At 42.5% G+C, this 72,089-nt stretch overlaps 1 pseudogene; it reads right to left on the bottom strand.

Annotated features, from left to right (window-relative positions):
- Nucleotides 1-45,423: 45,423 nt before the first annotated feature.
- LOC126476078 (5S ribosomal RNA) lies at nucleotides 45,424-45,541 on the bottom strand (annotated as a pseudogene).
- Between the last annotated feature and the right edge of the window lie 26,548 nt (nucleotides 45,542-72,089).

Below are 72,089 nucleotides of genomic sequence, written 5' to 3'. Positions count from 1 at the left end.
CACCAAATGAAACTCGAGCACTGTATCCAACGCGCGTTTAACAAACTGAAAAGATGTTTGTTTTACGCCAAATGTCTTACGACGTATAATCTGAGCAAACTGCCAACACCTGCTGCGCCTGATTCAGGCCACGGTATAGAAGCCGTTTGGTCGTATCGACATCATGGTTCTGAAAGACCAATTACGTTCGCTTCAAAGACTTTCACAGTGGCACAAAGAAATTACAGTCAGATCGAAAAGGAGGCTCTCGCCATTGTATTTGCAGGCAAGTAATTTCATTATTACAGTTTTGGTATTAAATTTGCCTTCCTCACAGACCAGAAACCTTTAGTTGCTATCTTTAAATCGAAGAATACTGTTACTACCCGGACAGCTCAACGTTTGCAACGCTGCGCGTTTTTCTGCCGAATTACAACTATGAAGTTATATTCAGGTCCACGTGCGCACGCAGAATTGCTTTCATGCCTGATACTAGGACAAAACCATAAGTTCAACTCACCTGCGTATGTTTGTTTTGCAGTAGATACCAGTAGTCACTTTGGAAAATATCCCAGTAAACTCAAATTTAGTTGCCAGACGTGTGCCCAAAGATCGTATTTTGTATGTTCAAACGGAGTAGCCTACAGATAGAACATGACTTTATCAACCGGAGATTATATTTTATTGAAATATGAGACATGCAGTTACAGTGTACAAAGGTGTCATTCTGGTTCATTCAGAATTGGTCAAGACTCGAGTGGTTATTCCTGCAGTGCTTCAACCAAAGGTACAACAAATGCTGCACCAGTACCGTTGGCGCATAGTTCGTACTAAACGCACTGCCAGAGAGCATTGCTATTTGAAGATTATCGATAAAGACGTTGAAATGATGCTTGTGTCAAAAATAACAGACATCTCCGCCTCGACGTATTTTCCATGGCCGCAGGCAGCAAAACCCTCCTCACACCTGATAATGATTTTGAAAGACCGTTTCTCGGAAATTACTGGTTCATCATCATGCTTTTTCCAAATTTTTGTTTGTAGCACAGATGTCATCGATACCTTCAATAAAGGCTATTCAGGCTTTGTCAAAGATTTTCTCTCCCGAACTTTCGCCGAAATATGTTGTTGCAGGACATCTCCTTCTATTCTATGGACGAATTTCTGTTTAAAAACGGGTAGCATGTAAGAAGACCCTTGTTTTTAAATGTAGCTGCAAGAATGGGGCTAAAATAATTGGTTTATTAACGTTGACAAAAAATCATTTATACGTATCCTATAAACTGACTTATTCCACGTCATTTTTATAAAAGAATCGCTCGAATGATCTATGGAATATGTAATCAACTACCTGACTAGCTAACAAAGGCACGCAATTGTCTTCTCAGGAATTTAAACCAACTGCATTTCACACTCTGAACAGCACAGTTTCATCCTGCGGTCTGTTGACTCACTGAAAGATACACATGGATTTTCAAGCCGCACATGACGAAGCTGGTTTAGCGGTAAAAGAAAGACAGTGCCGTGATCTTCCTCTTCCAGTACAGAGCCACTCAATGCGATGTCCATCAAAAAATGGTTCGCATGGCTCTGAGCACTATGGGACTTAACATCTATGGTCATCAGTCCCCTAGAACTTAGAACTACTTAAACCTAACTAACCTAAGGACATCACACAACACCCAGCCATCACGAGGCAGAGAAAATCCCTGACCCCGCCGGGAATCGAACCCGGGAACCCGGGCGTGGGAAGCGAGAACACTACCGCACGACCACGAGATGCGGGCCGATGTCCATTCTCCTGCAGAGAAACTCCATGGGGTTCGTTGTTCATTTCAGTGTTCAAGTATGAGTAAACGACACGGGTACCAGGTATGATTACTGTGGCATCGGTAGTTGTGATGGCACAACGGAGGTGCACGCTCTCGTAAGTTGGCACTACGAGAGAAGACTACGCCGACCACAGCGCCCTCTGGCCGACGCTGTAGAGCTCAGGGAGTGCCGTCTGGATTTCCGGCCCTTTTCATCAAGAGCAGACGCCCTGGAAATATCGCTTCTACTGCCGAGTGGGCTAGCTTGCTATTGAGACTTTGTATTAGTTACGTTCAGTTAAAGTTTGGACAGCAACGAGTATTTGTCAGTTTTGAGATTATACAGAGCAGTCATCCTGATTCCACAGGATTAGACATGGACTTCGACTTTACACCTACGTGCTCATCCTAGCCAAAGTTATGTATGTATTTGATCTGTATTTGTTACCTGCATTACGGAAGTGCTTCACCTCTCCTGCTCCTATTCGCTTCCTTCACTCTCGGCCTGTATTACAGAAGCAGTTCACAGGAGCACACACACGCACCGCCTGTCCAGGCAGGATACAAAAATTACAGTGCAATGTCACATATAAATTTCAATATTTACATGGTTTCTCGTTTCTCGCTTATGTGGCGAACATTCACTGGTCAGCACGTGTAAGGTTAGACATTAAAATGTTATTTCTGCTGAAGCTCTTGATGTAGCGTCATGATTACCTGACTTGACTTGCTGGATTGGCCTCGGACTTTGTGGAGGTTGCATGGGGGCTTAATTAAATAAAATGAAAATACTTTTTAAATTTTTAGTCGCTGTATGTTCGATTACGAAGTGTCGTAAACGGTTGGCCCTGACTAGTATTTGTACGCAATCTGACTGCATAGAACAACAACAAAGAATGAAATTTCCGTTAACACAATTAATTAATTAAGTCCCCAGCAACTATAAAACCTACGAAACCAAAGCACAAGTATAACTGTTCTGTGTGTGGAAGTATGACTCAACGTACACATCTGGCACGGTTCTTCTTCAATAAGACAAGAAATTTCAAATACCATTTATACTGAAGTGATAAAAAAAATTAGAAATACTATAATTGCGCAAGAAAACCAGAATTACACTCTAATACAAGAACAAAAGCCAGATGCTTTGTTGACTGAACCTGTAATGACGCATTATTCAGGACATTGAAATAATGAGAAAAAAAAGAGAAGGAGTTTTGTTACCTTCATTTATATTGATGAAAAGCACTCTAATCATTACAGTATCTCCACACCGACTCGCTACTACCACATCTCAACAAGAACTGACTACTGCCACATCTCGACAAGCACTGCACTCCGCTACTTCTCAACAAAACTGCCTACTACGAGTTCTCAACCAGCACTGACTACTACGAGTTCTCGACAAGCACTGCCAGTGGAGGCGGCCGAATAATACTCTTTGGCGCAATCTCTGGCGCTGTGGTTCAGTGTAGCCACCTTTCAAGGTGCTTACGTCCTCAAGCAACTGCGGAGAAAAATTCTCGCACAGGGCGTCTCGACGCGCCTCAAAAGTCAAATAAGACCACACTGTGTGCACCGACATACAGGCAAAACTCCTAGGCTGTTATGTTTTACAGAATTAGAAGACCTATATGCATTCGTCCGTCTGAGAAAAGCAGACGGCACCCACCCCCACCAGTACCTCCGACAGCGGTCCCCAGCTGCATCCTGCCTATGACCAATGGATGAAAGTGGACGTCTCAGACCAGTCTACAGAGATCGAAATGGCGTGCGCTCGACAGGTGGCCGCTTCACCGTGGTTTTGCGTTTCCCATAATGCTGTGAACAATTGCTGGGGGTGCAACATATACGCACATACCAGAAAGACACGCAGGCAAGCAAGGAAGCAGGACGCTAATGAAACCAGATGGTATTCTTAGCTTCCTCTCCCACGGAGTGACAGCGTCGAGGTGTACACGTGGAGATATCGCGAGAGGTCGCCCCACCACTCTGCTGCCGCCTCTCAGCTCCTAGTAGCAACCGCCAGATGGCCCTCACAAATTCGAAGCATTTTCTGCTTCCGCGCAACTTGTATCTGCACGTTGTACTCATCCACCGATAATGTGGACTGTTGCCACAGTGTGTGCTGCCTGCATAGACTATTTTGCTTCCGTCTCGAACTGGCGGACATGGAAATTCTTCCACCGACGGGCGCAATAGTCGACATGCCACAGACACTCAGACATTTTGGATGCAGTAGTTGGACAGTTCTGTTCAGTGCCTGCAACGAGCACAGTATAATTCTTTGCAACATTACCTTCAGACTTAGCAGTCGCTAATTGCAGCGTATTACTACAACCAAGATATTCTGCATTATTACTATCAGTGATAGCGATACCATAGACTGCTTAGAGACAGCAAAGTAATTTCGATTTCATTGTATTAGGTCTAGGACATCAAGTGCCACGCATCAAAGTGTACCATATTTAAGTACTATATAACGTGCTCTTCAGAAATGGTTATTTCAAATCGTATTGCCATATGTCCGTAAGAGTGCCACCTTGTTGGAGCTACTGATTACTTAATAATCTTAGCGTACAGTTGCCACCTTTAATGAACAATACCGATTTTCTGCTATCGTGGATGTCTGGGCTGAATTAATAGTAACATTCACATACAACATTCTCAACACAACGAATGCATTAAAGATTTTTTTCGATAGTGAAACTACATAAGTGATGATTACATGGCGACCTGAGTGCGAAAATCTGTGAAATTATCCCGGTCTGTCCAAATGCCGCGAGTTTGTACCAGATAAACATTATTTATGTCTTCACCACGGAAAAAAATAATCAAATAATACTGAAAATTTGTTTTGACTGTGTTCTATGTTGTTGAGAAATATGAAGTAGGAAATAATGTCGTATGCAGTGCGACTGCATCGACCCATGCACGGCTCGTGTCCATACCATTTATTGTTTGTCATCTTCTATTACGGTACTGCCACCTCGTTTCCTTATTCCATTTACTGGCATCTTCCTGCCTTACTTGCCCGTAAGTGGTAGCAGCAGCGTGTATCGATAGTGCACTGTCGTACCATCTCTCGAACGACCGATAGTATTTCCGGGCCGTCGAGTGTCTGGAAGTTAGTTGGAGACGGACCACCAGTGCAGTCGGAGACGGAGCAGCGGTCGGCGACGAAGGAGCGTCGTGCACGGAGCACCAGTGAGGTGCGGACAGCCAGTACTCGCCGACCGCTGGCGACACACATGCACTGTCCGACTGAAGGAGACTGGAGCAGGAATGGCCGTTGGTTGGTCGTTCGGTCGGTCGTCCCATCAGCTGACGTCTGTTTGGTCCTCTGACCGTTTCCGGGTGGTGGCAGTCGGTCGGTGGGGGCAGAGCAGCGAGGAAGTCTCCGTGGTGCGTGGTAAGGCTGGAGCCGCTGTCGGCGTGCATGTGTGGTTCGAGTTGTGAGGCGCTTCTTGCGAGGGTTACGAAGTTCGTCGCCCACCGATCCTGGACACTAAAGTTGAGTGCTCACTTAACCTACTATGAAGCTTCAACTGCTATCACATCTCTTCATTTGACCCTGGTTGTCGCTTTCTGGGAGTTTCCTGAGAGCAACAGTGTGTGTGCATGAAGTTGGCTAGAATTGCAGCCGTCTTCCTGTGTGGCGTTTAACTTAATTTGTATCTTCTGCAACGTAGCTGTTGACATTCCTGTGACCTGCCCTGGTCATTGACAAAGTTTTCGGCAGCGTATTTTCCCCATCGTGTTGATGCTGTCCAGCACGACGTGTAGTTCGACAGATGAGGTGTTGTTGGTGGTTTTGGGCGTTTATCCTGACTTGGCTGGATTGGGCACCAGTATCCAGAACGTTGTTCTATTGACATCTTGCTATCGTTTTGCTGGTTGGGTGGAGCAGAACTGATCTTGCTGGTTGGTTCGTCAGCTGGCTTTCCGTTGAGTTGCCTTCCGGTTAAGAGGTTGTCGGTCTGGCTGCCTGGGTTAGTGTTACTTTCCCAGGCTGACCCTTGGAACCTTCTGAGCGCCGCTTCTTGTGTTTTACATACTGATTTCCTTTTTAGTCTTAAGTACTCTGTGTGGCCTTTAGCCGAGTATTAGCTTATTAATATTGCAAGGCTTCTTCTTAGGTCTTAAGCCATAAAAAAAATCTTTCTTGTTTGGTATGTACCTTCAGTCGAGTTTCAGCCATTCAAGATTAAAATTGAAAATTTCTTGTGTCTAGGCCTTAAGCTGTAAATTTGTTTCAAGCTGATATGCGACTTTCAGCCAGGTTTTGAAAACAATGGCTCTGAGCACTATGGGACTTAATATCTGAGGTCATCAGTCCCTTAGAACTTAGAACTACTTAAACCTAACTAACCTAAGGACATCACACACATCCATGCCCGTGGCAGGATTCGAATCAGCGACCGTAGCAGTCTCGCAGTTCCGGATTGAAGTGTCTAGAACCGCTCGGCCACAGCGGCCGGCCCGAGTTTTCAGCCTATATAGATTAAACACTGCAAATCTTTGTCTCGGCCTTAAGCTGTAACACTGTTCTTGATTAATGTGTGGCCTTCAGCCGAGTTCTGTGGGAAAAATTTAAGCTAAGGCTTTCAGCCTATTTATTTTGAAGATGAAAGATTTTTTTCTAAAGAAGTGAAACTTCAAGAAGAACTCCTGTACCTCAATTCCTTGCTTAGGCCTTGTGCCTTGAATTTTCGATGTGGCCTTCAGCCGATCTAAATTAAATCAAAGGAAGTCTTTCGTTGAGACCTTGAGTGGTTTTGATTCTTGCTTGTGTGATTGTATACTTTAACAAATAAAGTTTACATGTTGAGTGCAACTGACAGTAACTCATTTTGGCCCCTTTCCACAAATTTAACCTCATCCGCTCTGTCCTGCTAGCCCAGGGATATCAGCATAACCATCTAAATGCGACGCGTTCGCAGTTTCCCCCTCGTGCCCTCCTCACATTCAGACGGCATGGCGTGGTAAAATATTCGCCTTCGTCCGTTGTGTCGGCGCTTCTGTAACCTCTGGTGAAGTCCCTCACGCGCGCGAGACCAATAACGAGTCGTATTGTTCCATAGACTCCCTCCGAAACGTGTGTTGGCGGACCTGGATAATTCCTATGCACTGTTACAAATGTGCTGTCAAATCAGGGTCGCCAATCCCGTTTTGACCCACGAGACAGGGTTAAAATACTCACTTTTCTATATCACCACTCCATGCAGTGTAGCCATCTGATTATTTTCAAAAGACTCCCAAATCCAATCACTGGATTGGACAACAAACATAGTAATCTGTCTCTGCGCCGTCACCGTCTACTATTGCCTCCGTCCACCGTACATGATTACAGGCTAGGGTTAAACAGCGTAAGGCCACATATGAGAACTCCACAGTTTAAATTTCCGTTGAAACAAGACGCAGATCATTATCTTCTTATAACCCTCGACAAGTCCGCTTCATCCGTTAGACAACGCCTTCAGCTAGCCAGTAGTTCCACGCTCTGCTGGACGGCCTCTTCCTGAACAGTCTGCGCACGCTCGGTTATCAGTAACGTCCATTTCTGACACAGGTGATGGACATGTGACGTTTCCTGTGCGTGTGAAAGGGAACGCGCTTCCGACACTTTCTGAACTCTGCACACGTAGAGAACAACCTTACTGATTCTTGAAGAGAGCCTTATTTTGTGTATTCCACCAACTGCATTCGTTTTTTCCCTTGTGCTATAACGGGTGTCGAATGTTCGTCAGATTCTCCAAATCCGTTTGGTCGGTGTTAATCCGTAATCACGATCAACTGGTAATAAGTGACGCTGTCTGCGTGCTGAAAAGTGCTGCCAATTTCCATACATCTTCGATATCTTCTACCTCCTTGTGTGAGACGTATTTTGTGACGTGCCGTTGACGAACATTATGTTCCGATTTGTAATTTTTTGGGCAAGATAATGATACTGCATACGTAGAATCCTTGTCGGTCTGATAATGAAGAGCTGTAGGTGCAGGCCACTGCTAGAGTATCCTCTTTGTCACGTTCTCGTCACGGCGACGAGATTCAACAGATGGATTGAATCTCCATTTATTTATCGACTGGTGTATGTCGTATCTTTCCTTCCTTTGGATATATACTTTTCCACAATGTCAAATCCTTCTTCCTTTTCAGGGCGTTGTTGCTGCATTGTTTTACAATGTCTGCTCATACCATTTTGGATCTTCACGGCTAACGCTATCGCTTTTACTTTTACTTCAAATGGTATAGGTTTGTAGTTCGATCCTTTAGTTACCGATTCATAATACTTACTTCGAGCTGATGAAGAATGGCTTGACTGCAAGGTGGAATTTTCCGAAATTTTACGACAGAGTTCAGATTGCCGAGTCTCGACATCTTCCACTGAATCACCTTTTGCTTCCTCTCCATGATACAGATGATACAGTTCTTCGACAACAACAAAAGCTATTTCGTTCTTCATCTCCAAAAATCGCTCGACGATAGCCACTCTTATCAATATGCATTGTCAAAAAAATAAAAAAAAAAATAAAAATAAAAAAAAACTGCCTAGTTCGGATAATGCGTCGATAAATAATACATCTGTTTTGCAACAGTTACACAAATCACAAGTCAGCTTCGGTCGTTTCCCGCCGGCCGTCGTATCTCACAGGCACGCTACTAAAAAATTGTAAGACAAACAAATAGATATTACTGTATAACAGAAAGAGATTTGCTATAAATTAATTACTGCTCAAGGCATATACTGCTTACGGAAGACCACCGCGTTATTTCAGAAACGCGTTTTATCCTATTCATATTCCATAAGAATTCACTACAAGTACGCTCGAAGTTCGGAATAGATTAATGATGGAGAACAACTCCTTTCGACTGACATACGTTTCTTCTGGAAACACCCACTCCTCGAAGTTCAGAACTACGGTATGACGAACAGATAACGAGGATAACAGAACTGTCCATGGATGCATACGTACCGTTGCCACTGGAAACCCTCAGAGTTAGAAGTTCAGAACTACGACATGCTGAACAGATAACGAGGATAACTGTCGTTGCTAGCATTCTGTCCCGCGCCGCGCGGCAAACAAGCATAGTGCGGTCAGCTGACTGAGCTCCCTGGTCACGAATACGCAGCAGTCTTTGTCGGAAGGATTTCCATACAATGAGGCCTAAAATTTGAATTCTTTACTAACCCAGGTAGTTTGCGGAATTTTTTTGCCCACCTTGTTATTATTCCTTATTGAATGACTTCTCTTATTAACCCTCGTATTTCTATCAATTTAAAGACGAAAAAACCTCAGAAATGAACTGATAATGTTACTCCTGTGAAAAAGTTTTTATTTGACAGCGACTGTGTGTGATGGTTAAGGTGTCAGACCTTTCTTTAAGGATATCTGCTGGAAAAAATAATAGCAGAACAAACGGGAATCGAACCAAGGTTCTATTAGTACTAAAGAAAACTGCAATTGCGTAAAAGGAAACGGTCACCAACCCAATCAGACAAAGTACTAGCACCGTTCACAAGCAAAGTTAACTGTTGGGATTGACTTTACTTGATACTGAAATTCTGGTTTGCAAATAAGTTCAACGAAGTAGTGCAATTTAACAAGCAAAGTAAGAATGTTTTGGTACGAACGACACAGAAGTGATATTAAACATATTGGCGACAACTGGTTTTCAACAACATTTTATGTCTGTACATTATAGTAGGACGGTAATAATCATTACAAGTAAATCATTAATGGTGGATCACTACAAACCTGCACAAGACGTTTTATTATCAGCTTAATCATTGGAAAGCACTGTCATTGAAATGGTTTTCAGGTAATTATATTCTCTGTTCTGCTTACTATTTGTTTTCTCGAGGAGCATTCACCTCTTTATACTATGTAGCTCAAATGGAACAGGCGATCCCTAGGTCTGTTACTGTTTGTACAGTGGTACCATTTACTTACTGTAGCACACACGAGTATTAAGAGTGAAAAAAAAAAAGGTTGAAATGGCTCTGAGCACTTTGGGACTTAACTGCTGAGGTCAACAGTCCCCTAGACTTAGAACTACTTAAACCTAACTAACCTAAGGACATCACACACATCCATGCCCGATGCGGGATTCGAACCTGCGACCGTATCAACGGCGCAGTTCCAGACTGAAGCTCCTAGAAGCGCTTGGCCACAGCGGCCAGCATTGATAATGAAATATGCAATTCTTTAATGCTGTTATTGTCATCTATACGGCAAAACTGGATCAACAGTTACCATGGGGAGCCAGAAACTATTCTGTAAAAACACTGTGATGTCACAGTGTTTCCTGAGTAATGTCACCTTTCTTCACGTAACTTTAACATTCTGCTGGGGTCTCAATAAGAACATTTAAACAAAACACTGTAGATCCTCTTTCTGATTGTGCTTTGGTGGAACTTTAAATGTCCCTTCATAAAAACAAAATACGTGGAGTACTTAAAAAAGAATGCTTCCTGAAAAATAATGAAATTTACCAGTCCAAAAAGTTTAATAAATGTAATTAAAGAAAGCAATTACCTTTCAGTTGAATAAAATAGCATATTCGGAAACACTGCAGCACATGGGAAATAACCCTGCACATGCAAATGGCTAGGATTTAATTTTGGATCTTCGAGACAACGTTTAAACAAAACGGCATTACAATTTGGATACGAAACCAAATAACTGGACCATGCAGTTATACAGTACCCAACTGATTAATTAAGATGTAGGTGGTGACTGGTGATTTCCTGTGGCTACTGATAAAGGTGGCAAAAGTGTCCACGGGCAAAAGTTTCCATGGCGCTTGCTGTCTAAGAGGCTTTGAAAATTCTCTTCCTGGCGTCAGATCGTATTTCACAGCTAACCAATGACTGACATGAATAATGACACCAATTTACTTCCACGTCCGAGGCTATGTTATCTAATCTTGCTGCTATTGTTGCCTCGTCCAGCACATAAGATGCGAACACTTTGCATGACAGTCACCGACTGACTCTTGCCACATAGGAGGCTTGTAGTCTGACGGTTATGTCAAATTGTAATTGATCTATGGATGTAATTTTAAAAATAATGTTCTGTAAAAGAATGGAAATGTTAAAACTTTACCTGTAATACTAGGTCATGCCTAGGGATCTTAGGATTGTAATCATGCAAAATCTGGACAGAATGAATCAGTTGCACGGCCACCATTGACCAGACGTTTTCAGCTGGTGAGAGATCTGGAGAATGTGTTGGCCAGGGCAGCAGTCGAACATTTTCTGTATCCAGAAAGGCCCGTACAGGACCTGCAACATTCGGTCGTGCATTATCCTGCTGAGAAGTAGGGTTCCGCAGGGATAAAATGAAGGGTAGAGCCACGGGTCGTAACACATCTGAAATGTAACGTCCACTGTTCAAAGTGCCGTCAATGCGAACAATGGCAACCCATACCATCACGCCGGGAGATACGCCAGTATGGCGATGACGAATACACGCTTCCAATGTGCGTTCACCGCGATGTCGCCGAACACGGATGCGACCATCACGATGCTGTACACAGAGCCTGAATTCATCCGGAAAATGACGTCTTGCCATTCGTGCAGCCAGGTTCGCCGTTGAGCACACCATCGCAGGCGCTCCTGTCTGATGCAGCGTCAAGGGTAACCGCAGCCATTGTCTCCGAGCTGATAGTCCATGCTGCTGCAAACGTCGTCGAACTGTTCGTGCAGATGGTTGTTGTCTTGCAAACGTCCCCATCTGTTGACTCAGGGATCGAGACGTGGTTGTACGATCCGTTACAGCCATGCGGATAAGATGCCTGTCATCTCTACTGCAAGTGATACGAGGCCGTTGGGATCCAGCACGGCGTTCCGAATTACCCTCGTGAACCCACCGATTCCATATTCTGCTGACAGTCATTGGATCTCGACCAACGCGAGCAGCAATGTCGCGATACGATAAACCGTAATTGCGATAGGCTACAATCCGACCTTTATCAAAGTCGGAAACGTGATGGTACGCATTTCTCCTCCTTACACGAGGCATCACAACATCGTTTCACCAGGTATAGCTGGTCAACTGCTGTTTGTGTATGAGCAATCGGTTGGAAACTTTCCTCATGTCAGCACGTTTTAGGTGGCGCCAGCGACGCCAACCTTGTGTGAATGATCTGAAAAGCTAATCATTTGCATATCACAGCATCTTCTTCCTGTCGGTTAAATTTCGCGTCTCTAGCACATTATCTTCGTGGTGTAGCAATTTTAATGGCCTTAATGGCCAGTAGTGTGTGTTCATGTTGTTGTTGTGGTCTTCAGTCTTGAGACTGGTTTGATGCAGCTCTCCATGCTACTCTATCCTGTGCAAGCTTCTTCATCTCCCAGTACTACTGGGAGAGTATACTGTTTTATAATGCTTCACTCATTTTTGATTCTTGAAAGAAGACATATTACACCATGTATGCGGCTGTAAGTCTAATGACAGTAAATTACTCGTATGTTGCAATCAGATAGGTTATTTTTCCTTTCCCCGAGAATTAATGCCGTCTAAGTACTGGTGCAAGTAAATATGCCGCGCACGGTCGTAAATAGTAAAACCGATTCTTCTGAAGCCAGACGAAACGGCTTACGCACCAGTCGTACATCGCATGTCTCTTAAATACTTTGCCGTCACTTTTCGGTAAACAGTTAGAGGTAGAGAGATCTAATCTTATAACGGGAGCTTGTTCTCTGCGCTCACACGTTTCCCCTTCCCTGAAGTTCGCGACGGACTCTGAGCGTATTATTTCGTCCGCACTTGGTGGCATACCGTACCTCGCTGGTACGCACAGGCATGGCGTGGGGTGGAACCTGATCTGTTGACGTTGCCTGCTGCAGACAGGATGAGTTACCGTCCGCGTCGGTTGTAACTTCTAATTGCCTGTCACGTTTCCTGGAAGCACCAGGAGACCACCTCAGCCATATGTGCTGAAACAGTAACACACTCTCTTACGTAACACTATACAAGTGTGTTTAGTCAATCTACGGAAAAGTTATCCCTTATAATCATTATAATGTCACTAATGGTTAATTTAGGCTATCGGACACAAACAACATTATTCTCCTCCGAAACATTACATAATCAGTGTACAAAGCAATGTAGAATGCAAATCGTCTCTGTTAGGTCACACAAATCTTTAATTGCGTGTTTCCCATCAATGGGAAAACATATTGCAATAATTTAACACAAAATTTCCATTTTTCAATTGTTGTACAGCAAGATAGCAGAACCAAGACTGATAATATTTACATAGGCAGTGCTGAGGCTGGAACAATTAATGTGTACCCACGTGTTAATGGATTATCTGACTATAATGCACAGTTAATGGAAATAAATATTGTAGCATTCACAGCTATGAGGCATGTTCTCACAAACCAGGGAGGCTTATTAATGAGAGGAGGGTAGATTGCTTTAACAATAAGTTAAGCAGGTGGTGTGTGACGAAGGACGTACAGAAAGAGAATGTGAAATTCCTCACGCTACCGTCAGATTCAAAATATTCACAGTAAATTTGTTTCATTATTTGGAAGTTGTTTTCCTGAAAAGTTAGCCACAAAATCGATTTAAAAAAAGTAAGCCATAGACAATTAAGACAATTATAATCTCATATAAGAGGAAGAGGGAAATATCTAGACAAATCAAACTAAGACAAGGTCTTCTGTTACTTGTGTATCACAAAAGTACAGTAATATTTTAAAAGAAGTCACTAAAATCTCAAGAAGTACGCACATCCTGAAAGAAATTAATAATGCACGTAATAAGATTAAAGCCGGCCGGAGTGGCCGAGCGGTTCTAGGTAATACAGTCTGGAACCACGCGACCGCTACGGTCGCAGGTTCGAATACTGCTTTTAGGAAGCTTTAATTGTCGAGTGAATACAGTCAGAGAGAGTCCCTTTGTCAACCATAGTGCCAGTAGTGCTAGTGTTTATTTTCAATACAGTCCAGATAGAGGTAGTGCTATTTTCATTGTTTTCTACAAGAAGTGTCTAGCAACCACAGTTTAGTCAACAATCAGCCGCCTTTAGTGAATTAGCAGTCTAGTTAAAAGTTGATTAACTCTCTACAGTAAATTGATTTCTTAGGATGCATATGATGTGTGACTGCTGTGTACGGACGCAGGAGGAGCTGGCCACTGTTCGCGAACAGCTGAACGTGCTGATGGCCGCGGTCAGCCGTCTTCAGGCTGCTGCCTCGGAGTGTAGCGGCAGTGGGGAGTCTGGTGCGTCGCATGGTACATCCCAGGTGTTACATGCTTCACCCACTGTCCCTGCTGTCGAGACATCTTCGCGGGTACCGGGCGCGGTTGGGCCACCCTCTCCCCAAGCAACGTCCGAGCAGGCACACGGGAGGAGGGGTTTATTAGTTATTGGGAGCTCCAACGTTAGGCGGGTGATAGTAGAGCCCCTTAGGGAAATAGCGGAAAGGTCGGGGAAGAAGGCCAGTGTTCACTGTGTCTGCTTGCCGGGGGAGGAAGGGGGGGGGGTCTCATCCGAGATGTGGAGGAGGCCCTGCCGGCGGCGATAGAGAGCACTGGGTGTACCCGGCTGCAAATTGTTGCTCATGTCGGCACCAATGACTCCTGCCGTCTGGGTTCAGAGGTCATCCTCAGTTCGTACAGGCGGTTGGCGGAATTGGTGAAGGCGGAAAGCCTCGCTCGCGGGGTGGAATCTGAGCTAACTATTTGTAGTATCGTTCCCAGAACCGATCGCGGTCCTCTGGTTTGGAGCCGAGTAGAAGGCTTAAACCAGAGGCTCAGACGATTCTGCGGAGATCTGGGGTGCAAATTTCTCGACCTCCGCTATCGGGTGGAGAAATGTAGGGTCCCCCTGAATAGGTCAGGCGTGCACTACACGCCGAAAGCGGATACAAGGGTAGCGGAGTACGTGTGGAGTGCAGATGTGGGTTTTTTAGGTTAGAGAATTCCCTCCCTAGGCCCGACAAGACGCCTCCTGAGACGCGGCAAGGTAGGAGTAGGCAAAATGCAACAGGGAATAACAATATTAATGTGCTAATAGTAAACTGCAGGAGCGTCTATAGAAAGGTCCCAGAACTGCTCTCATTAATAAACGGTCACAATGCCCACTAGGGACAGAAAGATGGCTGAAACCAGACGTAAACAGTAATGAAATCCTAAACTGAGATTGGAATGTATACCGCAGAGACAGGCTGGACAGTGCAATAGTATCAAAGGAAATTGACGGAGATCCGAAATGTGAAATAATTTGGGTGAAGGTCACGGTTAAAGCAGGCTCAGACATGGTAATTGGTTGTCTCTATAGGCCCCCTAGCTCAGCAGCTGCTGTGGCTAACCACCTGAAGGATAATTTGGAAAATATTTCGAGTAGATTTCCCCACCACGTTATAATTCTGGGTAGAGAATTTAATTTGCCGGATATAGACTGGGAGACTCAAACGTTCATAACAGGTGGCAGGGACAAAGAATCCAGTGAAATTTTTGTAAGTGCTTTATCTGAAAACTACCTTGAGCAGTTAAACAGAGAACCGACTCGCGGCGATAACGTATTAGACCATCTGGTGACAAACAGACCGGAACTATCTGAAACAGTTAACGCAGAACAGGGAATCAGCGATCATAAAGCGGTTACTGCATCGATGATTGCAGCCGTAAATAGAAATATTAAAAAAGGTATGAAGATTTTTCTGTTTAGCAAAAGTGACAAAAAGCAGATTACAGAGTACCTGACGGCTCAACACAAAAGTTTTGTCTCAAGTACAGATAGTGTTGAGGATCAGTGGACAAAGTTCAAAACCATCGTACTATATGCGTTGGATGAGTATGTGCCAAGCAAGATCGTAAGAGATGGAAAAGAGCCACCGTGGTACAACAACCGAGTTAGAAAACTGCTGCGGAAGCAAAGGGAACTTCGCAGCAAACATAAACATAGCCAAAGCCTTGCAGACAAACAAAAATTACGCGAAGCGAAACGTAGTGTGAGGAGGGCTATGCGAGAGGCGTTCAATGAATTCTAAAGTTCTATGTACTGACTTGGCAGAAAATCTTAAGAAATTTTGGTCTTATGCCAAAGCGGTAGGTGGATCAAAACAAAATGTCCAGACACTCTGTGACCAAAATGGTACTGAAACAGAGGATGACAGACTAAAGGCCGAAATACTAAATGTCTTTTCCCAAAGCTGTTTCACAGAGGAAGACTGCACTGTAGTTCCTTCTCTAGATTGTCGTACGGATGACAAAATGGTAGATATCGATATAGACGACAGAGGGATAGAGAAACAATTAAAATAGCTCAAAAGAGGAAAGGCCGCTGGACCTGATGGGATACCAGTTCGATTTTACACAGAGTACGCGAAGGAACTTGTCCCCCTTCTTGCAGCGGTGTACCGTAGGTCTCTAGAAGAGCGTAGCAGTGCAGAACTATAGACCTATATCTCTAACGTCGATCAGTTGTAGAATTTTTGAACACGTATTATGTTCGAGTATAATGACTTTTCTGGAGACTAGAAATCTACTCTGTAGGAATCAGCATGGGTTTCGAAAAAGACGGTCGTGTGAAACCCAGCTCGCGCTATTCGTCCACGAGACTCAAAGGCCATAGACACGGGCTCACAAGTAGATGCCGTGTTTCTTGACTTCCGCAAGGCGTTCGATACAGTTCCCCACAGTCATTTAATGAACAAAGTAAGAGCATATGGACTATCAGACCAATTGTGTGATTGGATTGAAGAGTTCCTAGTAACAGAACGTAGCACGTCATACTCAATGGAGAGAAGTCTTCCGAAGTAAGAGTGATTTCAGGTGTGCCGCAGGGGAGTGTCATAGGACCGTTGCTATTCACAATATACATAAATGACCTTGTGGATGACATCAGAAGTTCACTGAGGCTTTTTGCAGATGATGCTGTGGTGTATCGAGAAGTTGTAACAATGGAAAATTGTACTGAAATGCAGGAGGATCTGCAGCCCATTGATGCAAGGTGCACAGAATGGCAATTGAATCTCAATGTAGACAAGTGTAATGTGCTGCGAATACATAGAAGGATAGATCCCTTATCATTTAGCTACGAAATAGCAGGTCAGCAACTGGAAGCAGTTAATTCCATAAATCATCTGGGAGCACGCATTAGGAGTGATTTAAAATGGAATGATCATATAAAGTTGATCGTTGGTAAAGCAGATGCCAGACTGAGATTCATTGGAAGAATCCTAAGGAAATGCAATCCTAAAACAAAGGAAGTAGGTTACAGTACGCTTGTTCGCCCACTGCTTGAATACTGCTCAGCAGTGTGGGATCCGTACCAGATAGGCTTGATAGAAGAGATAGAGAAGATCCAACGGAGAGCAGCGCGCTTCGTTACAGGATCATTTAGTAATCGCGAAAGCGTTGCGGAGATGATAGATAAACTCCAGTGGAAGACTCTGCAGGAGAGACGCTCAGTAGCTCGGTACGGGCTTTTGTTAAAGTTTCGAGAACATACCTTCACCGAAGAGTCAAGCAGTATATTGCTCCCTCCTACGTATATCTCGCGAAGAGACCATGAGGATAAAATCAGAGAGATTACAGCCCACACAGAAGCATACCGATAATCCTTCTTTCCACGAACAATACGAGACTGGAATAGAAGGGAGAACCGATAGAGGTACTCAAGGTACCCTCCGCCACACACCGTCAGGTGGCTTGCGGAGTATGGATGTAGATGTAGATTTAGATAATGCCTTGGGCATGGATGTATGTGATGTCCTTAGGTTAGATAGGTTTTAGTAGTTCTAAGTTCTAGGGGACTGATGATCTCCGAAGTTAAGTCCCACAGTGCTCAGAGCCATTTGAACCATTCGAATAAAATTAAAACTATAATATGGAATATTGTCAAAAGCGAGACAGGACAGCCAGTCAGTGTGCAATTGTAATTGCATCGGCAAAAGATGTAGTTGTAAGAGAAAATGTACGATTAAATTGTTCAGTCGAAAAGCAAGAAAATATATTAAAAATGTCATTCCACAAAAGTTTAAGCGATTAGAAGTAGCACCAACATCATTCAATGAAATTAATGGAATTACGTAAATTTTATAAAAGTTTAAGTTCATGTGGTGTCGATGGAATTTCAAACAGAATTCTGGTAAGTTGTTCTAACATAATAAGTAATATCGTTAGTGAGATATGTAATGCATCAATGGCACAAGGAATGTTTCGAGGCAGTTTAAAATACGTAGTTGTTAAACCCTTTATAGCAAAGGTGACAGGAAACAGTTAAACAGTTGTCTATTTCTGTTACTGACGTCTTTTTCCAAAATGTTGGAAATAGTAATGTACTGAAGAGTACATTTAAGTAGAAACAGTTTGCTTCGTACATCACAGTTTTAACTCCAACTGGGTTCCTCCACAGAGAATGCTATTTATGCATTCACTCACAAAACATTATTAACCTTAAATAATGAAAACGGGACCAGTTAGTGATTTTTTTGTGACGCTTGCAACACGTTTAACTGTGTAGATCATATGATGTCTTAGAAAAACAGAAGTTATATGGAACTGGTGACTTAATGCTTGACTAGTTCCATTCATAGCAAACAGAATGTAAAATTGTGCTGAATAGTTCAAACAATGTCGGAAGGGGAGAAAATTGTTCTCACCGGGGGGGGAAAAAATCACTATGGGAGTCCCACAAGATTCAATGTTGTGTCTAGTCCTATTCCTTGTGTATGTGCATTACCTTCCACTTAATGTTCATCATACAGGATTGTTAAATTTTGCAGATGATACTATTGTCGAAATATCCTGGCAATCTAAAACTGCATGGCGGACTTGGAGTTGATTTGTGAGCTCTGCTTTTTCCAGGCAAGTGCTCTATCCACTGAATTATCCACGCGCGACTCACGACCTCCCCTGACATGTTTACTTCCGCCAGTATCCCACTTCCTAAATTAGCTCACATCCTACCTCCCAAGCTTTACAGAAGTTCTGCTACATACCATGCGGGACTAGCACTCCTGGAAGAAAGCATATTGCGGAGACATGGCTTACCGCTGCCTGGCGGATTGTCTCCAGAACGAATTTTCACTCTACAGCAGAGTACAGTGCTTACGCCTTTCAGTTCTAGCCCCGCAACATATACAGGATAAATTCTGTGATGTTTGTAAGGTAGGAAGAGAGGTACTGGTTGAACCAAAATCTGTGAGGACGGGTCGTCAGTCGCGCTTAAATAGATGAGTCTGTAGGCCATGTGTCCGTAAAGGACAAAGACCGCAGGTTCAATATAGCTCCGACAGACAGCTTCAATCTATCAGAAAGTTACAAAGAATTATTAAGTGGTTCTCTGAAAATGGGAGCTCCCAAAATTTTGAGAAAACACCCTATATTTAGTTCTGTATTACAAATAGTTATACCAACAATTGATGTAGAACATGAACAGGAGTCAGTAAACAGGGTAGAATGCTCCAAATTTTTGAATGTCCATACTGATGGAAAACTTGAACTGGAAGACGCATATTACTGAGTTGCTGAAACAATTGAGGTACTTTCGCTCTTCATATAATTGCTGGACTTACAAAGAAACGAATCTGCCTCCTGACATACTTTCATATTTTCACCCAAAATCGTCTCATGTAATAATTCTCTGGGTAACTCATCAGTTAAAAGAAAAGTTCTGAATGCGTAAAAACGAGCACTAAGAAAATATATGTAGGCAGCTGTTCAAGGCGTTAGGCATTTTAACACAGGGTGTTTCAAAATGAATATACGGATTTAAAAGTTTTGTAGCATTTATTACGTTCAGCATACAATCATAAATAATAAATCAAACGAAAGAGCAACACAAAGACCTTTTTTGTACACCAGTGCGCAAAGGGAAGAGTATGGAAGGACCAAGAGTGACTGGAGAACGTAATAAACGAAAGAGCGTTTCTCACACATAGCCACATCAGAAGACTAATTCACAATTAGCAGTTCCATTGACGTCCATGCGGAGATTTCTAAGGAGACACAAGTACGTCCTTATAGTAGTTACAATTTCTAAAGCCAACAAACTACTGTTTACGTGGCAGCTTTTCTAACGGAATGTTGCCGCATGACGATGAGGTTTTTCTGGACCGTATCGTCTTCAGTGATGACTCGACATTTTAACCAAGTCGAAATGTGAGCACACATAACGTGCGCCTCTGTCGGTCAGCAAGTCCCCATTACTTGGTACAATTGCAACGAGGCTCCCCTAAGTTGAATTTTTTTTTGTGCCGTACCTGGGAGGAACATTTATGGTACTTTCTTTTTCGGTGAGGCAACTGTAACTGGTGTTTTTTATCTTGATGCGCTAGAACTATGGCTCTTTCTTCAATTGGAAAAGCTGAACCATAGAACTTAATACGTCAGCAAGATGTGATAGCCCAGTATGCGACTGCTAGATTGGTCAGGAAGTCGTTTCTGAAAGTATATGCATGGAGTGTAGCCATGTATGGAAGTGAAACACGGACGATAAATAGTTTGGACAAGAAGAGAATAGACGCTTTCGAAATGTGGTGCTACAGAAGAATGCTGAAGATTAGATGGGTAGATCACATAACTAATGAGGAGGAATTGAACAGAATTGAGGAGGAGTTCGTTGCACAACTTGACTAGAAGAAGGGCTCGGTTGGTAGGTCATGTTCTGAGGCATCTAGGGATCACCAATTTAGTATTGGAGGGTAAAAATCGTAGAGGGAGACCAAGAGATGACTACACTAAACAGATTCAAAAGGATGTAGGTGGCAGTAAGTACTGGGAGATGAAGAAGCTTGCACAGGATAGAGTAGCATGGAGAGCTGCATCAAACCAGACTCTGGACTGAAGATCACAACAACAGCATCATCTGATCTACCGGACTTTAGAAACAGCATTGCTGCAACAATTACTCCAGACATGGTGATCGGGGTCTGGGAAGAACTCGCGTATCGACTCGATTTCTGACGAATGGTGCTGACATTGAACGCTTCTAAGAAAAACCGTTTTTGTTGCTTTTTCATTTGATACGTTTATACTTGTAAGCTGAATGTAGACTTAAAAGTCTTAAAACGGGCATGGTTATTTTGAAACATCCTGTGCGTGTATTCGCTAATGAAATTTGTCATAAACAGTCCGTTACAGTTAAAAAAAACAGCAATAGCCACGCCTAGAACACTTGCAGAAAAAATTACATTTATTACCTATTAATAAAGAGGAGTTCAGTAAGCAGGAACAAAAAAATTTTGATCATTAGCCCAGTAACAGAAAACTCTGATAGGTAGCATAGCCGGTTTGAATCTAACCCAAAATCATTTCTACTGGACAACTCCCTCTATTCAACGGAAGAAATTTTAGTTAAAGAGCCAGTAAGTGTATTTAATCGAAGGACAAGGACTAGAAAAATAAAATGTTCATTAATGTTAACAGTAGTTACGCGCACTCACCGTGTAAACTGACTCGTTTTACATCCATTTCGATAAGAGTGTCGTTAAGACACTCTATGGAACATGTTGTTAACCAACAAACAGAACCAACTTTTATGTACAATATCGACTATGTACTTACCGAGCTGTATACTCCTTCTAATTAACAGTGATGGAAATGTCCTGTTCATTCCGCATTAACCAAAATCTCACCGAGGATATTAATCTGCAGCCCTACTTTGTGTCGCATAAACACAAGTATACCTAAAAGAACATACACTTGCGAGACTTTTCAAGCACGGAAATGCTAAAAAAAGTCGTTGGTCTTGGATGTTGATTGAATAGTATGGTCAGAATAAAGTTACTTTTAGGTGAAGCTACTTTTCGGTTATTGGGTAACAAGTCTTTGCTACATCTACATCTACATCTACATTTATACTCCGCAAGCCACCCAACGGTGTGTGGCGGAGGGCACCTTACGTGCCACTGCCATTACCTCCCTTTCCTGTTCCAGTCGCGTATGGTTCGCGGGAAGAACGACTGTCTGAAAGCCTCCGTGCGCGCTCTAATCTCTCTAATTTTACATTCGTGATCTCCTCAGGAGGTATAAGTAGGCGGAAGCAATATATTCGATACCTCATCCAGAAACGCACCCTCTCGAAACCTGGCGAGCAAGCTACACCACGATGCAGAGCGCCTCTCTTGCAGAGTCTGCCACTTGAGTTTGTTAAACATCTCCGTAACGCTATCACGGTTACCAAATAACCCTGTGACGAAACGCGCCGCTCTTCTTTTGATCTTCTCTATCTCCTCCGTCAACCCAGACTGGTACGGATCCCACACTGATGAGCAATACTCAAGTATAGGTCGAACGAGTGTTTTGTAAGCCACCTCCTTTGTTGATGGACTACAGTTTCTAAGGACTCTCCCAATGAATCTCAACCTGGTACCCGCCTTACTAACAATTAATTTTATATGATCATTCCACTTCAAATCGTTCCGCACGCATACTCCCAGATATTTTACAGAAGTAACTGCTACCAGTGTTTGTTCCGCTATCATATAATCATACAATAAAGGATCCTTCTTTCTATGTACTCGCAATACATTACATTTGTCTATGTTAAGGGTCAGTTGCCACTCCCTGCACCAAGTGCCTATCCGCTGCAGATCTTCCTGCATTTCGCTACAATTTTCTAATGCTGCAACTTCTCTGTATACTACAGCATCATCCGCGAAAAGCCGCATGGAACTTCCGACTATCGGAGCCAGTGGCCGGCCATACGGGGCAGTGATTAGTTTCAAGCAGTTGTATAAGATTTTAGCCTCGTCTATGAACCGAGATGTGCTCAATATCGTTAGCAATGGGACAGCTGAGTAGTTATAGAAACTGATGCAGTCGATTGACTGTGATTTTCGTTCAGTCGCTGTTTTCAATTGAATGAAACAACCGAATGGAATGAAACTACTTAATGTGGCTACGTCAGCTACATGTTTTCACTCAACTGTCCAGGTTTGAATGGTGAGACAGGCGGCTGACGTTAAACCTGTTATACGAGTGTTCTATACTCAGTCTAGGTTTGTCGCAGTGGCTGGCTTATTATGAGTCCTTTTCCGTCCGGGAGCGACGTCCACGGGGAGGGGGCGTGGCGCAGCTTTTGGCACTCAGCCAGCCAGGAGGTCAGCCGTTGCTAGGAGGTGGCTTACGGTGCCACGACTAAGCAGGCCACCTGCTCGCGCCGGCTGACCTCCCTGCGGCACGCCAAACTCTTGCGGGGTCTGAGAGTAGCCCGGTACAGCGAGGGCTTCCTGAATAAGTGCATCCGAAATTGTTATGTGAAAACTCTTAAAGCTTTTTAAATGAAACTAACGTTACTACCACTATACACCTTTATTTCAATGTCTGCCGTTAGCCGGTAGAGGGCTACGAATTGTAGAGTGTAACATGCTGATGTGCGTGACAAACAGTGTGCAGGAGTCGAGTTCGAATTCGGCCAGTTGTCTACAAACGGAGCACACTCTCCTTCAGCGCGACAGTTGCCATGCCACAGACGAGCACTGCGATATCTCCAACAATCAGAGGCTTCGGCTCACTGTGATCCTCCATATCATCCCGACTTAGGCCCCATCCGGTTCTCGCCTTTTTTCAAAACTTACACCTACTACTACTTCACTCTGATAGTGGTGACACGGTGCTAGCAGACATGTTGTCTGTTGTGGTTCTGTCAACGAAGTCAAACATTCTACAGTGACGGTATCGATAAACTAGTCTCTCGTTACGAAAAAAGTGGTCATCCCCAGGATGAATGGCTCGAATGGCTCTGAGCGAGAACGCTTCCCACCCACGGGCTCCCGGGTTCGATTCCCGGCGGGGTCAGGGATTTTCTCTGCCTCGTGATGACTGGGTGTCGTGTGATGTCGTTAGGTTAGTTAGGTTTAAGTAGTTCTAAGTTCTAGGGGACTGATGACCATAGATGTTAAGTCCCATAGTGCTCAGAGCCATTTGAGCCAGGATGAATATGCTGAGAAATAGATATGCAGACACGAAGAATAAAGACGCAGAATGTTAACGAATTTTGACGTATTTAAAAAGTTTTAAGAGTTTCTACATTCACTGTTGCTTTAGTTGAAGCAATGAATATACTACAGACTGGTTTCACTGAAGAATGAATGAGCAGCTCGGTCAACTAAAACACCTAAATGTGCTCCACCCGGGGGCTGGGTGTTTGTCTAGCACTCATAATTTCATCATCATTCGTGCAAGTGGCGAGATTGGACTGTGAATATATTGGGACTTTGTACGGGTGCTGATAACCGCGCAGTTGAGCGCCCCACAAACCAAACATCAGCATCATCATCATCATCATCATCATTGCCAAAATGTGTTTTCGTCTGAAAGAGCGGATAAAATGTTTCGACTACAAACTGGTTTTATTTGAAAAGAAAGAATTAAAAGTTCAGTCAGTGTGCAAAATTGCGCCTGACTGGAAAAAAATAAATAAAATAAAAAATAAAAATTAATGTAACCGATACGTAAAACTACAACCGAATGAATCTATTGTTTTCATTCGGTTGTGGCCGTCACTAACTACGTAACTATGGAAGCTGACTATTTACGGGTGCTTTGCGCTGAGCTGGGACGCTCCCTGTGTGCATTCCACCTTTCCCATTCGTGCGTTTTGTCTCCTCAACAAAGAGGGATTTCCCTCCGGAAATTCCTATCCTATTGTTCAAATGTTACCGTCCTTATACATTGGTCAGTAACCCATGCGATATTTTCACAGAATACGTTGCGTACATGAAAAATTGAATATATATCGTGACAGAACTACATATATGACGAAAAATTATGAAGAACAAAAAGTGTTAGTGTTACAACGCGTTGTGACAGCAATTACAGTACCACAATGAGGAATGGTAATACCCTTCCGCGTTTAGTCCCCGAAAGGCATTTTTTCGTACTCCGCCGTGGCATGTAGAGTAATTTAACTCGCCACCAGCAGGTTGCTCCGTTTATGGCCCTCCAGGAAGACTCTGATACCGTCGTGTAGTAAATAAATGTGTGTCTACGGAATATCCAGGAAGATGTGGGATTAGGTATGCAGAGTTCCCTGCAAACAGAATGGTGACGCATCTTTGGCAGCGAAGGTAGTGTGCTGCGTATCTGAACGAACTTTGATAGCACCATTGCTGTTCAAGACATAAAGGGTAAACCAGAATGCTATTGACGAACGTTTAGAGGTTGTTCAGAGACACCTTCTGAGTGTTTTGATATGATGGACTCGGAGTCTGAGGCGGCTCGTTACAAGGTAATAATGCAATTGTAATTATTTTCGGTTTGTTGCATCAATCACTATTGTTTCTGTGAAAATATCCTCATATAAATGAACTTGGCTGTTATATGCAGTCACTATAACACGTAAGAAACCGTTTTCTCGTAGGTACGTATACACAGATTAAAAAATAATATGGAAAGTCCTTTAAAGTCAGTACCGCCATTAGACTGTTGTTTATTTACAGTGTTAAATTTACACTTAAAAATAATGATTTCGGCTTCAGAGTGCCATTATCAAGTGTTTTTAAAAAAATTGCCTAAGATGGCATACTGTCGTATTAAAATACACTATTAGACACATTGTCTAAGAGTCGATATTTTTGGCAGAGTCTGATGCTTTGTTTCATTACTGAGTACACCATCTCGACTGAATGACCAAGATGGTGTACTCAGTAATGAAACAAAGCAGTAGACTCTGCCAGAAATATCGACTCTTAGACAATGTGTCTAATAGTGTATATTAATACGACAGTATGCCATCTTAGGAAAATTGTAACACTTGAAACACTTGGTAATGGCACTTTGAAGCCGAAATCATGATTGTGTAAGTGTAAATGTAACACTGTAAAGAAACAATAGTCTAATGGCGATACTGACTTTAAAGAAATATGACTGTGGCCCCGCATTATGAAAAACTTATTTAATGTGATAAGGTTGCTCTCGTTGCAGGAAGAGCTCAGCATACTGTCGTTGTGTTGCATTCAGTGAAAGGCTACTCTTTATCACTAAATCTATCACTGCTACTGGGTATGACTGTTATCATACAACTAACATTGCCAGAAAACTAACCCCAGACAGGACTCGAGCTGTACTGAATGCAAGCTTGAGAACATAAAGTGGACATTATCGTTATTACTTATCAACAGCAAGTACCGTGTGTGGACAGAACGACATTGTTTGCAAACAAGATAGGGGGAACATACCGTCGACATTTACAATGTTGTCTCCAATTTCCAGTGGAATACTGATAAAAATCTAACTAGGGCAATTACCCAAACGCACTAACTCTGTAACGAGCAGCGCGCGACCGCGAGTCAATTTACCAAAACACTCATAATGTATCCCTCAACAACCTCTGAAAGTTTGTCGTTGCAATTCTCGTTCATTCTGTTTATACACAGTGGTCAGAAACAGTTTCAGAAGCTTGTAAGGATGTTGCTGAGCAAATGGTGCTGAGAAATACTTGTTACGATAAAACTTCGTTACCTTGAGACGATTCAATTTAGCGTTGAAGTCAGCAAATCAGGTCAGTGCGAGTGCAAATTCAAGCACTTGCACACCCTAAAATGGGGTAATGCACACAGACATATGTGGATCCATGAGTTATATAACGGTACTTTGTGGGCAGGCGTGTGAATTAGCATCATATTAATTAAAATCGGGGATAAATAGACTTCATTTTGGAAGAATTAAAATGGGGAAAGTAATACGAAATTTTAATAACTGCACAGTATTACTAAGAAGCGATATAATGAAAAGTAATAAAAAGCAAAGTAGCAAAGACCAAGCGGGACAGAAAGATATAGGGGCGCGTTTGTTTTTTAATACATACAAAAGAACATGTAACACATTATTGAGCTCTATACCTTCAGTTATCGCGATCGGGCTAGTCGATTAAAAAGTGGTACGCGACTGCGAAATTCGTTAAGGAGATTATTTAAAGACTCTTCATGCACGTTTAAAATACATTACGTGTGACGAAGTGATCAGAGACGTTTATTGTCGGGTGAAGTGAAAATGATTCCGACAACATAATTCGAACTTTGTGTTAGCTGGGAAAAGTACTCTTGGAAAACTATTACGGTTGCGGGACCCACGAAAGTTGTACGCAACGGCAAGCTATAGTTTACGTCATTCTGCATTTTATGAAATTGTGAAACGCGTGTGCGCGGAACATTAAGAGAATCTTATCCTTGGACGGTTGCGGGGGTAACTGATACAAACAACGCGCCAGTATAAAAGTAGTTCGCTTATTAACTACCAGTTATTAATTAACGGGGACCTAAAATACTAAAAACAGTGCATACACCGTTAAATTGAACCCTGCGTGTGAAAGACAATCACATCGAACATTTCGAGAGCGAAGAATCGACATTCAAGTGCCGAATTGAGAGCCTGGGTCGTGTCGACATTTGAACATTTTATGACACCCGTTATTCAGAACACGATATCGACCATTATGATACCGAAAAGAAGGATAGGATCATCACCTCCAATCTCGATTCATATTTCATATTCAATTAGTGAAAAGAAAAGTGTTAATAAACAAACTACATTTCAATTTTGTCCACGATTTTGGCTTCATTACGTAGTCTTGACTACAAGGTAAACAATATCTGTGGAAGTTGTATGCAACGTATCGTCACAATATTTAGCCAACCAATATTGTGGTACACCAAGAATGTAAATGCATGAAATTGTTCTTACAGCGGATGTATACAGTAATGTGTGAGTGCGACGAACTGTATTGAGAAACTGAACTTCCATTACGTACTTGCAAGTTTATCTGCGAAAATGGTCCTTGTCGGTACATGAGCATAGAGTTCTAATAGAGTCGCTGGAACATTGCAAACCATTCGGATTAATCATACATCTAAATATGCATAATGCTGTTATCACCAGGATGTGTTCCTTTTCCTCACCCCCCCCCCCCCCCACCCCGGCAGTAACTGAATTAAGAGTCAGCCAGGAATAACATTTAAATCAATTGACGACCATTGAGCTAGCGTCACGAATTTTCAAACGTCCACTGCCATGTATGAAGGCGAGTGACACTACGAGTGCTAACGTCGATCGAGGGATGTCGTCGTGATCGTATTGAATGACACTGAGCGGTCACAGTTACAATTTGTTGAAATACTCATTGTCATTTAAATGTGCCTTTTTTGGAAGTGATAAATTTAAGCTAGATGAGCAGAAGCTATGTTTTTAAGTTTAAAGAAACCGAACGAAGTATACGTTTGGTGACACAACCTCTGGTAGGTGGCTTAAATTTGCACGCGAAACGACCTGATTGTCTGATTTCAATGCAAAATAGCTCGGAAACCGCACACGGCATCGAATTTTTTTAAACAATTATTTCTCAGCACAACCTGCCCCCCAACACTCTTTCAAGCTGTCCATAACGTTTCTCACCATCCTGTATAAATTAACAATTTGCGCCTTTTCTCACGGGTAACAGTAAGTGTCTACGGCCGGACTACTTGTATGGCGTAGCGGTAATAAACTACACAGGGTGTTTCCGTAAGAGTGTGCGAAATTTTAACATAACGTAGAGGATGCTCCGCTGAACAATACGAGGCATGGCACCTGGGCTCGGAGGAGCCAGCATAAGGAAAGAGTAAGAATAAAATCGCATTACTGTGTACCTTCTTTATTTACAGTACTTACAGTTAACTGCAAATACCATCACTGACAAAATGAACGTACCATTTGTACTGTATCAAAATGTGCTGAAACCGACGGTAGTCAACCACAGTACAGGGTGTTACAAAAAGGTACGGCCAAACTTTCAGGAAACATTCCTCTCACACAAAGAAAGAAAATATGTTATGTGGACATATGTCCGGAAACGCTTACTTTCCATGTTACAGCTCATTTTATTACTTCTTTTCAAATCACATTAATCATGGAATCCCTGATGCGCTGATGCAGCCCTGGAGAATGGCGTATTGTATCACAGCCGTCCACAATAGGAGCACGAAGAGTCTCTACAATTGGTACCGGGGTTGCGTAGACAAGTGCTTTCAAATGCCCCCATAAATGAAAGTCAAGAGGGTTGAGGTCACGAGAGCGTGGAGGCCATGGAATTGGTCCGCCTCTACCAATCCATGGGTCACCGAATCTGTTGTTGAGACGCGTACGAACACTTCTTTCAGGAGCTCCATCGTGCATGAACAACATGTTGTGTCGTACTTGTAAAGGCACATGTTCTAGCAGCACAGGTAGAGTATCCCGTATGAAATCATGATAACGTGCTCTATTGAGCGTAGGGGGAAGAACATGAAGCCCAATCAAGACATCACCAACAATGCCTGCCCAAACGTTCACAGAAAATCTGTGTTGATGACCTGATTGCACAATTGCGTGCGGATTCTCGTCAGAGTTGACTGTGAAAATTTACAATTTGATCACGTTGGAATGATGCCTCATCCGTAAAGAGAACATTTGCACTGAAATGAGGATTGACACATTGTTGGATGAACCATTCACAGAAGTGTACCCGTGGAGGCCAATCAGCTGCTGATAGTGCCTGCACACGCTGTACATGGCACGGAAACAACTGGTTCTCCTGTAGCACTCTCCATACAGTGACGCGGTCAACGTTACCTTGTACAGCATCAACTTCTCTGACGCTGACATTAGGGTTATCGTCAACTGCACCAAGAATTGCCTCGCCCATTGCAGATGTCCTCGTCGTTCTAGGTCTTCCCCAGTCGCGAGTCATAGGCTGGAATGTTCCGTGCTCCCTAAGACGACGATCAATTGCTTCGAACGTCTTCCTGTCGGGACACCTTCGTTCTGTAAATCTGTCTCGATACAAACGTACCACGCCACGGCTATTGCCCCGTGCTAATCCATACGTCAAATGGGCATATGCCAACTCCGTATTTGTAAACATTGCTCTAACTGCAAAACCACGTTCGTGATGAACACTAACCTGTTGATGCTACGTACTGATGTGCTTGATGCTAGTACTGTAGAGCAATGAGTCGCATGTCAACACAAGCACCGAAGTCAACATTACCTTCCTTCAATTGGGCCAATTGGCGGTGAATCGAGGAAGTACAGTACATACTGACGAAACCAAAAGGAGCTCTAACATGGAAATTAAGCGTTTCCGGACACATGTCCACATAACATCTTTTCTTTATTTGTGTGCGAGGAATGTTTCCTGAAAGTTTGGCCGTACCTTTTTGTAACACCCTGTATACGCAGGACATCGGCGAACAAGTTTCTGGCCGGCCGGAGTGACCGAGCGGTTAAAGGCGCTATAGTCTGGAGCCGCACAACCGCTACGGTCGCAGGTTCGAATCCTGCCTCGGGCATGGATGTGAGTGATGTCCTTAGGTTAGTTAGGTTTAAGTAGTTCTAAGTTCTTGGGGACTTATGACCACAGCAGTTGAGTCCCATAGTACTCAGAGCCATTTGAACAAGTTTCTGCTGCACCCTGACAAATATCGCTGGTATGTTTCGAATCACATTATAGACAGCTGCAATTCTGGCAACAAATGCCATCTCCATGTCCACTGGGGTGTCATACGTGAGTGACTGGAGATATCCCCATGGGAAATAATTAAGGGGAATCAGGTCAGGTGACCTCGCAGACCATGGATGAGGGCCTCCCCTTCCAATCCAGCCACCTGAAAATACAGCTTTGAGATGGTTGCGGACATCCACACTGAAATGATGCGGTGCACCGCTATGTTGTATCCACATCCTCTCACGTACAGCCAAGAGTGCGCTCTGTCATGGGACAATGTAAATACGATACAACAGAGCCACCTTATGGACGAGTAAAGTAAACAACACGCGTATCATGTCTTATTAGTCATCAGGCTCGTCCTCCTTGTTTCCGTGCAAGAAATAAAGAATGTTCATGTAAATAAACAGTACAGTACATGTAAACTTGTACGCATGTTAGTTGTAAATAAGCTAGAATACAGTAATACCAGACAAAGCGGTGGACAAGTTTACTTCCATATCTCCTGAAGGTGGCTTCTCTGACCCCAGTTTCCCTACCTCAAATTGTTCGATGGAGCATTCTCCATGTCCTGTAACATTTCTGCACGCTGCTACGGAAACTCCCCGGATACACAAATCTTCCACCTGAAATCAGTCGCCGGCCGCGGTGGTCTAGCGGTTCTGGCGCTGCAGTCCGGAACCGCGGGACTGCTACGGTCGCAGTTTCGAATCCTGCCTCGGGCATGGGTGTGTGTGATGTCCTTAGGTTAGTTAGGTTTAAGTAGTTCTAAGTTCTAGGGGACTTATGACCTAAGATGTTGAGTCCCATAGTGCTCAGAGCCATTTTTTGAAATCAGTCTATTAGTGTATCTCGACAGCACATCCTGACATTGGCTGTCACATACAGACAGAAAACCGAGAGGAGGTTATAGTAACGTCGTACGCCTCGGAGACCTAGTGCAAGTCTTTCATTTCAGTGACCTGTATATCTCTAACCTATCCCTCTTACCCAACATGGAAAAGGGAACCTGCAGTTAAACGTGGAATCCGACCACGTGTCGTTTCTGACGAATAAAAAAAATGGTTCAAATGGATCGGAGCACTATGGGACTTAACAGCTGTGGTCATCAGTCCCCTAGAACTTAGAACTACTTAAACCTAACTAACCTAAGGACATCACATACATCCATGCCCGAGGCAGGATTCGAACCTGCGACCGTAGCAGTCGCGCGGTTCCGGACTGCGCGCCTAGAACCGCGAGACCACCGCGGCCGGCTTCTGACGAATCACCACATCACTGAGAGGTGAATGCTAAGTTAAAAGGCAGCTATTTACTTTTCTGTTTTTGCTTCAGATACCGTCGCCACTGCAGCTGACCAGCTCGTAGTCTCCATCTCGCCATGAGATCGCACTCCAAATCAGAATTATATGCGGATCAGATAACAATGCATATATTACACACTCAAAATTACTGTACTTATAAATTTTATGTTAAACTTTCGTAATGAATCTGTCTATTACTGAAACCGTATCAAAATCCCTGCTCCTGTTTCTGAAACATGTCTCAACATACAGACAGAGAAACGCGGAGGGGGAGCCTTACTTTATAATACGTATAAATAGCCTGACGGATAAAGCCTGTAGCCCTATGAGGCTGTTCGTAGTCGCCGTTTTCGTGTAGAGGTATGCAGCACGGTCACGATCATGTTATGAAAAGCAGAGAAGCTTGCGCATGAACAGGGCATGTTTCTAAGATTGGCAGCTGAGTCTGCATAAATAAAAGTATGGCAGAGAATGTAGATGAACGAAAGAACCACATGCCTCTTGATTACGTCATCAACGACGAACCACTGGAATCAGTCAAAAACTTTCATTTATCTAGAACGTTTTGCCCAGAATGATTTAAGTTGGAATGACAGATAAATTTATGGAAGAAGGCAAATGTCGGACATACGCATTTTAGAAGAATCTTAAGAAAGCGTAATTAACGCACCAACCGTATCGCTTACGAAAATGTTTGTTCGACAGAATTTAAGTGTTCTTTGTTGCTGTGCGACGCCTAACTTGTTGCATTAACCAAAGGAAACAATTTCTAAAAAACAGCTACAAGATTCTTTTCGGATGTATTTAGTCAGTGTGAGAGACACAGATATTGTCTCCGGATTACTGTGGGATTCTTTACAGGAAAGACTTTGTGCATCACAGAGACTGGTACTCCCAAACCTAGGCCAGCCTTTGACCTTACCTGTAAGCTGGTCGTGCCTGCTGAAGGGGGAGGAGGGGGTGTGCCTGAAGACGCGAACGAGTCCCCCAAGGAAGCCAGTGACAGACCTGTCAGGGAGCGGACAGCTAGCACGAGCGGGTGATGGGGTCGTACAGGTTCGCCTCTGGGAAAAACAGTCCAGCTGCCGAAGAACGCAGCCATAATGTCCGAATTTAAGGACGGAATACCGGCACAAATATACACCGATAAAAGTGGAAAGTGTAATACCATGGAACACCTGTCCGATACTTATTAATCTTCGTCCATATGTTCATCAAATAAAAGTTATTAAATGATTAAAGTCTCACTGCATCCATCATCACAATCATTATGAGGTGTCACCCAAAAGGTCATGTATACACACATTTGTGTTTGTTGCTGCGGAAGCACACGACTTCCTTATGTAAAGAAAACGCACCATAACAACCGTATTATCAAAGAAATTTATTTCAAGCATATGGTTTCGGTGCAACACTTACGCCACTAAAAACCAAAAGAGTACTTTCATTCCTTGGCCTACGGATCGTAGAACCCATAAAGTACTAGTTGTCGTGGGCTGTGTGCATCAGGAGTGTATGCTCTAGAACGTGTTGTCACCACTGTGACCACTTGGACACAATGTGCTTTCAAAGAAAATGTCCAAATTTACCATAGTGGCATCTGTGGACAGTTTCTTTGTAAGCACATTATGTCTAAGCAGTCACAATGGAGACAGCACCTTACAGAGTACACGTTCCTAATGTACACAATCCACGAAGCTATTATTGTATTGGTTCCACGATACATGAGCCAAGGAATGAAAGTACTTAACGGTTTATAGCGCACCTGAACATGGCGTAAGTGTTGCGCCGAAACTAGTCGATGGAAATAAATTTCTTCAACGACACGTTGTGGTGGTTTTCCTTATTTGCATCATTAGCCTCTGTCTCCACGAGAACGATTGACTTCCACAAGTTAAAATTTGGTAATCTTGAACTATTTCTTGCTATGCACGAAATACTGTCAGTTCATGAAGATGGCTGGTTGGAGATTGGTATGAATGTAGTATATGTCTTCCAGTTGCCTGCCTGATATGATGTATGGGCAACAAGTCAGAGGACCAGGCAGGTCAGCCAAGAATCTGCGCGTTACTCAAGGTGTGAACTGCAGTTTGTGGTCTTGCGTTATCCTCCTGGAATGTGCCATTTGATAACTTGGTATGAGTGACGTGACAATTAGTTTTACCAATCTTGCCACAAACTGATTAGCGTTCAGCGTCTTTCCAACAATTACGAAATCAGTGGTGATGTCACATCCAACAGAACTCCAAATCATGATTCTAAGAGTTGTATGGGACTCGAGAATCGCTGCTTACAGTGCCTTTCCCCAGCCCGTCTACATATGTTAGTGTCTATATTCACGATACAAACAGAAGCGAGACTCATTGCTGCACGTCAAAGAAAACTAATCAAGTTCCAGATGCCTCTGGCTCTTTTTTCTTTTTTGAGTCACCAGTCTTCTGACTCTTTTGATGCGATCCGCCACGAATTCCTCTCTTGCGCCAACATTTTCATCTCAGAGGAGCACTTGCAACCTATGTCCTCAATTATTTGCTAGCTGTATCCCAATCTCTGTCTTCGTCTACAGCCTTTACCCTGTACAAAAAAATGGTTCAAATTGCTCTGAGCACTATGGGACTTAACTTCTGAGGTTATCAGTCCCCTAGAACGTAGAACTACTTAAACCTAACTAACCTAAGGACATCACACACACCCATGCCCGAGGCAGGATTAGAACCTGCGACCGGAGCGGTCGCGCGGTTCCAGACTGTAGCGCCTAGAACCGCTCGGCCACCCCGGCCGGCTACCCTGTACAGCTCCCTCTAGTACCATCTAAGTTATTTCCTGATGTCTTAAAACACGTTCACCATTCTATCCCTTGTTTTGGCAGTGTTTTCCATATATTCTGTTGTCGTAGATTCTGCAGAGAACCTCCTAGTTCCTTACCTTATCACAGCACTTAATTTTCAACATCCGTCTGTTGCACCACATCTCAAAAGCGTAGATTCTCTCTTGTTATGGTTTTCCCACAGTCTATGTTTCACTACCATACAGTGCTGATCTCCAAACGTATATTCTCAGAAATTTCTTAATAAAATTAAGGCCTATGTTTGATACTAGTAGACTTCTCGCGGCCTGGAATGCCATTTTTTTCAGTGATAGTCTCCTTTTTATGTCTTCCTTGCCCCCTCTATCACTGGTTAGTTTGATACCTGGGTAGCAGAATTACTTAAATTAATGTAATTCACCATCACCAATTCTGATGTTAAGTTTCTCACTGTTCTCAATTCTGCCGTTTCTCATTAATTTCGTCTTCAGTTTCCCACTCCAACGGCAGGAGAGTGCCCTGAACCCTTGTCCGGTTCACCACCGTCTTCGTCAACGTCTTTTCGTAAGAAATGACGATGTTCTAACCCAGAACCGACAACGTTTTGACCATTAGTCAAAGATGGTCTCTCAATACCCCTTTCGCTTCACACCGTGCGAATCTCTGTTGCCAGTAGCAGAACGATCTGTCAGCGGCATGCGAAGCATGGCAACTCGAGATTTAAACCCAGCTTCCAGGAATGTATTCCAGACGGTTATTGGTGACACTGACTGTGAACTCGGCCTAGAGCAATCCTCCTGTTTTCCATCTGTTCGTCAAAGCCAGTTGAACATTCCCGCAACAGCACTGCAGCAAACGGTCTGTGCTGTCTGTAACTAGGAAGCTCCCATGTTCCTCATGCTAATGATTCGACCTCTCTCAGAAACGGCAAGACGGCTATAAGCTGCTCGTGAACGTCTTCTTGGCAAATCTTGTTCCGATCTCCAAATGAAAGGTTTCCATAACATTGGAAACCCAACAACCATCACATCATTCTTCAAGTGAATGTCCTAAAAATAACATAACGATGATATCTTCAACAAAACATCACACAGGAGTAACAGGTGTATCAGATGTGGTAGCGTTTGGTTAAGATGACCGTGTAGTACCACTTTCCATTTCCGTCGTTGTTTACTGAAGTCAAAGGAATCCTTCTGAACCAGTATAAATAGACAGTTGAATACGGAATCTGACGGTGCAATTACTGGCGATGAAAGCTTCTCAGTATATTTAGTGCCGCAGAAGTTAAGATAAATTTGAATACGTGTGATAATTCTTGGAAATTAATGACTATCATACAGAAACTCATACAGAACTCAGTGAGGTGTCGTTTGATACTGTGTTGCAAAGGCTACTATCATTTAGACCGATCTGTAGCGTACACACATTTACTTATTCGGAAGGTGTGAAAGAATGTTAATTAAGTTAATGACCCCGTTACTCATATAATGCAGGTAAATACAGTGACACATGCAACTGGATTCAACAGAGTAATTCTAAACTAGTTAAATAAGAACTTCGTATATTGGTGTTTCAATAGATGGTACCTTCTAGCAAATTAAAAGTATGTGACATAACCATACTTGACCACAGCGGCTTGGTTTAGCAGCGACATGCGCTTACCCACTGAGCTATCCGGGCACGACTGACGCCACAATCTCACAACTAACGACCTGCTTCCACCAGTAATTTCTCCTAACTTAAAAAAAACCCTGAGGAAGGGTTGTTACTTGTGCCTGCATAGGTCTGACGGTAAAGGCACAGCCTGTGAAAAGCAAGGTTTCGGGGTCGATTCCCGGTCCTGCAAACATTTTTGATCCAATAGGGGGTTTATGAACAGTGCTCGTTTTGAAGCAGAGTGAAACATTCATCTGGAATTTTAATCATCTTCTTTAATCAAGAATCGGTTGAACGTAATAAGGGCAAACGATGTATGGTAGCTTCGTTTTGCAAACACCGGCTGCAAGTGGATGAAAAATTTTACAATCATGATATCGTACATCCACATTAGATTTAGAATGTTTCCATCGTATCATTTGTATACAGGAACTTCCGAAAATATTCGTTCAAATTAATACAGGAGGTAGGGAACACAAAAATAAATATGTTTAGCTATGGTACATATGGTCCTTGACGGCCACTTCTGAAGCTAGGGATGATTTACACAGGATGTAGTTTGTCATGCTAATTGCAGCAATGGCATTCACAGGAACTGCTTGAATGCCCGACCATTAGCCTGTATGCATACACTCCATCGTCGGACCATTCATTGTCGTGTTCGTTCGAGGACTCCTGGCATGTCTGCAATACTACCAGGAGCGACAGCAGTTCTAGCGACGAGGTCTTGTTATGTTTCCACAACGGTTTCATACACCAGCTGCTTCGTATGCTCGCAGGTGACCTGGGTTGCTAGGCCACAGGACCACCTCGGTCGCCAAATTGGCTCTCAGATGATTCCTCACAGCATCTCTCAACAATGCTGAAATGGGCTGGCACTCCATCGAGCTGGAAGTACTTCCTTTGTTCCCAAGCAGACGTCCGAGCCAACCATTAGTACGCATTCCCAGACTGCTTCCCGGACACAACAGGCCCCACTAACAAAATTTTCCCTAACATTACAAGTTGACATCAGAGATCATGTGTTACCAATGTAAGTATATTTTTGATGTTCTCCGCTCCCTGTATTAATCTGAACGAACAGTTTCGGTACACCATATGTGTTGCAAAGTACGATTCATTTACCAAACTATATCGCTAGTATTATTAGTAGTAGAAATATGATCCGAAGTTGATTTCAAAGGTGCAGAATGACACGGATTGTGAGGTATGGAAGAGCACGGTAGGTAAAAAGTGACAGGGGGTTTCTTCCCTGAAGTTAGATTGTCGGAACTTCTGTATTTGGGTGTTGACTGCAAAGGTTATTTTCCACTCTGTTGTGTTTGTTGTTTACATTAGTTACGCCGCTCGAATAATATGGTCATAAATAGGCGACTGCTTGATACACAAAGGGAAATGAAGAACACGTCGCAGGCTCGCCAGTTATTTCTCCGTCTCTGCCACAACGCATGCTCCAGGAATATTCTCTCCTGGAAACTGGCAAAGACGCGAGGAAACTGGCAACGACGCAATGTCCTTCACCTGCTCTGCTTCTGGAGCGCTGTAAATAAGTTTGATTTTGACTTAATTCTATTTTCCTTTCGATTAATCTTGTATTAATTTTTGAGTTTCAGTTGAATTAATTTCTCTGAAATGAAATGGGTGAACGATGAGCATGAAAACAGTACACATGAATACGGTACGAAATGACGTTAGCCTGAACTGTTCGAAATTTGAAGACGCTGTGCACTGGTAGTGGTAGTAGTGGTAGTAGTAGTAGTTGCAAGCACTACAGGTACCGGAAGTAGTAGGTCCATTTATCCTTGAATTACTTACATATATAGTCAGAGAAGGATGGGTAGCTCATTCAATCATTATGTAACCCAAAAAATAGAAAAAATTCAGTTCTCTCTACAGTTATTCATCTGCTGCATTATTGCTGGTATTATTCTGTTCGGTACATGGAAATGAACGAACAATTTGCTACCTGTAGTTCTTTCAAAAACATTTTACCGGGAAATATTTACGATGAGACTGGTGCGGGATTAGCCCTTGTTAATGAACAACCGTCATTTCAAATAGCCTAACAAGTTGAAACATTTGCCTATTGCATTTGCATATTGCATTTTACATGTTTCAAGACTGGTGGCTTTTGAAGTCCGGGAGTGATGTCCGTTTTTTCGGATTTATTTCGGTTTCTTTTATCCTTTTGGCACAGAATCTTGGTTCCATGACAAAACATTGGGGCGAGGATGACCTCAGATCGTTGAATGATTTTATAAGTAATGTCCTGTTCTCTCTTTTACCTTATTGTAATTAATTTTAGAAATTTTAGCTCGGTGGTTCCTTATCAGACATTCCAGACTTGAGGATCCCCTACCATTGTCTTGTAATACAAAATTTTCATTATTAAATTTTACATCAGATGATGGAACTTTTAAGTGTTCCGAAACCGTTCTTGTACACAGTAAAAGATAATGGATTAAGCAACTGTTGCATAGTCTCGTTATTTTACAAAATGAAACAGATCTCACTTGAAGCCGGATAGAGTGGCCGAGCGGTTCTAGGCGCTAAAGTCTGGGGCCGCGCGACTGTTACAGTCGCAGGTTCGAATCCTGCCTCGGGCATGGATGTGTGTGATGTCCTTAGGTTAGTTAGGTTTAAGTAGTTCTAAGTTATAGGGGACTGATGACCTCAGAAGTTAAGTCCCAAAGTGCTCAGAGCCATTTGAACCTCATTTGAAGGAATGAAAAAATTGAGGATTGCCTTTCACTAGAAAATGTCAGCAGAACTCAACGCGGGAGAATTCGTTTGGACAGTTTAACACAGTAAATATGCAAGGGTATGGACAAACGGCGTTGAGATTTCGTCGGAACTAATCCCGAACTTCCCTTCACTCGAGCGATTTTTTTAATGTTCGTAACCTTTTCGGACATTTAAGGCTTTTATTCACTACGCAGTGCATTTAGCGCCATTTCGCCATTGCATTTTGCTTTGCAGGCTTTGTTGGCGGTTTCGCCAAAATACTTCCAGTTGAAACTCTTATGGAGATAGTCCGGAACACGTTTTCCACCAATTTTGCGTTTTTTTTTTTTTTTTTTTTTTTTTTTTTTTTTTTTTTAATTCTGAGCGTCATGTTGTGTTGCATTGAACTGGTGCCCATACACGTTTGTTTCCATCTCTCACTCACTCAAGCGTAATGACACAGAGTACTAATCAGGACACAGCATACGGCAGATGCTCATGCGCGTACAAATGACACCAACTGATTACTGTATCATAATCGCAGTTTAGCATTTTCTGTGATGGCCTGCTCTACTGTTCATTAACGAGGGCCTGCCCTGCATCACTTTTATATATATTTTCCGGAACAGTTTTATTTTGTCCATCCTGTTATGGAATTGGAGTTCACTTCACAACTATCGCATCCCCTCCAAATTCCAAGAACTACGGCGCAGTGGTGGTGCGGTCATGGTGTTGGAATGTGAAGTATGAGCTCCTTGTTCAAATCTCTCTCGTCTCCCTACCCCCTTTTTTCTTTTCTTTTTTTTTCTCTCACAAAATTATGAACTTTCCGTCCGGTCACTGACGTGTCTGATCTCTTTCTGTAGTCTTGGCAAATATAATACTATATATTGGTTATAGAATATAACTCATGTTGTAAGAATACATCACCGTGGCAAGCAAATGTGATGAATAGTGAGAGCAGGCGAGATACCTCATAGAACTCTCACAGAAATGAAAACAAGTAAACGAGTGTGAACTACATTACAACAAAGGAATTAAAGGGTCCAAGCTTCCAAAACAGAACACAAGAGTCATAAGATGTGGGACTTTGTAGAACAAATAGGAGGTACGTACGTCTGGACGTTCCTTCCTTACACTTCGGTGTTGCAAACAGAAATCAGATACGTCAATGACTGGACGGAGAGACCATAATTTTGCAAAAAAAGACAATAAGAGGCATAAGGGGCGTGACCGCAAGACCACGATAGCCTAACTATTCAAATTCGCTCGATGTTACACACCCTGAGCTTGGACCGTTCATTGTTTCTATGTTGCTTTTTTTTTCGCAGTTCAGTACACCTTCTTCCAGTTTTCATGCTAGATCTGCGTACAGGTTTTGGCGGACTGTCGAATGTCCCAAATTACCACTAAATCTGAGAGGATTGTGATGGGGAGCTTCACTTGTCAGTCACTAAAATATTCTCTCCTTTCCACGCTGACTTACTTGTCGGCGCAACTTTTCGGTTAGTTTTTTTGTAAACCGAACGCTACCATGAACCACAAGCTTTTCTAAGATGGTATCTTAGTTCACACAATCTAACGCCTTATAGCAACATTTCGGCTTCCATTGAGGTGCTAAGTAAATTGTTTTTTGCTTAAGTGTGACACAGCAGTTGAGTTTGTTGGTTTATACGGTGCAAGACATGGAATGAGAGTAAGCTAGCATTAGCGAAGGATGGAAAAGAAATCAGTCCTTTCCAAAGGAATCATCCAGGCATTCGACTCAAGCGATTTACATAGGGACGTATTTCCTGATTACGGGAGAGAGATTTGACTTCTTGCCCTTCGAAATGCTGAGCCAACGTATTTGCCGCTCTGTACCGCCTCATTTGATTGTACAGTGCGAACCAGAACGCCAACGACAAACTTTCAGAGGTTCTTCAGGGATACTTTCTGAGTATTTTCGTATAACGGACTCATGGCCTCTGGTGGCTCGTTTCAGGGTTATTACATTTCCTTTGATTTCTCGCCCAAATTAACTTCTTATCTGTATTGCACTGAAAATAGCGCACCGCAGAGTAAGCGTCGCTAGTATGCACCGGGTGCTTTGTTTGTGAACAAATTTGTTCGTTTTACACATGGCACTTTCTGTTGACCACAGTCTCGGCCAATTTACTCATCTTGCATTTACTAGTACCCGTTTTTGCTCTTCGGGCAGTTTCCACTGCACAAGGACACTGATACACAGCGTAGAGTATTACTTTGTGTACAAGTCTGGTTTTTCTTGCGATATACGGTAGGAACCTGTGTTTCCCGTATATGTGTGCTTTATTTTCCTGTAACTCAAGAACCGTATAACGTACAAGTAGTCTGAAAGAAAATCAGTGACACAAAACTACCCGGGGCTGAAAACAAAAATTGAAAATTATCTTTCGTAGGCCTGCACATTTTTCTTAGGTCTTCTTTCTCAGCCTGCCTCAGCGAACAGACGCACATTATAAGTGCAATCCACGTTTTCTGGTGTTATTCTTAGAATTAATTGTGTATCAGATGTAAGAGGTCATTTGCTATTATTCCTATCATCATTTCATTCAGTGTGTATATTTACATTTTTCCGTGCAAATTGTCTCTGTTCCAGATCGGTTTTGGCTGAAATACCAGAGTCGGGAGGCCACTGTGAAGAATGGCGGAAAGCGCATTTCGCCCTGTCATTAATTTGTTAGTGCTCTTTCCAAATCACGGTCCTGAGATTAGATACCGATCATTTTAGTGTGTATTGGGCTCATTACGTGAAAGAAATTATCGGGAAAGATTCGGTCATTCGTCTCTGATCAGTGAATCCGTAGGGCTTCGATCACGGCAGATACCGGCTCCACTAAATAGTATTAATAGATGGTGACTGACGGAAGTTGGCTCAGGTATTTGTTACTGACACATCTACAACCTTTACTGAGCATACTACGAAGTCATACCACACACTGTAGCGGTGCGTTAGTAAAATCACATTCCCACCATAAATGATCCGCTACTTTCCTTCATTCTGGTAATAGTTGCATGATTGTTGAAGAATTTATTTTTTGTTAGCTACTATTCGTTTCAACTGATCATCACATTTACGAACTATGCGTTCAGTCTAAGCTATAATTAACTTCTGTAGCTCCATACTTAACTATGATATACAACCGTTCGCTCGACGAAAGATCCGTACCCAAAGATCGGAAAGTTGCACAGGTCACACCAATATTCAAGAAAGGTAGTAGGAGTAATCCACTAAATTACAGGCCCATATCGTTAACGGCGATATGCAGCAGGATTTTAGAACATATATTGTGTTCGAACATTATGAATTACCTCGAAGAAAACGGTCTATTGACGCACAGTCAACATAGGTTTAGAAAACATCGTTCTCGTGAAACACAACTAGCTCTGTGCTCTCATGAAGTGCTGAGTGCTATTGACAAGGGATTTCAGATCGATTCCGTATTCCTGGATTTCCGGAAGGCTTTTGACACTGTACCACACAAGCGGCTCGTAGTAAAATTGCGTGCTTATGGAATATCGTCTAAGTTATGTGACTGGATTTTCGATTTCCTGTCAGAGAGGTCACAGTTGGTAGTAATTGACGGAAAGTCATCGAGTAAAACAGAAGCGATTTCAGGCGTTCCCCAAGGTAGTGCCGGCCAGGTTGGCCGAGCGGTTCTAGGCGCTACAGTCTGGAACCGCGCGACCGCTACGGTCGCAGGTTCGAATCCTGCCTCGGGCATGGATGTGTGTGATGTTCTTAGGTTAGTTAGGTTTAAGTAGTTCTAAGTTCTAGGGGACTGATGACCTTAGAAGTTGATTCCCATAGTGCTCAGAGCCATTTGAACCATTTGAACCCAAGGTAGTGTTATAGGCCCTTTGTTTTTCCTTATCTATATAAACTATTTGGGAGACAATCTGAGCAGCCGTCTTCGGTTGTTTGCAGATGGCGCTGTCGTTTATCGACTAATAAAGTCATCAGAGGATCAAAACAAACTGCAAAACGATTTAGAAAAAAATATCTGAATGGTGCGAAAAGTGGCAGTTGACCTTAAATAACGAAAAGTGTGAGGTCATCCACATGAGTGCTAAAAGGAACTCGTTAAACTTCGGTTACACGATGAATCAGTCTAATCTAAAAGCCGTAAATTCAACTAAATACCTATGTATTACAATTACGAACAACTTAAATGGGAAGGAACACATAGAAAACGTTGTGGGGAAGGCTAACCAAAGACTGTGTTTTATTGGCAGGACACTTAGAAAATGTAACAGAGCTACTAAGGAGACTGCCTACACTACGCTTGTCCGTCCTCTTTTAGAATACTGCTGCACGGTGTGGGATCCTTACCAGATAGTACTGACGGAGTACATCGAAAAAGTTCAAAGAAAGGCACCATGTGTTGTATTCTCGCGAAATACGGGAGAGAGTGTCACAGAAATGATACTGGATTTGGGCTGGAAATCATTAAAAGAAAGCCGTTTTTCGTTGCGACGGAATCTTCTCACGAAATTCCAATCACCAACTTTCTCCTCCGAATGCGAAAATATTTTTTTGACACCGACCTACATAGGGAGGAACGATCACCACGATAAAATAAGGGAAATCAGTGCTCGTACGGAAAGATATAGGTTCATTCTTTCCCCGTGCTATACGAGATTGGAATAATAGACAATTGTGAAGGTGGTTCGATGAACCCTCTGCCAGGCACTTAAATGTGATTTGCAGAGTGTCCATGTAGATGTAGATGTAGGCAAAGCGTCAGTGGAATTTGTCCCACTTGTATCCTCAAATTTTAGGGAGATGTTCTTAATGTCTTACCAGCGTGATTAACTCACCCACGTTTCTTATAAGTAGTCAGTCAGTCACATTTTCTTCTGCCTTTATTTTAGTTCCTCTATCTTTTCACTGCTGTTTTAATCTGTGTTATAGCAACTTTCATCCTTTCTACGTCGTCTTGTGACTTGTGAGATAGTGTGTTTGTGTTGGTCGGCGCGAGTGAGGTGGAAGTGGGTTCGTTAGTGGCATTTTATGGGTTTCTTCCTCAATATGTGACAACAATTTTAGTAATTTTATCGATATTCGCTTCTTTTAATGTGTGAGCGCCCATAAGCTCCAAACATACACAGAGCAACGTGTCAAGCGGCTGCGAATGTTTTACTGATGTTGGCCGATACGAACTGAAAGTGTGGGTTCACTGAATGCAATGGAAGAGTGACGCAACGAGGCTGTGTTGAACTGCGGTAGAAGTGTATGTGTTCCGTCTTATGTTTGTTGAATTACTTTGTGTTGCGTTTTGTATATCGTACTTTTTGGTTATTGCATATTACAGGCTTGTCCGCTGTTCAGGAGGTATTTTCACAGAAAAAAAGGTGATTTCGGTAACAAACCGAATAAATCATACGGACATTGTTAATGATTCGCCATAGACCGTGGGTGTCATATTCCACAGTAGTCAGAAGAGATCCTTAAAGAACCTCTTAAAGTTTTTAGATGGAGATCTGGTTCTTCCTACACATGTGATAGCGTTAAGCGAAATGCGCGTCGACCGCCTGTCTGTGCAGTACAGTCGTGAGTTATAGTAGGTGGACATAATAGAGTGCCTTCACAGAGTGTATTGTGCAAATATTGCTGTTGCTGGTGACAGTTGATGTGCGAGGCTCCTGGGAGCAGTGCGAGCACTTACAAAACCTCCTTTGTCGCCTGCATCTCTGATGAATGTCGCTCTCCGGCAATGGGTTGTGCTCATGACGCGGAGAATTTATATCACTATCCATCACTGTCTTGTGTACTGTACATCGGACGAATCTCCCCCGCTCCCTGTATCTCTCACACATACCCACACTCACTCGCGCGCGCGCGCGCGCGCGCGCACACACACACACACACACACACACACACACACACACACGCTCACACAAACACAGACGTGGTTCTTCACGTGTTTCTCAGCCTCTAAGCGCACCAACACTTTCGGCTGCCGGAAGGCCCACAGTTTCCCCGTCGCCCCGGCAGAACTTTTTAATTAAATATAAAGGCGAAGACGCAACAGGGAGGACAGCAGAACTAGAAAAACCCGGCCAGAAGACTTCTTGTCTGCTTCTCAGCAGTCTAAGCTTAGCTCTCGGCTAAGGCAAGAGTAGATCCTCTAGCAGAATCGTTACGTCGGAAGCGCAGGAAACTAAGGGAACTGTTTTGTCAGGTGCCCACTAGTGACGCAGCTCCATTAATCCTCGATTACGGGGCGCCACTGGAAATTCACTTTGGGTCCGTGGCCAACTGTGTGAGCGCCAGTATCCGAGGGCCGGAGATCGATCCGGCTCGGCCCTAGCATCTATCATCGCTTTCACCTCTGGCAACGACACGTAGTACGCGTTCAACTATAGGCCACCGAGTTACTGGGCGCAGAAGTGATTTTAAACGATAGATGAAGGCAAGGGCGTACCTCCTCCAAGAAGATTATGCCTAATAAATTACTTTTGTCTTCGAACTAAACTGAACTAAACTCCTCCCGAACAGGCATGAAAGCCCAACGGTGCCGACCGGCCACCATGTCATCCTCACCCACAGGCGTCACTCGATGCGGATATGGAGGGGCATGTGGTCAGCACACCGCTCTCCCGGCTGTATGTCAGTTTCCGAGACCGGAGCTGCTACTTCGCAATCAAGTAGCTCCTCAGTTTGCCTCACAAGGTCTGAGTGCACCCCGCTTGCCAACAGCGCTCGGCAGACCTGATGGTCACCCATCCAAGTGCTAGCCCAACCCGACAGCGCTTAACTTCGGTGATCTGACGGGAACCGGTGTTACCACTGTGACAAGGCCATTGGCTTTGTTCGAACCTACCTCCGAAGTCAGTTGAGACGGAGCCAACTATCGGATAAACAGGGAGGGAAAAGGAAATGTTTTGTATTTATTTTTAAAGGAAACATCTCGGCATTTGACTTTATTGGTTAAGGGAGTCCACAGAAAAACTATATCTGGCCAATGGAACGTGAAACCTGAGCCCCATCGCATTTCAAATGCGAGTCCATTCTTCTAACTATTACGTCGCCTAGCTCCGTAATACGAATTTCTGCCTTCGTTGCCTGTATGGACGACGTGAGGCCGAGTAGTTGTTCTACAAGAAAACTGCCAATGGCGTCAAATACCTAGGCTTGCATAAATGAAGAAAGTGTAAAAAAGTAAAAGAATCACAAAAAGTTGTTTCAAGAACTTGATGAAATGTAAGTGAAGCGTAGATCAGAAGATATGGAATAAATGAAATGCAATTAGAACATGTCTGAACAGTTTCATTTTGGTGTAGAACGAGAAAAATCAATACAGAATGTTATGAAATGAAGCAGAAACATAGAAAATTCAACCACGTGTGGTGGTGTCAATTTCGGTAGCCATCAGCTCCGTTGGATAATGTCAGTCAATGGTACGTAAACAGAATTGTACGCCATAAATCAACTTTTAAATCTACGTTGTTAGTCTTTCCATAAGTGTCAGCCGGCCGTTGTGGAGGAGCGGTTCTAGGCGCGTCAGTCTGGCACCCCGCGACCGCTACGGTCGCAGGTTCGAATCCTGCCTCGGTCATGTGTGTGCTGTCCTTAGATTAGTGAGGTTTCAGTAGTTCTAAGTTCTAGGGGACTGATGACCAGAGATGTTATGTCCCACAGTGCTCAGAGTCATCTGAACCATAAGCGTCACTTCCTTTGCTTCTTGTAGATAAATAATGCCGTATCTTCAGAGAATTTCTTCTGTCGTCATGGCAGCGTCGGTCTTTCTATCTTACTGCTGATGTTTCTGCATATACGTGCAATATGAGCAAACTTCGACAAGTGAAACGTTTACAGACAAGAAACAGTTCGTGGACTTTTAACTTGATTCACTAAATTATGAGGTTTGTAGCAGCCTTTACAGTTTGCGAGGCAAATTAACAATTTAGGATTATCGGTAGTAACAGACCTGTCACAAAAGATAAATTTTTTGAACGGAAAAAGTATGAAAAAGGTAGAAACGTTCGCTTAGTCCATCCGAAGCGGAACGACTAGATGGCAGCAGACCAATCGACTGACATACTTGCGCCAAAAACAAAGACAATCGGTGAAATTCCAAGCCAACTTGTAGGTATACTATGCTGAGTTATTAACTAGGCACAAGAGCTCTAGGGATTCGTTGGAAGTGGCGACATAGACCATAGCGCTTTACCTCCGTAGTGTGCCTCCATGGCTCTGCTATCAGCCTGCCTTGGTAACTGCACACACCTACTCCTGTTACATCTTTATGGTGGGGGGCGAGGACATTTTTAGCTCCACGGTTGCCCTCTCATCGTGGCACCAACGCGAAGACACGGAGATATGTCTACTTCCACGACTGCATTGGCCTCACATAAAATTTGAATGTGGGTGGCTTTTCCTAACCGCCACCGCCACACAGGGATATTTTTATCGAAAGTGATTTTATGCTAACCGCATGAAGATTCTGACATCACTGTTTGATAATCCAATCCTTCCACAACACGTTGGTAGTACCAGAACTTCGTGCATAATTGATTTTGTTCAAATGGCTCTGAGCACTATCGGACTTAACATCTCAGGTCATTAGTCCCCTAGAACTTAGAACTACTTAAACCTAATTAACCTAAGGACACCACACCTATCCATGCCCGAGGCAGGATTCGAACCTGTGACCGTAGCGGTCACGCGGTTCCAGACTGAGGCGCCTAGAACCGCTCGGCCACAAGGCCAGCAATTGATTTTGTAGGAGAGATTGCATATTACGTTTATGTCCTTGATTCAGATACCTCATTTAATCGACCGTGATTTGTAATTTCATCAGCTGTCAGAATCTGTAATCTGAATCTAATTGTATGGATTTATGCAAGGATCTTTCCTTGTGTGTGCTGGGTGTATTGGTTATCTTGAACTTGACAACGTGAGCGTGAATCGCCCTGGGAAGGTCTATTATCTGCAAATTTTACATGGACAGAATATCGTTTGTTCCACGTATGTATTAGCAACAAAGTTGTGAAAGAGTAGACTTTTCTCACGTGACATAGAAACGGACTGTTCTCGGAAAGGTTTACAGTATTGAAATCGATTGAATATCAAAATAAGTGATCTGACAGAGAAGTTTATTCTAGTAAAACTATCGCTTTTGATACAGCTAAATGGAATCGGTTCAGAAGGCCGTAGATAATGAAACATCCCCTTAGAAAAATTTATGAATTACTGTGCTGGTAAACCTCTTACGTTATTTGATTTTCAAGCAGCTGAGCAAAACTGAACGTACTGCGACATTTCTCTCTTTACTTATTCTGATCAACAGTAATCTGAGACACAATATTTTTAGCGCAACGCAGTCTGACTTTCAATAATCACTACAAAAGAATGGCCCTGACTAACAATAACCTATACCTTTCATGAATCACTTACCTCGCAAAAATCTTCGTTACTCGAACTACTGCAATACAGTGAGCGCCAATACTGCCAGCTAAATAAAAGTTTCTAACTACTGAAGACACTAAATACTGATAGGCATAGTTAAAAAATGGAAGATTTTGATAGAGAACAAACAATGTATTTACCTTAATAATATACAAAAGTCATCATATATATATCAGTTTATGATATCCAGTATTACAAATTTACTCTTTCTGATGGACACGCGTCCAGATCGTCCTCTCTCAAAATTCTGCCATCTCTCTCCCCACATCCACCACTGGTGGCGGTTCACCTCCAACTGCACAACGCTACGCGCAGTTCACATCCAACTGCCCAACACTACAATAGCGAATATTGCAACAATGCCAACCAGCCACAGATTGCACACAGCACAGTCAGTGATTTTCATACAGAGTGCTACATCTACATCTACATCTACATTGATACTCCGCAAGCCACCCAACGGTGTGTGGCGGAGGGCACTTTACGTGCCACTGTCATTACCTCCCTTTCCTGTTTCAGTCGCGTATGGTTCGCGGGAAGAACGACTGTCTGAAAGCCTCCGTGCGCGCTCTAATCTCTCTAATTTTACATTCGTGATCTCCTCGGGAAATATAAGTAGGGGGAAGCAATATATTCGATACCTCATCCAGAAACGCACCCTCTCGAAACCTGGCGAGCAAGCTACACCGCGATGCAGAGCGCCTCTCTTGCAGAGTCTGCCACTTGAGTTTATTAAACATCTCCGTAACGCTATCACGGTTACCAAATAACCCAGTGACGAAACGCGCCGCTCTTCTTTGGATCTTCTCTATCTCCTCCGTCAACCCGACCTGGTACGGATCCCACACTGATGAGCAATACTCAAGTATAGGTCGAACGAGTGTTTTGTAAGCCACCTCCTTTGTTGATGGACTACATTTTCTAAGCACTCTCCCAATGAATCTCAACCTGGTACCCGCCTTACCAACAATTAGTTTTATATGATCATTCCACTTCAAATCGTTCCGTACGCATACTCCCAGATATTTTACAGAAGTAACTGCTACCAGTGTTTGTTCCGCTATCATATAATCATACAATAAAGGATCCTTCTTTCTATGTATTCGCAATACATTACATTTGTCTATGTTAAGGGTCAGTTGCCACTCCCTGCACCAAGTGCCTATCCGCTGCAGATCTTCCTGTATTTCGCTACAATTTTCTAATGCAGCAACTTCTCTGTATACTACAGCATCATCCGCGAAAAGCCGCATGGAACTTCCGACACTACCTACTAAGTCATTTATAAATATTGTGAAAAGCAATGGTCCCATAACACTCCCCTGTGGGACGCCAGAGGTTACTTTAACGTCTGTAGACGTCTCTCCATTGATAACAACATGCTGTGTTCTGTTTGCTAAAAACTCTTCAATCCAGCCACACAGCTGGTCTGATATTCCGTAGGCTCTTACTTTGTTTATCAGGCGACAGTGCGGAACTGTATCGAACGCCTTCCGGAAGTCAAGAAAAATAGCATCTACCTGGGAGCCTGTATCTAATATTTTCTGGGTCTCATGAACAAATAAGGCGAGTTGGGTCTCACACGATCGCTGTTTCCGGAATCCATGTTGATTCCTACATAGTAGATTCTGGGTTTCCAGAAATGACATGATACGCGAGCAAAAAACATGTTCTAAAATTCTACAAGAGATCGACGTAAGAGATATAGGTCTATAGTTTTGCGCATCTGCTCGACGACCCTTCTTGAAGACTGGGACTATCTGTGCTCTTTTCCAATCATTTGGAACCCTCCGTTCCTCTAGAGACTTGCGGTACACGGCTGTTAGAAGGGGGGCAAGTTCTTTCGCGTACTCTGTGTAGAATCGAATTGGTATCCCGTCAGGTCCAGTGGACTTTCCTCTATTGAGTGATTCCAGTTGCTTTTCTATTCCTTGGACACTTATTTCGATGTCAGCCATTTTTTCGTTTGTGCGAGGATTTAGAGAAGGAACTGCAGTGCGGTCTTCCTCTGTGAAACAGCTTTGGAAAAAAGTGTTTAGTATTTCAGCTTTACGCGTGTCATCCTCTGTTTCAATGCCATCATCATCCCGTAGTGTCTGGATATGCTGTTTCGAGCCACTTACTGATTTAACGTAAGACCAGAACTTCCTAGGATTTTCTGTCAAGTCGGTACATAGAATTTTACTTTCGAATTCACTGAACGCTTCACGCATAGCCCTCCTTACGCTAACTTTGACATCGTTTAGCTTCAGTTTGTCTGAGAGGTTTTGGCTGCGTTTAAACTTGGAGTGGAGCTCTCTTTGCTTTCGCAGTAGTTTCCTAACTTTGTTGTTGTACCACGGTGGGTTCTTCCCGTCCCTCACAGTTTTACTCGGCACGTACCTGTCTAAAACGCATTTTACGATTGCCTTGAACTTTTTCCATAAACACTCAACATTGTCAGTGTCGGAACAGAAATTTTCGTTTTGATTTGTTAGGTAATCTGAAATCTGCCTTCTATTACTCTTGCTAAACAGATAGACCTTCCTCCCTTTTTTTATATTCCTATTAACTTCCATATTCAGGGATGCTGCAACGGCCTTATGATCACTGATTCCCTGTTCTGTACATACAGATTCGAAAAGTTCGGGTCTGTTTGTTATCAGTAGGTCCAAGATGTTATCTCCACGAGTCGGTTCTCTGTTTAATTGCTCGAGGTAATTTTCGGATAGTGCACTCAGTATAATGTCACTCGATGCTCTGTCCCTACCACCCGTCCTAAACATCTGAGTGTCCCAGTCTATATCTGGTAAATTGAAATCTCCACCTAAAACTATAACATGCTGAGAAAATTTATGTGAAATGTATTCCAAATTTTCTCTCAGTTGTTCTGCCACTAATGCTGCTGAGTCGGGAGGTCGGTAAAAGGAGCCAATTATTAACCTAGTTCGGTTGTTTAGTGTAACCTCCACCCATAATAATTCACAGGAACTATCCACTTCTACTTCACTACAGGATAAACTACTACTAACAGCGATGAACACTCCACCACCGGTTGCATGCAATCTATCCTTTCTAAACACCGTGTGTACCTTTGTAAAAATTTCGGCAGAATTTATCTCTGGCTTAAGCCAGCTTTCTGTACCTATAACGATTTCAGCTTCGGTGCTTTCTATCAGCGCTTGAAGTTCCGGTACTTTACCAACGCAGCTTAGACAGTTGACAATTACAATACCGATTGCTGATTGGTCCCCGCATGTCCTGACTTTGCCCCGCACCCGTTGAGGCTGTTGCCCTTTCTGTACTTGCCCAAGGCCATCTAACCTAAAAAACCGCCCAGCCCACGCCACACAACCCCTGCTACCCGTGTAGCCGCTTGTTGCGTGTAGTGGACTCCTGACCTATCCAGCGGAACCCGAAACCCCACCACCCTATGGCGCAAGTCAAGGAATCTGCAGCCCACACGGTCGCAGAACCGTCTCAGCCTCTGATTCAGACCCTCCACTCGGCTCTGTACCAAAGGTCCGCAGTCAGTCCTGTCGACGATGCTGCAGATGGTGAGCTCTGCTTTCATCCCGCTAGCGAGACTGGCAGTCTTCACCAAATCAGATAGCCGCCGGAAGCCAGAGAGGATTTCCTCCGATCCATAGCGACACACATCATTGGTGCCGACATGAGCGACCACCTGCAGATGGGTGCACCCTGTACCCTTCATGGCATCCGGAAGGACCCTTTCCACATCAGGAATGACTCCCCACGGTATGCACACGGAGTGCACATTGGTTTTCTTCCCCTCTCTTGCTGCCATTTCCCTAAGGGGCCCCATTACGCGCCTGACGTTGGAGCTCCCAACTACCAGTAAGCCCACCCTCTGCGACTGCCCGGATCTTGCAGACTGAGGGGCAACCTCTGGAACAGGACAAGCAGCCATGTCAGGCCGAAGATCAGTATCAGCCTGAGACAGAGCCTGAAACCGGTTCGTCAGACAAACTGGAGAGGCTTTCCGTTCAGCCCTCCGGAATGTCTTTCGCCCCCTGCCACACCTTGAAACGACCTCCCACTCTACCACAGGTGAGGGATCAGCCTCAATGCAGGCAGTATCCCGGGCAACCACAGTCGTAGTCCGATCAGGGGATGCGTGGGACGAGCTGGCAGTCCCCAACAAACCCCCATCCCGACCCCCACAGTGATGCCCATTGGCAACAGCCTCAAGCTGTGTGACCGAAGCCAACACTGCCTGAAGCTGGGAGCGAAGGGATGCCAACTCAGCCTGCATCCGAACACAGCAGTTGCAGTCCCTATCCATGCTAAAAACTGTTTTGCTAAGAACGTCTGAACTAATCTACAGAGAGCGCAAACAAATCGACAAAATTTAAACGGTTATTAAAATACAAGATTTCCTAGTAAATGCAGTAATGCTGCTACTTGCGCACTGCTGACACTGCTCGGCGGCGGAAGGAGACTAAGCGAAATTACACTATTCAGGTACTAAAACACGATGCTACACTCTCAAATACTATAATACGCCCAAAATTTATGAATTAAACAATGCAAGAACCAAAAACACGCAAAGAAATTAAGAGTTAAACCATGTAACAAATGAGTGAGCTAGGAGTATACGACTTGCTGCTCAGCTGCTTATCCAACGGCGGCAGGGAGCGTGGCGTTACCAACATGACAACCTAAAAAGCCTACATACAATAACTGAACTCAGGTTGATGATATTTTTCTTGTCTTACACAAAGCCTTCGACACAGTTCCGCATATCAACTACCCGAACAGACATTGGACTGCATTGAAGACATCCTACCAAACTCCATACGGCTTTCTGAATCGAGAGGCAACGCTAGAAGTGAAGGCGGCGTTCGTCGAATATAAAAATAGTGTGACAGGACCCTTACCGATCACGATATATGTATTTTACCTGGGGAAGGCTGTGTACAGGAGATGCTGCTGTGTAAGGGGAGGTGGCATCGTTAGAAAACTGGGGTCAATTGTAGTGTGCGATTCCAACTCTAGGCTTTGAGTCACGATGCCATTTCTGACGTCATGAGCTTACAGCGTGAAGGATGTTTCGCGCTGTTATTAAATGTTATCTTTTGTTGTCTTACTAACTGGAGTAAATTATGCTTTTTTTCTGAATACGTCGCGATTTATGAGGGTGTAGTTACGCAGAAACCAAAGAGCTTAGCCTAAATTGCCTTGAGTAAAGCGAGTAGTGATCGTATTTATAATCTTAGATTTCACAAATATTTGGCTTTTTTGGTGTCGAACGTAGCACGATTTACACGTGTGTGGTCAGGTAGGAACCTAAGAGCACAGCTTACATAACTGGGAATGACGCGATCAGCAACACTTATAATCATGGTTGTCACAAATGTAATATTTAGATGTTTTTCCGAATATTGCACGATTTTTCTAGCATTACGTTTTGGTGTCGTTCTGTCTACTTGAGCTATAAAGCTGTATAGATCAGTTCTAGTCGATTACAAGCTCATTTATTTTTCATGATTTTCTCTTAGATGTATAAAGTGATTTCTTACAAGATATAATTTTTTTGTATCGCTCTGCGAACTTGAGCTATATAGTTCAATGCTACTTGTCGATTGCACATTTCGTTATTTTTCGTGAATTTTTATTAGGTGTGTAGTGTGATTTCTTTCTGGATTTAGTATTTTTTGTGTCACTTTCTGTAATTGATATACATAGCTCAATTCTAGTTGCCTATTCTTCATTTAGTTATTTTTCGTGTTTTATCTTTAGGTGAGTAGTAAGATTTCCTTTAGGTTTTATTTTTTGGCATCGCTCTGCAACAATAATTCAAAAACGGTCTTAATCGCATTTATTATTTTTATTATACCGCCAACCGGTTTCAACCCGACGTAGGGGTCATCTTCTGGGCGTTTACACCATTGGTCGACTGCCGTTATGTAGACAGGAGTGACACCGCCAGCAGTCGACCAATGGTGTAAACGCCCAGAAGATGACCCCTACGTCGGGTTGAAACCGGTTGGCGGTATAATAATAATAATAAATGCGATTAAGACTGTTTTTGAATTATTGATTAATCATACTAATCGCTGCTTCATCTCCACAACCATGTTGTCCAAAAATCGATCTGCATATTTGAGCTGTTGTGGGCTTCAGTCCGAAGACTGGTTTGCTGGAGCTGTCCACGATACTATATACTGTGTAAGTCTCTTCATTTCCCAATAAGTTGTTTGTTTGGTTTTGAGGAAGGAGACCAGACAGCGAGGTCATCGGTCTCATCGGGTTAGGGAAGGACGGGGAAGGAAGTCGGCCGTGCCCTTTGAAATGAACCATCCCGACATTTGCCTGGAGCGATTTAGGGAAATCACGGAAAACCTAAATCAGGATGGCCGGACGCGGGATTGAACCGTCGTCCTCCCGAATGCGAGTCCAGTGTCTAACCACTGCGCCGCCTCGCTCGGTTTCCCAATAAGTATTGCAGCCTACATCCACCTGAGTCTGATTACTGATTTCATCTCTTCGTCTACCTCTATGACTTTTACCCCGCACATTCTCCTTCCACACTAAATTGGTGCTCCCTTTGTGTCTCGGAATGTGTCCTATCAACAGAGGTCTATTGTTGTCAGGTTGTACCATTAATTTCACTTATCCCCAATCCTATTCAGTGCCTAACCATTAGTCACGTGATTACTCATCTAACCTTCAACATTCTTCTGTAGCACCACATTTCAGAAGCTTCTATTGTCTTCTTGTCTAAACCGTTTGTCGTCCATATTTCACTACCATTCACGGCTACAGTCCATACAAATATTTTCGGAAAGTATTTCCTGACTTTAAGGGTGATTCGATGTTAACAAATTTCTCTTCTTCGGAAACACTTTTCTGGCTATTGCTAGTCACCATTTTGCATCGTTCCTGCTTGGTCCATTATCGGTTAATATTCTGCTTAAGTAGCAAAACTCATCTACAACTTTAAAAGTCTTCTTTCAAATTCTCATTCGCTCAGAATCACGTGATTCAGTTCGACTGCATTCTATTTATCCGTAAATTGTTACAGAATTCAAATGTTTGCGGATGAACAACGCCTGTTGCAAATACTGGCAGCTGACTAAACAAAAATAAATGCGATTTAATAGACGAAAAGAGTCTACATCTAAAAATTTTTCACTTTTTTTGACACAATCACAACTATCTTACCGACAACTAATTGTTTTAGATCGTCTGGAACCGTTATCTATAACGTTAATTGTGACTGTGTCGGAAAATAAAAATAAAAGTTTTAATTTCCCTAGCTGACGTCATTGTCTCCAAATCATATAAAAATGTTGTATGTTGTGTAAGTGATCCTGTATCGTTTGGTTATCCGATCGACGATTAGTCGCTGGAATCGCACACAAACAACTAATTTTTGGATATTTTTCGTCGGTCTGGAACCCTTAACAAGTTGGAATAACGGAAAATATAGAAAAGACTCTAAGAATACCTGCACGGTTCGTCACTCGGTTGCGTAATCAGTGTGCGAATGTAGCAGAGATGCTTATCGAACTGCAGTGGGTGACGTCACAAGAGAGAGCGGGGGGCATTACAAAGTGCCGAGAGTCCACGGAACAAAACGAGCCAACAGACACGTTACTTCCTCCAACATACATCTCGCATAATGAGCACGCGCCAAAGTTGAAATTCGTTCTTCCTAGCTACCTTCCGTGAACGGAAGGGGGAGGCCAGACCCGACCTTCAAATTGTGCGATGAGGCGCGTACGCCCAGCACGCACCTCACTTACCTTCCTTCAACCACTAAAGTAGCTCCCCAACAGCCAACCAGCTTCAAACTTTCCGAGATGATCGTTCCCAGGCGCCGGATCGTAACAATCTGACCCTTGTCAAAATCGTTTACGTCAGTGCATTTCCCAAGCTGTGTCAGGGTGGGTGCTCGTCAACAGTGGTAAGTGCCGAACTCATAGCTTCCAGTAGTACTAACGTGTGCAGTGTTGGTGCCAGGAAAATACTTTCCAGGGACGATTTGTGTAAATCTGAGGATGATATGGATAACGACGACTCAGATAAAGATCCTGAATATGGTCTTAGCTTTCAAAACCTTTTGGTAATCAGGTAAATGTGAATAATTATTTAAACAAGTAATTACTGATAAGCTGTGTCCGTGACCTACTTCGTGAATTTATGTGACAATGTGATGGAAGAGATGTCAAGGGCTATCCTTAACATTATTTGCGTGCTGCAGTAAGGCGACAACAAAATTAATTTTATGTTGTGCTGATTCATAGATTAATTTATCAGTTTACTATGCTTTATTAATACAGAAATTGCTAATGTCAATGTTGGTCTCATAAGTGAAACAAGAAGCAGAAAGATGGAAGGAGTATATAGAGTATCTATACAAGGGCGATGTACTTCAGGGCAATATTATAGAAATGGAAGTGGATGTAGATGAAGATGAAATGGGAGGTATGATACTGCTTGAAGAGTTTGACAAAGCACTGAAAGACCTAAGTCGAAACAAGGCCCCGGGAGTAGACAAAATTCCATTACTACTACTGACAGCCTTGGGAGAGTTAGTCCTGACAAAACTCTACCATCTGGTGAGCAAAATGTATGAGACAGGCAAAATACCCTCAGATTTCAAGAAGAATGTAATAATTCCAATCCCAAAGAAAGCAGGTGTTGACAGATGTGAAAATTACCGAACTATCAGTTTAATAAGCCACGGCTGCAAAATAATAACGCGTATTCTTTGCAGACACATGGAAAAACTGGTAGATGGCGACCTCAGCGAAGATCAGTTTGGATTCCGCAGAAATGTTGGAACACTTAAGACAATACTGACCCTACGACTTATCTATGAAAATAGATTAAGGAAAGGCAAACCTACATTTCTAGCATTTGTAGACTTAGAGAAAGCTTTTGACAATGTTGACTGGAATACTCTCTTTGAAATTCTGAAGGTGGCAGGGGTAAAATACAGGGAGCGACAGGCTATTTACAATTTGTACAGAAACCAGATGGCAGTTATAAGAGTCGAGGGACATGAAAGGGAAGCAGTGGTTGGGAAGGAAGTGAGACAGGGTTGTAGCCTCTCCCCAATGTTCAAGCAGTAAAGGAAACAAAAGAAAAATTCGGAGTAGGTATTAAAATCCATGGAGAAGAAATAAAAACTGTGAGGTTCGTCGATGACGTTGTAGTTCTGTCAGAGACAGCAAAGGACTTGGAAGAGCAGTTGAACGGAATGGACAGTGTCTTGAAAGGAGGGTACAAGATGAACATCAACAAAAGCAAAACGAGGATAATGGAATGTAGTCAAACGGCTGATGCTGAGGGAATTAGATTAGGGAATGATACACTTAAAGTAGTAAAGGAGTTTTGCTATTTGGGGAGCAAAATAACTGATGATGGTCGAAGTAGAGAGGATATAAAATGTAGACTGGTAATGGCAAGGAAAGCGTTTCTGAAGAAGAGAAATTTGTTAACATCGAGTATAGATTTAAGTGTGAAGAAGTCGTTTCTGAAAGTATTTGTATGGAGTGTAACCAGGTATGGAAGTGAAACATGGACGATAAATAGTTTGGACAAGAAGAGAATAGAAGCTTTCGAAATGTGGTGCTACAGAGGAATGCCGAAGATTAGATGGGTAGATCACATAACTAATGAGGAGGTATTGAATAGAATTTGGGAGAAGAGGAGTTTTTATGGCACAAATTGACCAGAAGAAGTGATCGGTTGGTAGGACATGTTCTGAGGCATCAAGGGATCACCAATTTAGTATTCGAGGGCAGTGTGGAGGGTAAAAATCGTAGAGGGAGACCAAGAGATGAATACACTAAGGAGATTCAGAAGGATGTAGGCTGCAGTAGGTGCTGGGAGATGAAGCAGCTTGCACAGGATAGAGTACCATGGAGAGGTGCCACAAACCAGTCTCAGGATTGAAGACCACAACAACAAGAAAGTGAAACAATTTCGGCCTTTCAAGTATATATTTTGTGAACTTTTAGGTATTACTTCATTATTCTGCCCAGGAAGTAAACAGTGGTAAGTCAATACTGACCCATATTAAGTGCACCAAGTTAGTAGGTAAACAATGTTAAGTAGCGCACTGAAGTATTTTAAGAAAATTTATGATTTTAAAAATATCTTTGCTGTAGAAACACATGAAAACAATGGCTTATCTGAGTTTAAAAATCACGATAGATGTATTTGAAATACCTTGTTTATGAGATTTTATTGAAACTTTACAGCACAGTTTCTCAAAATAACCAGCTTTTTCCTTTCCGTTGTTTATTGCTGAGATCTTCACATGTCTCACTACCTGGAAAAAAGCTGTGGTACTAGGACACCCTCAATCGGTCCAGGAGAGAATGAAGGTGATGCATAAGCATAACTCTCAAACTTCAGGAGGAATTTTCACCAAACTTATTGTGTATATGACCTTATGTCTGTCTTTTACACATTTGCATACCACATAGGAAAAATACATGTGGGGATAAGACACCCATTGCACTACTAGGAGTGGTAGTCGAGTGGGAATGATTTTATATGTAAAGTATTTAATTTTGTTCTTACAATACAGACAGATTTCACTCTTATTCCTATCTCACTATGTACAGTCAGATAAAAAGATTTTCAGTACCCTGTATTAGCTCAGAGAATGTGATTCAGCCATTAGCAATGAATTCTGTTATACACCAAAAGCAAAGATGTATACGAACGTTTACATTGCACTTGAATGGCTTATCTGACCTGATGAAGGGGTCTAAGAATCTGCATATTTGAGTGTACACCAAGCAAAAGAGGTTTTAAATATAACTGGCGAACATTGTGTATCCATCTCGTACACTCGCTTATTCAAATGAGCTGTCGGCGATTCCCTTGTGTCAAGAAATGTCTTTTTTATCTTTCACGCTTAATAGCTAGGATCAGGTCAAGCTAATACACAGAGTATCATACTAGCCCCTCGGTTACGAAAGCTGCCCGCTGAATGTTTGGCTGCTGTGTGGTGTATTCTACGTTTGTTAATCTTGTTGCACTTCCTGTTTCCAGCTAGTTGTTTGCATTCGAAAGTGCTTGGCACGGCCTGCAAAATACCCCAGTTCATCGCTGTATGTTTGTTATCGTAGCTATCGCCTCTCAGGCGGTAATTCGTATGGTAGCATCTAATACGTAACGCATTCTGGTGCTGAAAGGCTCCTAACCTTTAACGACCTCTTTGACAGCAGATGGAAATAAGCAATAAAATTCTGTTCATTTTGCCACACATCTCCAGATCAGCAGCAGTTGTCATGAGCAAACACAATGATGTCAACAATCGAATGTAAACTGAACTTTAACAAAAAGAGAGTTTTAAATTGATTTCATTCGTTTTTGAACTGATGTTTATCATTCCGTCAAATATATCGTTCATACCTCGAAATTAATCGTGCTTTTTAAGCTCTTTCATCTCCGCGTTGAAAGTTTTGTAAACATTGAATTAAATTTTGTGTTATTATTAAAACTTGTTTCAGTTCTGATGCCCTTTATATTCTCATCCTTTTCTTGGCCGTTTCCTAACGAAGAACGAAGAATTGTCAGTTTCGTTGTAAAACGTTGAATACAATGCATAAATCTTCATCACCCATTGAATCATCATATATGAGTTGTGTGTACCGTCTTTCTTTATCCGCAGACAAGTACGAGGTCAATGAGAACGTAGGGGCTGCACACTAATATGCCACTTAGTATTCTGTGTTCTCTGGATAGTCAGTTTCTTACTGTTCACTGCAAGACGTTGGTGAGAAACTCATGTATTGAAAAGTATCACGAAGAAAAGAAAAATGGTGAATCCTATGAGACTACCGGCCACTACCAACTTAGCAATACACCGATAATGTTACTCCTGTGAAATGATACATATTTGACCGTGATCACACTTAAAGGAAAGCTTCGGACTGTTTTTGTTTCTCTAAGGATTTCTGTAGCAAGGAAGCAACAGCAGAAAAGATGGGAATCGAACCAAGGTTTTACTACAACAAAATAAATGGTAATTACGTAGCAGGAAAATGTTGACAGCCTAATTAGGCAAAGCTGCAGCAAGAACTAGCATGGTTCAATAAAGAAAGTTAACAATGCGACTGACTTTACTTGATACTGAAATTCTGTTTTGCTGATAACAACAAGGCCGTTGCTCAGTTTAGCAAGTAATGTGCCAGTGTTTTGACATGAACTACACAGGAGGAATATTAATATGTTTAGGCAGCAAAAGGGTTTCAACAACATTTACTATCTACACGTTACATTAGGAAGCTAATGATCATTATGGGTAAATGATTACTAACGGTGGAGGACTACTAACTTGGCCCGTGGACTCTTTTATCAGTTTAATTAATGGAAATTACTACTGTTGAAATAGTCATCATGTATTTGTATCTTTTGTACTGATAATTATTTCTGTTCTGAAGGAACATTTGGTTCCTTATATTATGTAACTCAGATGGGACATGTGATGCCTGAGAATAGTTGCAGCTATTTGCTTACTGTAGTACACACCAGTTGTAAGAATGAAAGTTGAACTTCTTGAGTACTGTTAATGTAACATGAAATTTAAGTCTGGCTCAGCCATTAGCATGCGGACCCAGTAATTAGTCTATCATTAAATTACAATCTAGGCTGAACACTTTAGTCACAACACAATATTAGAAACACTCAACTATAGAACACATGAAATAATAAACACCGTTATCTCAATAAGAAGAATCTTTGGACTGAATACTTTAAGCCTTCTGTTAGTAATTCTGCTTTGATTGAACTTTAATTATCATTTTAAGAAAATTATGTGGTGTATTTAAAAAGTTATGTTCACTAAATAATTATCTACTTTACAACTTCACAAATTTTGTTAACCTTTGTCAAGGAAGATAATTGCTTTTCAGTTCAGTAAAATAGGATACTCCAAAATACCGTAGCATTTGAGATAGGCCTCCGTTCAGGTAAAGACAAGGGATAAGGGTGACTCAACACAAAGTTTACTGAACACAAACTTCTAACTGAAAAAGAAATCACGTAACTGGTCCATGCAGTTATACAGTAGTCAAGTGATAATTTGAGATGAAGGTGGTGGCAGTGTCGATCTCCTGTAATATTAAACAAAAAGGCGGCAAACATGTCAATGGCTCTTCCTGTGTAAGAAGTTCTGAAAATTCTCTTCTTAGTCTCGAATTTTCGTAACCAAATTACTCCGCATCTGAGGCTGTATTACAAAATCTAGCCGTTCTTGTCGCTTCTTTCAGTTGACAAGATAAGCACACTTTGTCTGCTGGCCATCGACTGCTTAATGTCACAATGAAGCTTTGCAGCTTGACTGCCAGATCCATTATTTTAATACCGCCAAGCCAGTTTCGTTGCACCCTCCATGTTTTACATGATCACATACCTACGTGCCCTACGTGTGAACCAGTACTACAAGTAAAGTTTCTACTTTTCCATTCATTTACAGCACATTACTTTTGAAATTACATGCATCAATTAATTATAATTACATAAATTATCATAAATAATGTATAAAACATTATATGGATGACACATTAAAGAACACAGTTATACAGAAGTCACAGCAACGAAAACTGACAAAAAGGTAGATAAGGCCATTATAGGTAATATCTTCGCAGAAGAGCTTCTGTAAAGTTTGGAAGGTAGGAGACGAGATACTGGCAGAAGTAAAGCTGTGAGTACCGGGCGTGAGTCGTGCTTCGGTAGCTCAGATGGTAGAGAACTTGCCCGCGAAAGGCAAAGGTCCCGAGTTCGAGTCTCGGTCGGGCGCACAGTTTTAATCTGCCAGGAAGTTTCATATCAGCGCACACTCCGCTGCAGAGTGAAAATCTCATTCTGTAAACATCCCCCAGGCTGTGGCTAAGCCATGTCTCCGCAGTATCCTTTCATTCAGGAGTGCTAGTTCTGCAAGGTTCGCAGAAGAGCTTCTGTAAAGTTTGGAAGGTAGGAGACGAGATACTGGCAGAAGTAAAGCTGTGAGTACCGGGCGTGAGTCGTGCTTCGGTAGCTCAGATGGTGGAGCACTTGCCCGCGACAGGCAAAGGTCCCGAGTTCGAGTCTCGGTCGGGCACACAGTTTTAATCTGCCAGGAAGTTTAATATCGATAATAGTGTTACAACCCGTTTACTGGGTATTATTTAAACAATAATATTAACTGGATACGCGACTTTTCTTAAAAATCACAGATTAGCGTGTAACAGGATACAATTTTAATGAGTATTTGGTACAAAGCGTAGCTTTACGTGCGAAGTAACTGAATTTCATTCTACAGGATTAGAAAATATTTCTGGTCGGAAAACAATGTATCTGGAGCATTTTATGGGATGAGAAAGCAATCGATTGCACATATCAAGAATAGAATCGAAAGGAAAATAGAATATAATCATTTATGCCTATACCAAGAGATATTAGAACATAAAAGAACTATAATGAAGTCAATTCTTTACGTGAATCTGTTGAATATTAGATGATCATTTTAGATGAACCCATATTATCATGCCTGAAAAACCCCAAGTTACGAATATCCTACATATAACACTGGCTGATTGTGCTCCATTTTACATTATGTGAAGACTATACCAGATATTGAATATGCCCAAGGTTTTTCCTTAATTCACTGTTCAAAATCATGTAAAATTTTCGGCGGCAAACTTGACTGTGCAGACTGAAATTCCAGTTGCACAAAACAGGTTTACTGTTTCGTAAGCTGTAAATGACCTACGACACATCGTGCACAGTTACTGAAAGTACAGCTTTAACGAGTTAATGTTGACAATGTATTAAACTCAAGTTATGAAAACATTGATGACACGAGGAAACAAAATTTTGTGTGAATATTGAGCTCATCAGAGATTACACATTTTGATAGTCTTGATTGTAATATAAAATAATTACAGCTAGATGGTAACCGGTTTTAGATAACCAGCAATAATCTTCAGGTAGCGCTTGTGTTATGATTAGTACCTAAGTACAGCATTAATTGCAGCATCGTTAGTCAGAATAACTTGTCAGCGTTAAAAGGCTGGTCAAAGCATGATTGTTGAAATGTAAAACCAGGCTCCTGGTTAGTACAATTCAGAATATATAGTATCGATCGCTCTGTGTTGTCGTTCCTTACAAACTGTTCGAAGAATTAAAAAAAAATATGAATATTAGTTTTGAATAGTAGAACTGCAGGTAATTCATGTCTATAAATAACATTCTATGCTCTACAACAATAAATTGCTTGGGTTGATCATTTTATAAAGTGTCTACTGAATTGAGAATTCTTTTTTACAGACGCCATAAAACAAAAGGAAATTTTACGAACTTAGACCTAAAATGACATATTCAAGCGCATAGAGAAGGATTTAGTAAATGTAGAATAGCTAGATGTTGAGAGAGAAATATGAGAAATTACAGGAGTGTAGCATGTAATTAACGAATCACTGAATAAAAAGCCTTCATGTGTGAAATTTTAACTGTGAAGGAAAATGTATTTATCAAGTTACAGTGTCGCATATTTTTATATGATTCTGATTGATAGGCATGTGCGATAGATATCTGCATACATCATGTATCGCAAAAACATTTTGAAAATATTACTATTTATGACAGCCTCATGCGACAGTGAAACGAATGTCCCTGCGATGTCAACGAGATTAGGTGTGTAGCGGAATAGTTAACGACTTGCACTCAATTGACATTAGCGAGGGCAGTAAAACATGAGTGGAATGCGGGCCATCAAGAGTGTCAGCCGCGGAGTAACGTATGTGTTGCCATTACATTGATAATTGTGTTACTTATGCCAGTTTTTAGCTTCGACAATTGGATTGTTCATGAAAGAGTATGGCTTTTTTATTACATTTTTAGCTTTGTCAAGAGACAGTATAGGCGATTTTTTAAATTTTATGAGCAAAGGTGCACCATTATAATATAACTGGAGAGTCTTCGTAAAAGTTGTGAAGCCTTATTCACACCCACACATTGTAGATATGAACAATTAATTGATTATATGGGAAGAAATTGTAAAATGACCATCAATAAAAGTAAAAGAAGGACATTGGAACTTAGTCGAATTATATGAGGCAGTGCTGATGGAATTACATTGGGAAATGAGACACTGGAAGTACTAGACGCGTTTTTGTACTTGGCCTCAACATTGACTAATATAGCCGAAGCAGAGAGCGCATAAAATACACACTGGAAACAGCAAGAAACTCACTTCTGAGAACGAGGAATTGTTTGGGCAGTGTAGAACTATGCCCTTAAGAAAATATGTAAATAATAACTATCAACACTGGAAGAGAGAAATAAATCGAAATTTTGTGTAAATATGATGAAATGGAAATAATCAGTTAGGACAAGGATGTACCATTACAGCTGAATTACGTTTCATACCAATTTTATATAAGTCAAGGAAACAAGTTATCACGAATGGTGGCCTTACAAAAGCTGGTAATACGCACAATGACTAAATAGGATTTTGAACAGCATTTCAGTTAAAGCAAGCAGTGATTACACAGGCAACATTTACTTCGTACCAGCGACATTCTCCAGCGCACTGATTCGTTAATCTAAGGAAATTCCCCACATGTTACCAGTTCACCGAAGTCTATTGAATAACTGATTCTCAAATATTGATATAAATATACGACTACATAAGATATTTACGAAGATCAGTAAAATTAGTTCCGGACTAGCTACAGTAATTCTCATTACATCATTGAGCTTGCAATAAAAGGACGACTACAATAAAACTCTCGCCAGCCATGTAATAGCAATATTAGCAATTTATTAATATTGATATGTAAACGGTTTACAGCAAAAGCATTCATGATTACACACACATTACATGGGTAAATGACATGCTATCTAATAGAAAATGAAGTCAGCTATAGGATGAGCCTATGAAACATAATGTTAATAAAAAGAAGGACTTATAATAAACAAGGAAATCGTATTCTTACAGTTCTGTTAGAAAGCAAAAAATACTCCACAGCTACATAAAAAGTTTAGCCTCTTTAGGAATTGTTTATGCGATCGTCTCTTATCGTTATGTGTATTAGTAAGAAAATTTGGTGATACAGTAGGGTATCATAAGAACGTCATTTGAAATCAGCCGTAGTGTAGGAGCATGACGAAATAAGTTGTGAGTTTGACTAATTTCTTGCAGTTCCGAATTGTAACGTAAAAATAATTATCTAAAAGACATAATTTCAGCAATGTATAAAATTAATCTGCGTAGTAATATGGTGTAATTCCATAAAAACATATTTTGTCTGTTTAACATGAAATATATTTAACATCTGTAAATAATTTCGAATGGTGGTCCAGCAGTTAAGAGTTGACGTGGTTCTAGCGATAGTAACGGAGTTGAGGAAGAAGCTGTCCTAATATGTTTAGGGGACTTTCGTTGCTGTCGTTGGTCTGTGAGACCTGTGAGCTAATGTGACAACATGGTTTGCACATAGTTTGAACTTAGTTATTTGGTGCAAAAGATCGTACTTCTGGAAATGCTTTTTCACTCTTTGTTTACATGAACAGTTGTACTTAACTTCGTTTAGGACTCTGTTATTCAATAGACTTAGGTGAACTGATGTGGAAAATTTGCTTAGATTAACGAATCAGTGCAATGGAGAATGTCGCTGGTACAAATTAAACGTCGCCTGTATAGGCTGTACTTGCTTTAACTGAACTGCTGTTAACAATCCTATTTAGTTATCGTGTAAATTGTCAACATCTGTGAGGCTACCGTTCTAGATAACTTGTTTCTTGGCTTACATGAAATTGGTACCGAACGTAATTCAGCTGTAAGGGCACATCCTTGTCTTAACTGCCTATTGTCACTTCTTCCTGTTTAAGCAAAATTTAAATTTATTTCTCTCTTCCGGTGTATTCATTGACTGTTATGTAGGCTGGTTATTACTATTTAAAGAATTTCTTAAGGGCACAGTGCTACACTGCACAAACAATCCACTGTTTTAGCCGACGAGCCATTAAATATGTTGACTGGTTGTGTGCTTGCCAACGGGTTGTTAGGTAATAGCAAACTGGCCCTCCTAATGACTAATTTCACTTTATTTTCTTGCTCTAAATCATCTGGGACGTTGTAATTGGTTTTCTTTCGTCAGAAAATACATCAGCAACAATACGTGTGACGTTGCCAGTGTAGCCTGGTACGACATTGTTAAAAAAAGAAGAGAATAAAATCTCTTGAACTGTGGTGCTACGGAAGAGTGCAGATTACGTATTTAGATCGAGTAACTAATGAGAAGGTGCTGAAACGAAATGAATAGAAAAGAAATTCATAGCACAAGTTGAATAAAAGAAGGGATCGGTCAATAGGACACATTCTGACACACAACAGAATCTTCAGTTTGGTATTGGAGGGAGGGAGGTCACCTGCAGATGATTCTGTGGAGAATATTTGGCATCAGTCAAAAGATAAGCAAACAAAAATAGGTAATATATTCGTCAAGCTGTGTTTAGCGTTGTTACTAATGTTACTGCAATACATTCTTATATTTAGGGAAGTTAATTCAAGAGTCAAAATTCTTCTCCAGTTCTGTAGCATTTGTGCGAGATACTGCAAAAATGATGGCCCTGCTACATGGACTACGGCTAAAACAAATCCTGAGTGCGATCAACATTCACGAACTTCTCTTGCTTATCTTACTGTCGACTGTACTTCTATAAATAATCAACGATTACTTGCGTAAAAGGTGATTAAGAGGCTTTCTCGTTCCAGTACACGTTCTGATTATAAACTTACATCCAGTGTTACGCAGATTCGCATGTGAATGACGCCCAACTAGTATTAAGATTCAGATATTGTTTGAAACATGCATGTAGCTGTTAGAATTTCTAATATTAAATAGCGAATTTCTTCCAATGCAGAGCGCAGCACTACAAAACAATACTTTTCCTTTACATATATTGTCACAACTATAACATATCAATCTGTTCTTATTGAAATAAAATTTTGTCAACAACTTCACTACTTTAGATACCTAAGTGTATTCTTTTGACGTTAGAAAGAGCTCGGAGCAGAGACCAGTACCAGATTCACAGTAACTCACTCTTTGCCCTACCTTCTTGTTTATAACAAATCCTCCTCCCGTTGTATCACTTTCTGCTGCTGTTGTTAGTACCCTATGCTCATCTTATCAGAAATCTTTACTGCAACTATGCTGGTTAATTATTTTTCAGTTACTTCTTTTAATCAGATAGAGTTTAACGGATTATACCCGTATAGATAGACATAATACAAGTAAATTTCATCTAAGAATTATTACCTTCAAAAATAACTAATGGAAATTTTAACGTCTTTGCCTTCTCTTTTCAATGCGTAATTCAAAATTGTGTTTTCTTTTATTCTTTCCCTCACCGGGGCTCAAGATTAACATGTAACAAATTCTATTTGCTTCAAAATAAACAGTCTGAATCTCTGTTTGAAGTTTTTACCAGTCAAAGTTTTATTTGACATTTATATTCTTATAACAGCTTACATTCGTCAGTGGACGAGTGTCAGCAAACTAATCCCCCAAACAACAACGATAGTGAAAGATTATAAAATACAAACAAAAACCAACACGCCCCCATAAATTTATGCTCTGAAATTAAGAAATCACAGTAAAATTTTGGCTCTTCCATTGCGGGCAAACGCATCCCACTGAAGTTCCCTGAATTAATGGTGACTCAGCACAACAGTTCTGCAAGTAATGACATTTCTGCGAAAAACTCGCCTTAATGGTGTCTACAGAGTCTAAGTATTAAATAATCCAGGAAAGATTTTTGTGTACTTTCGGGCAACACACGCTGCATGACCAAAGTCCCTGCTAAAAAAGTATCTTGCCATTAAGTCAGTACCTAGCTCAATGCAAATCGTCTAACCACTCTATTACTTATGGAGTACCAAATCCAAAGACAAATACTGCAACCATTCAGTTACATTAGAGGGCGCCAAACTCCAACACGAATACTGCAACCACTCAATTACGTTAGAGGGTGTCCAATAGGAACACTATCCAGAAGATATGAAACAAACCAGATCACTGACCGATCACAACCTATCTTGCCACCAAAACTTGTTGTGTACGACTTCATACACAATGGTAAGGAGAGTTGGGGTACACAGTGGTGTGACAACTGTCGTCGTAGGAAAGTTGGACAGGAGCAGAAATGGTTACCGAACAAATTACCACAGTAAACGCAAGGTTTACTTAACTTGTATTTCTTCAGGCGTACGATGACTCATTGGTTCAGTAATATGGTTGTTCTTATCAGAATAGACACCAATCCAACAACGACAACAATAGTTCAGGTATACATGCCGACGTCGCTAGCAGAAGATGAAAAGATAGAGAAAGTATGTCAAGATATTGCAAGGGTAATGGTAATTCAGTCCATAGATGCAGATGGAAAGTAGTAGATATGGGGAACTGGAAAGCGGTTGTAGGTGACGGAGCAGAAAGGGTTACGGGAGAATATGGGGTTGGTAGTAGGAATAAGAGAGGAGAAAGACTACTTGAGTCCTGCAATAAATGTCAGCTACTCACAAGAGTAGGAGATGTACTTGAAAAAGACCAGGAAATACGCAAAGATACCAGTTACATTTAGGGCAGAAATTACGAATATTATTTTTGTCTCCTGAGTACTCAACTTCCTGAGTCCAGGAAACAACGTGTAAAGTCTCTTCTTCTGCACCTCTAGTAGCTGTACCATTGCGTAAAAGTAAATCTTCAGATGAATTCTTAACTTTCTGTGTCCTGAAAAGAACGAGTAAAGTCTCTTCTTCGAAAACTCTGCACCTCTAATAGCGTTATCATTGCATAAAAATAGATCTTCAGCTGTGTAAGCGAGCTCAATTCTGTGTCACATGTGAAAATGTACGTGTGTTTATCTGCATACGCACAGGTACTTGAGAGTAACCCCACTCAACCAAATTTACTTTACATTTTGTGACTCCTGTTCTTAATCTATTCAGTGCTCTACCCGTACTATACCGAGGTTGCGGATGGTTATAATGCTGCCTCCCAGCTATCTTATTTCTTAGAGATTGTGCACATGAAACCAGGGCAATAACAGCTCTCACACATGCGCACAGACATTCGTTTTTCCCATGCTTCAACAGTGAACGGAACGAGAGAAAATCATAATATACAGAACATAAGAAAGATCTTGTTATATCCTAGCCAGTAATGCCACCCGAGCCCGCTGCCAAAAGTTTGGCAGCATCAAAGTCCGGACGCCGTCCGCATAAGCAGCGCCAGCGAGACAGCAAATCGCCGCAAGTCTGCGCGCGCCACCGCTGGCTTCTGGGTTCTTAAGCGCTGGAGTCGCGAGCGCTAGGACAGTTCTGTATTCGCCGCTCAGTTGTATACTCGCCACCGAATTGTGTACTTGCTAGTCAGTTGTGTGTTCATCGCCGCAGAGTTGTTGTTTGTCGTCAGCCGACGCTGACCTAGCCGCTCCGACTCGAACTAGACAGATTTCTGTAGACACGGAGTTCACTACTGTTTCTGTATCTTCGTTAATAAAGATAAGTACCGACTTTTATTTAATCAGTGTTTGGATTTTCATCTTTCTGTTCACTGTTCCAGCGGACCGGTCGGCCCGCTATTAAAAGTGTGGCGGTGACTTCGTAAGCCGTTTCCACAGCGAATTGCTTGTCGCTACGAACGCCGCCACAAAACTGGCGACGAGGACTTCCGAACTCGTGTGCAGGGCTGGTTCAACTTGTTTCTGGTTATACTAATTATAGCCATAAAATTTTGGGGGCTGGTTTAATTTGTGTTCACTATGTCTGCCGACTTACAACAGTTGATCTTGTTACAGAGTCAGCAAATACACTCCTGGAAATTGAAATAAGAACACCGTGAATTCATTGTCCCAGGAAGGGGAAACTTTATTGACACATTCCTGGGGTCAGATACATCACATGATCACACTGACAGAACCACAGGCACATAGACACAGGCAACAGAGCATGCACAATGTCGGCACTAGTACAGTGTATATCCACCTTTCGCAGCAATGCAGGCTGCTATTCTCCCATGGAGACGATCGTAGAGATGCTGGATGTAGTCCTGTGGAACGGCTTGCCATGCCATTTCCACCTGGCGCCTCAGTTGGACCAGCGTTCGTGCTGGACGTGCAGACCGCGTGAGACGACGCTTCATCCAGTCCCAAACATGCTCAATGGGGGACAGATCCGGAGATCTTGCTGGCCAGGGTAGTTGACTTACACCTTCTAGAGCACGTTGGGTGGCACGGGATACATGCGGACGTGCATTGTCCTGTTGGAACAGCAAGTTCCCTTGCCGGTCTAGGAATGGTAGAACGATGGGTTCGATGACGGTTTGGATGTACCGTGCACTATTCAGTGTCCCCTCGACGATCACCAGTGGTGTACGGCCAGTGTAGGAGACCGCTCCCCACACCATGATGCCGGGTGTTGGCCCTGTGTGCCTCGGTCGTATGCAGTCCTGATTGTGGCGCTCACCTGCACGGCGCCAAACACGCATACGACCATCATTGGCACCAAGGCAGAAGCGACTCTCATCGCTGAAGACGACACGTCTCCATTCGTGCCTCCATTCACGCCTGTCGCGACACCACTGGAGGCGGGCTGCACGATGTTTGGGCGTGAGCGGAAGGCGGCCTAACGGTGTGCGGGACCGTAGCCCAGCTTCATGGAGACGGTTGCGAATGGTCCTCGCCGATACCCCAGGAGCAACCGTGTCCCTAATTTGCTGGGAAGTGGCGGTGCGGTCCCCTACGGCACTGCGTAGGATCCTACGGTCTTGGCGTGCATCCGTGCGTCGCTGCGGTCCGGTCCCTGGTCGACGGGCACGTGCACCTTCCGCCGACCACTGGCGACAACATCGATGTACTGTGGAGACCTCACGCCCTACGTGTTGAGCAATTCGGCGGCACGTCCACCCGGCCTCCCGCATGCCCACTATACGCCCTCGCTCAAAGTCCGTCAACTGCACATACGGTTCACGTCCACGCTGTCGCGGCATGCTACCAGTGTTAAAGACTGCGATGGAGCTCCGTATGCCACGGCAAACTGGCTGACACTGACGGCGGCGGTGCACAAATGCTGCGCAGCTAGCGCCATTCGACGGCCAACACCGCGGTTCCTGGTGTGTCCGCTGTGCCGTGCGTGTGATCATTGCTTGTACAGCCCTCTCGCAGTGTCCGGAGCAAGTATGGTGGGTCTGACACACCGGTGTCAATGTGTTCTTTTTTCCATTTCCAGGAGTGTACAAAGTCTGGTGGAAGCAATCGCCAAACAAGCGGCTAATCCTCCAACACAAACGGAACAAGCACAGGCAGCACCACCTTTCCGTGCTTTTGATGCATCACGAGAAGAATGGCGAGAATATTTCGCGCAGTTGCAGGCGCACATGACAGTCTACAAAATCACAGGTACTGAGCGGCAGCTTTATTTAATTTCCACTGCAGGCGTGGAAGTCTATCGACTACTTTGTAAGTTGTTCCCGGAATCCCAGCCAGAAGCTTTAGACTATGACGTTGTTGTTAACAAGCTTGCTGAGTATTTCGAGTCGCGAGTTCATGTGGCAGCAGCCAGATTCAAGTTCTTCAGATTAAAGAAACTGCCACATCAATCTAATAAACAGTGGTTAACAGATTTACGGGGCCTCTCAGTGCCGATTTGTGTGTGTGGAGCTTCCTACAGTGATGTCATGTTACGAGACGCTATTACTCAAAACATTGCAGATTCTCGTATTCGTGCTGCTATCTTAAAGTTGCCTGACCCGTCATTAGAGACTGTGATGAACATCATTGAAGCCCAAGATACTTTTGACTATGCTGAGTGTGAGTTAGATCAGCCATGTATTTCTCAAATTGCCTGTGCTAAGCAAGTTATGTCACGCCCGCGGCCCCACCGGCAGAGTCAGACTGTAAACACTAGCCGGCCGCGTCATGTTAAA

The sequence above is a fragment of the Schistocerca serialis genome, chromosome 4, assembly GCF_023864345.2.
Source record: "Schistocerca serialis cubense isolate TAMUIC-IGC-003099 chromosome 4, iqSchSeri2.2, whole genome shotgun sequence".
In the NCBI taxonomy this organism is placed as follows: Eukaryota; Metazoa; Arthropoda; class Insecta; order Orthoptera; family Acrididae; genus Schistocerca; species Schistocerca serialis.
This window is presented reverse-complemented; position numbering and strand designations above follow the sequence as displayed.